The sequence below is a fragment of the Coloeus monedula genome, assembly GCF_965178545.1.
Source record: "Coloeus monedula genome assembly, chromosome: 6".
NCBI lineage: Eukaryota > Metazoa > Chordata > Aves > Passeriformes > Corvidae > Coloeus > Coloeus monedula.
Window position 1 is genome coordinate 27,514,480 of NC_138786.1, and position 61,907 is coordinate 27,576,386.

The 61,907-nt window shown below is 41.2% G+C and overlaps 2 protein-coding genes across 2 annotated transcripts; both read right to left on the minus strand.

Moving 5' to 3' along the window:
• Positions 1 to 230: 230 nt before the first annotated feature.
• On the minus strand, positions 231 to 17,151 carry LOC309574103 (cytosolic phospholipase A2 epsilon-like; the record flags this gene model as incomplete). Its single annotated transcript, XM_082283454.1, has 21 exons — positions 231 to 439; positions 993 to 1,179; positions 1,563 to 1,729; positions 2,202 to 2,393; positions 2,927 to 3,034; positions 4,263 to 4,400; positions 4,726 to 4,840; positions 5,533 to 5,755; positions 6,173 to 6,309; positions 6,977 to 7,112; positions 7,774 to 7,811; positions 8,553 to 8,633; positions 8,774 to 8,943; positions 9,138 to 9,210; positions 9,837 to 9,879; positions 10,566 to 10,606; positions 12,080 to 12,211; positions 12,614 to 12,750; positions 13,686 to 13,758; positions 16,390 to 16,473; positions 17,125 to 17,151. 21 exons carry the CDS (start codon positions 17,149 to 17,151, stop codon positions 231 to 233), a joined length of 2,511 nt encoding a protein of 836 aa, XP_082139580.1.
• Positions 17,152 to 20,927: 3,776 nt separating this feature from the next.
• LOC309574104 (cytosolic phospholipase A2 epsilon-like) lies at positions 20,928 to 55,030 on the minus strand (the record flags this gene model as incomplete). The annotated part of the gene is made up of 21 exons (XM_082283455.1): positions 20,928 to 21,136; positions 22,287 to 22,473; positions 23,772 to 23,938; positions 24,707 to 24,898; positions 26,735 to 26,842; positions 27,772 to 27,909; positions 28,687 to 28,801; positions 30,241 to 30,463; positions 31,411 to 31,547; positions 32,413 to 32,560; positions 34,396 to 34,433; positions 35,395 to 35,481; positions 35,598 to 35,764; positions 36,174 to 36,231; positions 37,022 to 37,064; positions 38,445 to 38,485; positions 39,552 to 39,683; positions 40,161 to 40,297; positions 43,472 to 43,544; positions 53,111 to 53,200; positions 54,431 to 55,030. 21 exons carry the CDS (start codon positions 55,028 to 55,030, stop codon positions 20,928 to 20,930), a joined length of 3,090 nt encoding a protein of 1,029 aa, XP_082139581.1.
• Between the last annotated feature and the right edge of the window lie 6,877 nt (positions 55,031 to 61,907).

Below are 61,907 nucleotides of genomic sequence, written 5' to 3' on the forward strand. Positions count from 1 at the left end.
GTCCTCTGTACCATACAACGATTCGTACTCCATTGTTGTAACTGAATTGCAATGATTTGCTGCAGTGAAATTCTGTGGAGAAAAAGTTTTTCTTCAGTCTTTTTTGTTCACCTGAGATTACCATTTAGTGGGATTGAGCAGGAGTGCTTTGAAGCCCGCTGGCTAATAGAAAGAGACCTTCAGTCTCTCAGCAGGTTAAGGGACATAAAAGCACCCTCTCTTGTCTGACATTATTTCTTTATCTGCCTTTTCCGTGCCACTGCTGTGTGCAAGGCCTGTATAATGAGATCTTCATTATTGAGGATGTTGTATTCAGCCAGCTGAACCAGGCGGTCATACGCCTTCTCAGTGTATTGAAGGGAATATGTTGAATATGGGGAACAGCAGCCGTAGAGATCAACTTTGCCATCCTCCATCTCTGTCTCTGAGCGCTTCTGACCTAGGAGGAAAGGGTGAGAAATCACTGCTGAGAGAAATCACTCTGGTCATAAACAAGCAAACTCTTAACAGAGGAAGGAAAGGAGGTATCTCTCCACAGAGAGAGTTCACAATTACTCGTTTGGGTCTATTTTTTGTAAAAAAACGAACAGTTCCTATTCAAATTGACAGCTCAGTCCCTGGCTCAAGTGGATACCAGTGACTTCACAGGATGAGGGGAGAAAAAAGGGTGATTATTCTTACATGGGTCTGCAGTTAGTTCTTAGCTGTACCTGAAGGTACCTACAGTATGTATCTATGGATGTACATATTAGTAGATACATCAAAGTTACCTGCAAACTAATTACCTGCAAGATAACTAGCTTAGGGATTGAAACATCACAGCCCTGGTATCAAATCTGACATGGTTAAAAAAAATTAACGTTGAGCAACAGGAAGGTTTGATGTACTGAAAAGAGTCAACAGTGAAGTTTAAGAGCTGGAGTATTAAATATATTCCTTTTAATAGGCTGTCCATGATGTAAACCTTCTTTTTAACATGTTTGAATACTTGCCTGGTGCTTTGTATTTTTGGAAGGTATCATTAACTAGTGGGAAAAATAGCAGTACTGGTGCTCCTGGAGTCTCAGCACCATCAAAGAAGTAACACTCCTTCAGCTTTTTCCTGTCTTCTTCACTCAAGTCCACCCTAGGAAAAAGGATTCCCTGCTCAGAGCAGTACTTGCAGGTCTGGTCCAAAGCCTGGATCAGGGAACAGAGCAGTAGTAAGACTTAAAATAGGATTGAAATAAGGCTCAGGATTTCTTGGAGTCCAGTAACAAAGTGGACATTTTCTAAGCTTGTTGTGCAAAAGCTCTTAAACCCCGATGGAAAGCACTGTATCACTGAAGAGAAGTTTCTTTGGGTTTTTTTTTGCTGAGTCTTAGCACAATACAGTTTATTGTACAAGAAAAACAAACAAGAATATGTGCAGCTTATAAATTATGTATCACACTTCATCATCAAGCTAAAAATGTTAAAGGTTAAGACTTTTAGTAGGACCAATATAAAAAGCACCTAAGTGTTAAACATTTTAGGTATACACATACTGAAGAAGAAATAAAGACTGTTTCAATTACTGTCACCTGTATCTGGGATCCTGCGCTGTAATTTAAATGCAGGATGACGTCCACCTTTCTTTCTGGTTTTAACAGTGGCATGACGCTTGTATTGATGAAAAATCCAGTATCTACCAGAGACAGGAATTCATCTGATTGTGTCAGCTGGTTGGGAAATGTGTCTAACACAGTATCTGAAAGAAAAATTTTTTTTGCTCTAAGTGCAATAGTGAAAAACTTGTTAGCCTGTTTTCCACCCTTACACCATGTCCACAGAGCCGTAACTGGTTACAGTCCTTGGGGAAGGGAGATTTGCCATATGCCTTCTCTTCTGCCCTGTCAGCTCCAGTCACATGCAGTTTTGGACCTGCAGGAACAACATTCATGAAGGGGGTTTACTGTGCCTCCCCACTGAGTGTGTCTTTGAAGAGAGGAAGGACCTGGTGGCCCAGCCTCAGGAGGTGTGTGCCACCAGCAAAACCACTGACACGTAGCTCAACACCACGCCATGCTACATCCTGCAGCATGATCAATCACAGGTTGATCTAACAGAGATTCTGCCCAAACCTGGCCTCCAACCTCACACAACGGGTTTAATATCAAATTTGGGGGGTTGTTTTGTTCAGTTTGTTCATTCCCTCCCCAGGCCCACAGGTCTCCTGTTACCCTTCCATCTGCAGAAGTGCGTGTTCTCCAGGTAGTCGTTGTGCACCTGGAAGCCCCTCAGGAAGTTGTGTTCCTGGGCGATGCAGACGCGGTCGGCGAGGGCGGCGCGCAGGGCGCTGCCCAGGGGCCCGGGGGGCGTGAACAGCCGCGTCCGCAGCTCCTGCGGCTTCACCGGCAGCGGGGGCTCCTCCTCTGCCCGGGGAAAAGCGGGTAAATTCCACCTGCCTAGAGCAGCGTCAGCCCTCAAGAAGTCAAGGTAAGTAATAAACCCTGATGCTTTCTCTTTTTAAAAGGACCAACAAGCACGAGAGACGAAACAAAACAGAAAATAAGAAGCTACTCTTACTAGACAAATACCATTTCCTTACACAGTCTGGGCTTGGATAAAAACCCCCAAGATACAGTGTCAGACAGCAATGAGAGTCTTCTCCAGACATCATCTGTGGAACAGACTGAATGCAGGCTTTCGAAAAGGACAGCTGTTGTGCTCCTTTGTATTACTGTAGCTCCCACTTGAAGCAGTCAAAATCATTTTGCTTTATTAATAATTTACAGATCAATCTTATTCTTTATGAACATTTTAATCACTTACCAACATCAGTGCTGACCCCTGATAGATCACAGGACCAGCGATTTTTAAATTATTGATTTGTACTTTGCAGTATGAGACATCTAACTCCATCTAACAATAAATACACAGTGAGAAAAGAAGTATGGTCATTTACCTATATTGTCAATTTGGTCCCGGGTCCACCTGTGCCAGAAATCTTCTGAGGAATGGGACAAATTCCAGATATATAACACATTGAATGAAAATAAACTACTCCACATGCCTGTAAAAGGAAAGAGCTTTCTAACTCAAACATGCACATATCATGAATCTCAAAACTGTTATCATGAGATGAAACTTTGAAGTTTGTTTTTCGTTATTTGTTTTAAAAACATGATGTGTCATTTTTATTTGGCTGCTGGTTTTTAAACCTTATTTTTGGTATCCAGTTTTTGTCTTATGGTACTTAGGGATGGAGATCTTTGTGAATTAATATGGAATTTGTATTTTTAGGAAAAAAACCCAAGCATCATGAAGCTTGTATAAAAAGAAAGGATGAAAGCTTGCAATCCAAGAGATTTGATGTGGAATTATATTGACAAGGGCATAACTACAACATAACCTTACAGCCTCTGTTTCTGTAGGATTCCTTTTTTGAGAATAAGCCTGTTAACACACCAAGGGATCAGTTTTGACCATGCATTTTTGAGCTTGAAAAGCAATTTCTTTGGTTATCCATTAGGGCACAAGTTCTCACTGTTTTTTGGTTCAGGGAGTGCAAATGTGTGACAATCCATCACAGACTCAGGCTAAAATAGTACAGTGTCTCCTTCCTGCTCAGTGGAGTGGCCAGTCAAAGAGAAGTGAAATCAGCCATGATTCTGACAGTTTTTTTCAGGAAAACACATATCCATGCTCAGCTTCAGTCAACAGCAAAAATGTTTCAAGCATGGCTGTGGTGTTTTCCCCCCAACCTTGCCCAGGCAGTGTGGAAACTGGAGCCAGTGACATGTGGCCTAAAGACTGGAGCAGGGGGGCCTGGCATGCTCAAACACACCCTGATGGAGAAGAGAATCAGCATGAAGGCTCATGTAAAATGTTTATTGGGAGCATACAAAATACTGACTACCTGTGAGACAGGCAATAGGCTCGGACGTTCAGCCTTCTGGAATAGCATGAGCTGAACCATGGATTCCCAGAGACTTCAATTTTATTGTTGTACTGGAGGCCATACTATATTTTAATTCAAAACTGGGTTTAAAAATGTAAATAACTATTTGACTGTCCCTTTGAATTTTCTTCTTTACTGTAAACTGAATCCATTATAGTAAGTATTAATTCAGCAAAGAGACACATCCTCTCTGGTGAAACTGCTCTGTTAGTCCTGCACCATACTTTATTAGTGTTTAGTTTATAAAGCTCATGTTAAAAACCAACCAAACAAAACCCCCAAAACAAAGCCCTCAAAACAGAACAAGCAATAAAATAATTTGCTGTTTTTAATAGCTTACCTTCCAAGAAGCAGATCCTGGATTCAGGGACCTTCTTCATCAATCGTCCCATGAAGAACTCGCTGCCAAAATCCTCAGCGCGAACAAAAACTCCATATTTTTGCAATCCAACCTCATATGGGGTGAACTCCACCCATTCTGTAAAAAACAACATGAAGAAGAGAGCAATGTTTTATTACAGCCCTCAAAACCATTTTTGAGTCTAATATTTTGGACTAATAGCAGTGAGTTATAAGCATGCTACAAATGAAAACTCATGAACATGAAAAGGCTTTGGAATATTTTTGGGTTCTGCATAGACAGTCTAACTTGTACCTGATCACAAGGATATTACATGAATACACATCAGCTGAGGTTATGGTCTTCAAATGAGAGGGGGTTTTTTAGGCTGTCTAAAAAGACTGTTCCACGATTTACCACCATAAATACAAAGACAAACGACTCTCAGAAGTCTCCTAATTACCTTTGAAATCCATAGTGCTATAGTTGTTCTTGACATTAACTGCAGTGTAGATAGGAAGTGGGTTCTGACCATGATCAATGGCTCGTTGCTGATCAGAGAGTCTGTGGTTGTCTTTCTGTGATTCCAGAAATATGGTTACACTGAGACAAAAATTAGCATGGCAATATTTTCTCTTTATCTAAGCTTGCAGGGCAGAAAAATTCCTGCCTGTAATGTATAATGTGTGCTTGGCTTATCTTCTGAAATATTCCATATTTTTCAAAATTCCCGTGAGTGTTGTTACTGAAATACCTGCAGACATCCAATCTGATGCCAGATTATTTGATGATGTGTTAAGATGAAAATGGAAAGAAACAATAAGGAACAGAAAGCAATACTTTTGATATAAAAGACGTTATTGCATTATGCTGCAACTTTATGTAAGACCTCATACCTTTCAAAAGTCTGCAGGTCCTTTTGTTAACATCTCTCATGGGCATGCATAATGTCTGCAATTTTGTTATTTCTAAACAAGTAACTTGCAGAATATGAAAAACAATTCTTAAACTGTAATATTGTTTCAAAATGTTAGTCTCGGAGTTTTCTCAGAAAAATTTATTCAAAATTTCACAACCAAGCATGCTGATTTCCACCATGGATGAGTATCTACAAGGCTGGCACCAAATGTTTTGGAAATGGCTGTGCATTTGCATGCACCGTCTCGTAACAAACTGCTTTTCTCAGAGCAAACAGATAAATATCTTCACCAGAAATAAATTTTCAGAAACTGGCAAGCCACTGTAAATGCTGCTTTATGACATACTGTACCCCATCATGCAAAAAAGATTCCAGGACAAGGCCCCAGAGATCTATAAAGGACGTTTTGCGGCCCTCTCTTTTCCGTTGACACAGCTGCTTTTTGTAATACTTCAAATATTCCAAGGAAAATGAATTTATTTTGCATTTTGTCATATGTTTTCGAGCCTCACTGATTTGCTTGTCGAGATCCTTTTGTGACCAGTCAGCATCTCTGTACAAGTTTGACATGGTCCTAGGAAGAGGAAATACATATTGAAGAGGCAAAAAAAGCACGCCAAGGTTTGAGGTAGGCAATAGCTACATCTTATGTTTCTATTTTAAGTTCTGGATTTGGAATTAAGGTTTCCTGTCTTCAGTTCCCTATGAAACTGTCATGTTCCCTTTGAAGTCCCAGTCATTATCCCTGCCAAAACAGCTTGAACAACTTTCCATAAACCATTCTTAGAAAAACATTTGTCTTCATGTAGTTGCAAATTATGTGACTTTCCCCCCATGGAAAGACTTTATTCTGTCAATTTTGGAAGAAGATCAAAAAGTAGGACTGCTGAGAAGTTATTATAGGTAGACTACTGTATGTAAGCCCCAGCCTCCTTCAGCACGTCGGTGTCATCAGGGAGACTCCAGCCACGGGCTGCCCGCTCCTACTCACCATGTAGTACCAGACAAGCCAGTCAGGTACGTGGCACAGTCCAAGACATTGAGTTTCTTGAGCCCCCTCAGACTGCCATAGAGTGCGGTCAAGGATCTCATCCCTCCTCCCGTGGTCATGATGGCCACCACCGGGGTCTGTGCAACACAGGGACACAAAGGGCCGGCATCACACAGTGGCTGCACCCGACTGTGGCTCTCAGCAGAGACCTCCTGATACATAAAGCCTGACACCACCATGTGTAACTAGGCACACGCTTCTTTCTAAATTATTTCTAATGAAATATAAGCTACCATGTATTTTATAAAGGAGAACAGGAATAGAAGCAATGACAATTTTTGCGTAGACATCTTGACACTTGTTTCCGTTGTGTTCAACATAGATGTTTGGTATGAAACAAATAAAAATGCATTAATTCAAACCAAAAGAGACAATAAGAGAGAAAAAAATCAGTTGAAAAAGCAGGAATTAAATCTCACAGGTCAAAGAGAAGAGGGACTATCAACAAGGATAACAACAATAGAGTAAAGACTGTGGAAGAATCCATTCCTATATAAGGAATATCTAGTCTGGCTTCCAAGGAAGGTGTAGCAGGAAAAGGGTTAAAATCAGGATAGCAACTGCAAAGGACACAAACAGCAGGGTGAATTTAGAGGGATGGGGCAGTACTGGAGGCGTACAGAAGTTTTAAGCTGAGGGAAGATAAGGAAAAATTTTAACTGTGAAGAAAAAGAGGTCATGTTATGCCATTATGCTCTCACTGCTAAGCACTCGTCAGATGTTTTAAATGTTTTCCCTACAGACCTCATGGTCCAGCAGATCCTGTTCCAGATGCAGGACCTTCTTAAGGGCAGGAATAACATAATTCTGCCTTTTGCATAGAAAGTCTTGCTCTTGTATGCAGAGGTCAAATCCTAAACGCACATCAAGGTGGTCTGGGCTGGAGCAGAGATCAAGAAAAAAAGAATATTCCATTTTATTATTGGTAGACAAGCTCAGAGTTTCCAATGCAATAAAATAAACCTGATCCACAAAATACATTTAGGTCCCTTTCCTACACTCCCAAGCAGGTATACAATGCTACATGAAAGAAGGATAGAAAAAGGGACTGATAAATTTCTAAGCAGCTATCGAAATAAAACCTAAAGGGAAGACATTTGTGCAGCTAATTTCTGAGATATCTGCTCTCTGGATTCTCTCATATTTTAGTGTGCACTGAGAGCTGTAGGAAAAACTTCTCATACTTTCTTGAATTAGGCAGAAATTTTTCCTACTTCATAATCAACAATGCCAGGTGATCTTGCCCATTGTTAAAGAAAAGGTAAAAGACTGTGCTGAGCATAACACTGGGTAGCATAATTGGCTTGTAGTATTATTTTTTCTATTTTATCGATATTTTTCATTATTCATGTCTCAGTATGGGTTATGTACATGTGTTACACTACAGTACATACAGTTGCTTCCAGCTCATGTGAATGCCACATCACCTGGTCACACAACCTACTGTCCTGCTGTGAGTGCCTCCTCCCCAGGAAAGAGCCTAGAGAAAGATGAGTTCAACTAAGTACAAGTTAACCTCCAAGAGGGGCCAAGTCTCTTACCAGTCTTCTGCCTTCGCATATAAATCAAATCCTTTACCCTGGAAAGCAAGAATGTGAGCAGTGTGAGTGCTGACAACATGCTTCTTCCCTGCAGCCTGAGGAGGAATTTTAGCTTGTGCCATCTTAGCAATGTGGGTACAAATCAGGAGCTCTGAATAATCCTGCAGCCTATGCAAATTGACTGTTGTGTTTCACTGAAAGGGAAGTTGTTCAGTAATTTCTAACTTTTCTAGTAAATGTAACATCTGAGGATAAGTGCTGTTTACAGAGTAATGATAATTTATGCCTTACCCATCTCTACTGACAGTACCTCTTAGGCAGCCAGCCGGGCTCCAGCCACACTATGATTCTACACAGCAGCATTTGTTCCCCCATTTCTGTGGCTTATACCCCACAACAGTCATGATCCTTTCACTCTATATGGATTTTTTTAACCATGAGTCTAAAAGTGCTTTGTAAAGCGTGGTCAGCATCAGCAGGAGTCTGATGCTACCTCGGTCAGTTCAGGTGCCCCACTGGTGTGTGAGCAGGGAAAGAGCAGAGCTTCAAAATTTAGTGTGAAGTAAGATCAGGATGGAGCAGCAAGATGCCCCATGTACCCACATCTATTCAAAGAGAACAAGGCACAACATGGCCCAATTGCTGAATGACCTACCACTGTTAGGCTGTGGTGTTTTTGTCTGCAGGCTTTCACTGTCAGAAAGTACCATGGTAATCATCAGGGGGATGCAGACTTCTACATTCAGGTTTCTCAGCCTCTCCCACAAAAAGGCACTCACCTCTGCTAAGATCATGTTTTTTCCACTTGGAACGGAATGAAGTTCCACATTTGGAGAACCTGTATCATACACATACGACTGCTGAAAAAATACAAATAAACCCAGGTTTATATTGTAAGGAGCGTTACTCTCTGCCCACAATGCAAATTAATGTTACTATTTGTGGTGTTTGATATTTTACATGCCATTATTATATTTTATAAAGCTCAGTTGTAACATACTGAGGAGGGAGGTCGTTTCTTCCCTTGTAGTGTAACATCCAGCATTGGCTGCTTGTATCTGGCATAGTGGAATTTAGCAGGAGAGGAGGAGCTGAAGACCAGATTAGATCCCAGCATAATGTCCTGGGTGCCTTCATAAGAGCCTTGCACTTTAAAGGAGAATTCTTTTTCTAAAGAAACAACACAAAAGCAGACACAGATTAGTTTTCTCATCAAAACTGACAACAAAAATTCTTACAGAGTCTATCACAAGGCTGTTCTTATGTTTTGGATTTGTTGGGGTTTTTTAATTCTTACATTAAACCAATTGTGTTCATAACATTAGCACATCAGTTAAAAATAGCTGATGAAGAAATAACCTTACTTGATTTCTTCTCCTTTTTCTTCTTTGTCTTCTTCTCAACCACCTGAACTTCTAAGCAGCAGATTTTGCGAGACTGTAAGAGACATGAACAGTAAAATACCTCATGGCAGGGAATTTTCTGATATGACATTCTGTTTCCTAGTCTAAATAGGACACAACCAGGGCAAGGTGGGAGTGCAGTGTGGATGAACAGGGCTTGCAGAAAGGAGAAGATAAGGACAAAGTGCTTTCAGGATCCCAGAGATGCGGAGGACTGATTTAAAAAAAATTCATGAGCAAGCAAAAATAATAAATGAGAAAATGTCAGGGGTGAGAAGTCGCTGTGTAAAATCCACAGTTATGAATGCAGGACATGACGTGCATGGGATAGGACAAACCCTCTCACTTCAGCAATATGGGAATTTGGGAGGAGTGATGTCTAAGAAACAATTCACTGCTGCACTGATGTCTCAGACCTAAACCACTTCCACATGTTTCCTTTGCAACAGCAAAGGGGTTTTGGGATGGAGGATGTCCACGCTGTTCCAGTCACAGCCTCTCCAGAGGTGCCATCCACAAGGATGTGTCATGGTGAAGTGGGAAATGGCAATGTTTCAGTGCTGGCTTTCTCAGTCAAGGGGTATGTTGTCATGATGACTGTGAGTCAAGTGAAACAAGTGTAGCAGCAGGACAAGAAAGATGATGAAATACAACACTCACCACTAGCACTCCATTAGTAATGATGGTTTCAGGAGGGCCTGAACTAGGACACAGAAAGAAAGAATACATTTATAATAACTCATTAAAATTACAGTATAGTTCCTAAGCCCCACCCTTCTCCTGATTTTCCTCTTGCATATTTTTAGCTGCATATTGGATTTGAAAGAAAAGTCCCAGGAGACCTGTTGTACAACTTTCCTCACTCTACTATGTCAAAGGACAATTGTCATCCTACTGGCTCATCCAGTCCTGGAGCTCAGCAAAAAAAATGCCAAAGGTGCTCTGAGGCCAAACCATGTAGTGATTTTATTCTGAGTCCCAAGCTGAGGCCATGGATGGTTACATAGAATCCAATTTAAAAAAAAACACAGTTCATTGAATGATGGAACAATAAGGGCTCTGGATCACAAGTCCAGTGCATTATTCCATATTGTGTTTCGAAGGGGTGGACCCTCTTGCTGAACTCAAACACAAATGCATAACAAACCAGCAACATTCTGGTCTTAAATAATGTTCACTACAGTAGACAAAGAAAAGGATTTAGGATGTTCTCCCTGTTTGCTTGAAGTTCGTGGGAGGTCATCCTGGCATGCACCCATTTGTCGACACAGCTCATAGCACAGATTCCTTGGGAATGATGCACTCTGGACAATCAGACCAGATTCTTTCATGCCTCTGAATTGCTGTTTCTTTTTGCTCCAGATTATGTTGCATTTCATGTTTACTCACATATTATCCAAGGCAAATCCCACCTCCAACTCCTCTTGTCTCTGGAAAATAAAGAAAGGAAAATGTATTTGGTTTATTGGCAGTTCTCATAATGCAAGTTCTCATTCTCACAATCTAGGTATGCGTGTACTGTTTGTGACAGGCAGAGCATTTAAAATAGAGGCACACACCACCTCACATCTTGAGCCTCAAGATTCTTTACTGATAGGAAGCTTGTGGATGGCTGTCATAGCAGTTTTTAACACAGAAATTGTTTGGCTTGCCTGCTTCTGCAGGGGCCTGAGGGACAGACCTAGGAGGAGATGCTGTCTCGTTCCAAGTCTGCCAGCAAAGAGAAAGGGGATCTGCTGACAGGGAGAATCAAAGCCTTCTGGTGTCAGGAGGAGAAATGGTGACATGCAAAGCAGTTGTGGAAGAGGAGAACATCTTTGTCTGGCAACAAGTTGAGTGCTTTGGGACAGACAAATGTAAATTTGACATTAAGGCCTGGTCTGTGAAGTGGTGAAAAAGAGTATAATCCCCAGGGGAAAGAAAGCACAGGCAAGAGGAAGACAAAAGCGGAGACAGAAGGGATGATGAACAGTGAAATGAGATCATGCTGTAGGCTACTTAGTTGCTCAAATTACCCACTGAATTAAAGGCACCAAGAAGTTAATAATATAGGACAAAAAAAATTACAAAGGCTTGAAGAGTATGAGCTCTAACTGATGTAGCTGTGCAAATACAATAAGAAAAGGCTTGGATATGACACCTGTAACCACTCAAAGTAATCAGCTGGGTTACAACTAGCCAAAGTTTTAATTTCACCAGAGTTTTGTGGAAGTCCACATGCTGCTTAGGTATTTTGCAAGGAATGAAATTGTCAAATAAGGCATTTAAAGACAATGAACTGCAGTGTGGAGCTTGGGTGTGTGTAGATAAGGTAATTCCTCAACTGAATGGTGCATGACAGATGCACAAGAAACTAGAAGTGAACTGGAAAAGGAGAATGACAGAACATGCTGGGAGGTAGGATGTACAACTTTCAGTCTCCCTGAACATTCAAAATAGGACTATTTCTTTCTGCCAAGCTGGGTGGCATGGCTTAGACTTTATTTCAACACCCATGTCACAGTCCATAATTAGCAACTAGTCTGGTTTGACATTCAGTTCTGATCACAGAGTTTTAGCTTCCTAATTATTAGGCTAAGTAATAAGTTATGACAAAAGCATCAGGTACAGGCTTGAACACCCTCCTTGACCCTCAATGGGGGCAGGCTCAGCAAAGTGACAATTTGGCCAAGACACCTGAAATTTGTGAGCCTCTGTGGCCAACACCAAACCCTTCCATGTGCCTACAAATCCAGGTGTGAAGAGGTTTTCCCATGTCAGGGAGAAAAACAACTTACTTTTATGTGGCTATGCAGCTGACACACAAGAAGAAAAAAAGGCAAAATTTTACAAATAGTATTTTAGACAGAAAAGCTAACAAACACATTCTTGCCAAGCTATTCCATTTTTATTTCAGACCTCACCTGTGAATCACACTTGAAGTGCATGAAGACTTCCTCTCCCAGGGAAAGTTTGGCTATGTCGAAGTACACTGTGAAGAGGTGGTCATCCTGAGTAACCACGTCCTTATCATAGAGTGCCAGCTCCAGCACATTCTGGGAAAGGAAAGAAAGGAGTTTAGAAATGTGTAAGGTTTTATTCAAAGCAGGATATCTTGGGGACAACTGTTTTAGTCAGCTGCTGTGAGAAGTGGGAGGACATAAAGAAAAAGAACAAGAAGGGAAGGAAGTAGAGAGGAAATCAACTGCCTGTTGGCACCAGCCTATGAGGTGGAATGAGAGGAAATCACAGACATTTCAAATGCCTCATTCTGTCCATGCCTGAGAAAGACAATTGTCTTTCATGGCATGGAAAACCATCATGAGGATATGAGTTATTCTCACATCTTTCTGCATCTTTCCTTGCCTCTTGAGAAAACTGCTTATGTCCCTTTGCAAAAGGATAAAACCTTTCAGTTGCTCCCTCGGTCAGTTACCAGAAAAGTCCCAGTTCAGTACCTTAACCTGACTCTGGATCCTGAAATAGAAGGTTTCATTCCAGACTGGATCTTTGCAATTCTTGACGGCTTTAGTCTGAAATTTTTCATTTGAAGCAGTTGGCAGCCAAAGGCTCACGTAGCAATCAGTATGGCTCACTGTATGTTAAAAACACAAACACCTCTAAAATGAGAATTTGCTCTAGATGAAGGAATGAATTGAACAATGTTTCTCTTGTTTTCAAAGAGAGACACTATGAAACATATTGGCATATTTGTTCAACATAAACATTACCATTTAGGTAGGAGGAATGGAGAAAAAAGAAGGGTGACATGACTCTTTAAATAAATGGGATTAGAAATATAATAAATACATTAAACGGGAAGGGTTTTCTCCTCCCTCTTTGTCATCAAACAATCAGTTTAGCCAAGGATAAAAAAAAATCCAGGACAAATACAGCAAGTGTTAAGGAAACAAAGTGATATCTTCTCTTTTAGCCAAACAGAACATTAAAAAAAGCTTTCTGATTTCTGCATAAGTAAAGATACAATCTTCTATTATATTTTTGTTCCAGGCTGGCATATGAGGAGCTACAAAATGTAACAACATCTGATGGGCTTTTATTTGGGAATGCTGGCACACAGAGAATTAGGGTATGGTAGTTTGGATTACTTAGCATTGAGAAAGCTTTGAGTACAAGCTAAATTTGAGATAAGGCTAATCAGCTTTCAGTATTTACTCAATTAGTGCAACCATTTTGTGTTCTTTGTTACATAAATATACTCCAGAGGAAAACATGGGAGATCTTTCCCCATTTTTTGCTTTCAACAGACCGCAGAGTTTTTACTGCTCCCTTTGGGGACACAGAGAAATATGTGTGGTAGGCACAGCTGTGACCTTATGGAGTTACCTCTGTGCAGAACAAGGGCTGATGCAAAGAAGAACACTCTGTGTTCATTGCTGGAACCAGCACGCCAACGACAGAAATTTCTCCATACATGGAAGAAATCTAGAAAGCACCTTTTCTTGGAGCGGGACTAGCTATTAGCCCGTGGAGGTGACAGGGACTATATAGTGCACTGCAGATACTCACAGACATCTGCCTGGTGGATATTTCTTGCTCTTATGACTCTTACAGTCAGTAAGTAACATAGAGAGGATTCTATCTGCAGGGAAAAAAAAAACCATACAAAAGACAGGAATGAATGCTAACGTTAGACAGAAGTGATCAAGAGAGATAAACACCCAAATCAGGAACAATTTAGTTGAATTTTCTGTGTGATTATGAAAGGGCCAATACATTTATTTCCCTGCTAACATCTAAATCAAGACTAGACTGAAATACTTCTTTTATTCTGTAGCATGATTTGAGGATTTATCTTATTAGAGCATTTATTTGTTTCTTATCTAAAATCTTACTGCACAAAGTGCTAAGATTCAGTCCCAGCTTTTTTAAATTTCCAAGGTAGAAAATGAAGAGATGCTTCAGACCTTTTTCAAGTGATAAAAGTATTATTGTGGTGATTACCACAATATCCAGTCATTACACATATTTGGTCGCCTGGGTTATGGGATATGATTTTCTCATATTCCTGCTTTTTTAAATGTACAGTACTCCGCAGAGTTAAATGCTGACCTCCAATCCCAAAACAGATTTTAGGATCAGAGAAAGAGATTGCTGCTTTGCACTTCTACCATGCTACTTACTATTCATGTGGTTTTCATTTACAGGGATATGGCTGCCCTTGTGAGCTAAGGTCACCTCTGACTTTTTATTGTGAGAAGTTTATCTCTAGTTTTGAAGTATGTAAACTCTTCACATCTCAAGCTTCTTTGCACTGTTCCACATAAGAAGTGTAAACAATGTTTTACACCTGATAAGAAACTCTTGTTTGTTCCCTTTGGCTTCCCTCTTTCATATTAGCCCATGTTTCTGACCTCATGCATGACTTCTTAGCCTCTCGTATTGCTGCTCTGATCTTACACTGGAGTCCAAACATGACCTCATATCTGCTCTCCCTTTACCATGAAATAAACAAATAAATAACTTCCATATAACCTTTTATTTCTACCACCGTGGATAGGGAGGGGAAAGATACAACATGCTGGAATATAAATCAGCAGGAAACTTTTGCTCCAAAAGACCTAAAAGTCACTTAGCACAACTACGGGGCCATGGACAGGTAGAGACTCCACCTACACTGCAAAATGACTATGAAAGACCATTGCCAGCCCTGAAGTGGCATTAGCATGACACTGACTTCATTAAACCGACTGAGGTAAAAGTGTGACACAGGTACTGCAGGAAAGGAGAGCAAGAATTTAGTTGGACTGTGAGCAGAACAGTTTGGTGTGTACTGTGTTAATAGTATTATAAAAAGTGAAGTTCATCAGCATTCATAGGCTTAATGGAATATATGTCTATGTGATGTCAATCCAAATGTTTAACCTGAGTGTATCAATGCAGGCGACCAGGGCTAGTGAATACACGTTGTTGAGACTGGCAGCAGTTAGCAAATAGGCTAATGAAGAAACAGGTAAAATCATCCTCCAGGTAACCAAAGCATCCTGTTATAGGAAAAGGCACCAAGAACATTCATACTATTCAGCTGCACAGCAGGTCACTGGATGTGCAAATCAAGGATGTCAAACCGCTCCAAAGGTTCCCAAGAGTAGCTGTGAATCAGACCACCAAGGGCACTTGAATTCATGTCTAAATCCTAACTCCTAAAGGCACAGAAATGAGGCAGGTACAGAAAGTGCTCAGTAATTACAGAACCAGTAACTGATGCTGCCAGTGGCTGGCTTTGGAGAAGGCAGTTCCTGGAAGGGCTTAACTCAGTTCCATGGATCAGATTCCCTGAAGCCACCTTCATGGTGATCCCAATGTGCCAAGAAGGCAGTGCAGATTGAATAAAATACTCAGGCATGTGGAGGTGCCCTTTCCTGACCAAGGAGCCTTGGCTTAGACATCACAGAACTATAAATAACAAATGACCAAAATCCTGTCAGCTTTGTGAGTTTTGCCTAAAAAATCTGAGGTGTTTGGTGTGTTCTTCTGAAACTTCTGTGACCCCTGAAGAGTTGTATTTGGGGGTATATTTTCTCATCTTTGGGTTTTCCATTCAGCTAATCAAGAAAAGGTTGGCTGTTCCTTAAACTGTGAGCACAATGCCTGCTGCTCAGCAGCTTTACTCATCACAAAGGAGAACAAGGGAGAGTTCCTAATTACTAATAAATGGCTTCAAACTAGAGAGAGGAAGGGTAAAAAACTTTTCTAGCACATTTAGTCCTTTCATTTCCTAGAGGAAAGATTTCATGTCTGAAGTCTCCTGGGAATCTACTAGTTTTTACTAGAGGCCAGAAGAGGGGTTAATTCAGGAAATCAGGTGTTGAAAATCAACTTGAAGAATCTGCCATACTATTGTAAGAATAAATGGCATAATTTCCTAGCTCTTGCCATGTACACTGGCAGTAAACTTGTGCTTTAGCAAGACATATGTAGAGAAAGCCTATTGAAGCCCATCCTTTTAAAGATATTAGTCTTGTTTAAACAGAGGTTGTTCCCCATGTGCCAAGGACAGGAAACCACACTAAGAATGTAACATGAAGCAAGACTATGTAAGTGGGATGATCAAAACAATAAGCGGGACAGTGCTTCATGGAGGGAGCTGGATGGGTTACAGTAGCTAATTACATTGTTTGGCAGATGCTGAACCATACCTGTTTTCACCCAGCCGCCACCCAGCAGGAAAGTCCCCTTTACAGTTTCCTTTTGAAATTTTCCTTTGCGGTACCTTTATAAGAGAAGTCCTCTGTTTCCCATCAGGATTCAGCTGCATAGTTCCGTCTCCTTGTTGAGAGGTTTGGGAGATCAGGTCCTGGAACAAGAAGGGCCAACCTTATCCCTGGAAAAACCATCATGTCTCTTAAAGGCAATCCTCATTGGGAATTAGGAATTTCAGAGCCACAGGGACAGGGAGCCCATGGTCAGTGCTGGCTGTAGAGCCTTGGCAGGAACTGGGGTTTCCTGCGGTGCCCGGTGCCATTGTCTGGGCTGTGCTTGCCCCAGTAAGCCTGAGCAGAGGCGTAGCAGCCAGGTAAGGTCCACCCTTCATGACACATGGGGAGGTGAAGCAGGTCCTGGCCCTGGCTGTTAAAGGAACAGCAAACCTGTCTCCCATAAACACACCCTATCATTAATCTTTCACCTTGAAGTACACCTCCATGTTATTTAATACTTATTCTAAAGTTGCGTATATCGTGTCTCTGAAATTAATAAACCCTCTAAATATTCAAAATGCTCCTCTTGTAAATAAGCTCTTGCTCCCCAAGAAGCTTGCATTTTCTTCCTGTAGTTTACTATAATTTTTAAAGTTTTGATATTGAGGTCTTGAAGCCTTGACTTCCTTCATCCTGTGTAGAGTCATTATAGTCAATGGTAGGTCAAGAAAGTAGTATCATCTTTGCACTACATGCAGCACAACTGCTTAAGATCCCAGATGCCTTGCTTTGCTCTGCACCCTTCTTACCTGAGACAAAATGCCATCTTGATCCATTGTGCTCGCGTTCACACACACGTCCAGTGTTATCTGTGGCAATGCAATCTCACATCTCCCAGCTTCCACAGACACCAAGAGTTCAAAATGTCTCATATGCAGGTGAGCAGCTATATTATAAACTGACTCAGAGCCCCACCTCTGACTGGTTTCTTAAAACCAGTTATTCCCCTCCCATTTTCTTATGGTAGGAAGCTGAACCCTGTGGTCAAATAAGTAGGAAAAAATACCTTTGCCTATATAGCAGGTGGAAGTATTGTGTTTGAGTCACTTTGCTCTACACTGGCCAATGGCAGGTTTATAACTAAACATTAGAGAAGGATGCCCTCTTACCTGAGCACTGAACTTTCAACTTAGCAAGCCCTCAAAGCCCACAGAAATACATACTCTGTAATAAGATACAGCAACAGTATATAAATTGAATGTAGGTTAACTGTGATGGTAAGCAGATACAATAAAACAGCTAATAAGAAAAAAAAACCAAATGAGAGACACAACACTATTGCTCTCAGACTAACCTGGTTATTGCAAAAAACAGTTTAAGGCTTTCTGAACCACATGCCCCTACAATCCCAGGTCTAGGCATGCAGAGCAGCACACTCATTTGGTGGTTTATATCTACTCAGCCAAGGTCCAGCAGGGTTGGGTATCTCCTCAAGTCATTGTACTCCTTCCCTCTTCTTTCCTATGGCTTGTTATTATTTTGTGTTTAGATCTGGAGTCCTGAAGCAATGACTTTCCTTAGCTTAGCTCCACCCCCGTGAATACTTTTGCATGGTTTTCCAGCTCAGACTGACTGGCTGCAAACGAGCTGCATTTAAGTGCTCCTGTCTGACCCAATGAAACCTGCCAGCCAGATGCAGAACTCAGCCCTGACCTCACACTGTCCCCACACACCCTGACCTCTCCAAAGTCCTCGGCACAACTGTGACACCACTCCTGGGGCAGGACACCTGCCCCTGTCCACACACAGCTGACACCTGGGCCATCGGAACTGGCACGGCTCACAGCTCACGGGAAGAGGATTAGAAAAGGCAGCCAAAGACTGTTGCATCATCCACAGATCATAACAGATCGAACTTTCTGGCGAAAGGGATTCCTTTGGCTTTCCTGCTTCCCCAGTACATTGTCTATGAGCAAAAAAGTGCTCATTCCCTGAGCATTCTTGAGTTTACCAGTCAAACATTGCCACCGGCCAGCACAGGTCCCCTCTGCACATTCCCTTGGAAAATAATATCAACAGTCATCACAGCCAACTTGGTAGAATAAATTTTTGCCATAGGCTACAGTATTTCATAACATCATGAAGGGTTGTGTCTACACTCTGGCATGTTTCGCCTGTGTGCCAGCTGCAATGATGTAGCTTGATGCAATGCATTTTTCATTAGGTCACAGAAAATTGGCAGCATTGGCATCTGTCAGTCATGTTTAAAGACAGTGCTTTATTATGACATCTGCTTAGAGGGCAAAGCTATAAACCAGACTGTCCACCCGGATGGGCCCTCTGAGGCTTTCACTCCCATAGTGCCAGTGACCAAAAAACTCTCATTTTCATGAACAGCATTTGCAATCTATATCAGAGACAGCCCTTGCAGGAGGGAGGGACCATGGCTCACTCCATACTCCTGCAATCTGTCCCTTGAGACATTCCTTTATCCACGATAGAAGCAAGTATTTGGTATGCTCTTTGCAGAGATAAAAACAGTTTTGTTTTCCAGGAACAAGGAACACACTGTGAACCTGAAGCATATTACTGAAATGCCTGAATATGCAGAGCAAGGCAAAATGCTCATTTTGCAAACAAGCCTTTATTGTCTGGTAGTGAATACACACAATTTTTACACATAAGTAACATTTCTTCAGAACTGGAGGCGGCACGAGTTTAACACTAAAAACTATGGGGTTTTTTCACAAGAGGGTTTTCAGGTAAAAATGGAGGCAATTCCCAGGATTATATGCAGAGCACATAGCGTCATATTTCTGATCATGACTAGTGAAACTACCACAGAACAAACAAACAAAAAAATACCAGCAGAAGTGCATAGTTGTTCAAAACCTAAAGAGTTTCAAACGTTAATATTTATACTGTGATCTTTAGGCTTGCAACATTAGGCTACAGTTGCACAAAAATGCAAGTTTTGTTTTGATATAATAAATGACTGAAGTGTTGGAAAAGTCATTGTGAACCAATTTGTAAAGATAATTTGTCATCTCTCCTTGAACATCCTCAGAGCATCATTCTGTAACAAGCCAAACATGTTATTTGGCTGTGAATGAAACCTGTTATTTTCAGGTTGGGTTCCCTGGGCTGACGAGGTAGGCAGTCTATTAAAAAGAAGTTATGTTTCAAAACAAAGATGTTTTGTAAAATATTAACATGAAATGTTTCAACTTACCCAAGCATTTTCCCTGGTTTATTTTAGTCCCACATTATAATATCTAGTTGATAGATGTTTTTCTGACTGAATAGACACTTTCTTCAAAATTTTCCCAGCTGTCTTTAGGATGTAAAACTTACTAATAAAGAGTGTTTTCAATTTGACTTGCTCCTGGAATGCAAAAGTTGTTATGGATTTATAAATAATTTTTACAGCTCACCCTCAGCACAGTTCAGAACAGTTAAAAAAGGCACTTTCAATAAAATGGAAAATGAAGGAAGTTTAAAAATGCAAGCCCAAACAAACGTAATTGGTGGTTTTGTGCTAGATCCCATGCATGGTCTTTGGATTGTTTTAAGATGGTCTTAGTTGTTGCAGACTACTGACTCACTTTTGCTCAGTTTGTGCAGACAGAACCAAACAAATAAGAAGTTTTGTTGATAGGCATATGACCTAAACTGTTTTCATGGAGTAAGACAGCAAATTTTCATTGTCTATTGGAAGTAAAATATTTTCAAGTACTTTTTTATTTTTTTAAATTTAAGAATGGTATTTTATTATAAGAAATAACAGGGGGAAAAGGATCCAGGGTGTTTTATTTTGAAAGCTTCAAATTAAAGTGTTGAGGTTTTATATACTGTCTCAGTACAAACCAATTAAAACTGACATAAATTAACAGGGAATTTTGATGTGCCCAAATTAACACCCTTTGCTTTAAAAAAAAATTTTATGCGAAAAGTCTTACGCCACTTCCCCCTAAGTTGCTCCTTCCCATCACATATGATTCATTCACAGCCCGAGAGAGCCCAGGATGTGGATGCAAATGATGGGGCTGGTTGTGTGCACACACTTGTCCCTCTTACATTCCCAGCCTCTGTGGCTGCTCTTCGGGACACTTGCAAAACAGAGTTGGCCCAGGGATCCAATACCAGCTTCCAGTTGTGTCTCAGGTTCTCTTTGTTTTCCAGGGCTGGTTGCACCTTGTGTTCCACAAAGCAGAATTGTGGGAGCAGAGTGTTTATACTCCCTTCTTATGGCCTGTAGGTGTGTTGGCTGGGTTGTATAACTGTAGCACTGTGGTGGTAAAAAATTATTGTCCTTTATGTCATGTATTATAATAAGTTAGGCTTAAAATCATGCTATTTAAAAAATCTAACAAGTATTTTAGGCAAAGAGTGTTCTACAGACAACCTTAATTTATGGAACAAAACATGTAAAAATTTCCCACACAATGTCTTTGCTTATAGAGACCACTTCTTGGGAATGGAAAAACCCCAGCAAGCCACTGCACCAGCTGGGGTAGTTTCTGCAGTGCAGAATGGCCAGTGTTTGAAAAAGCTGTGTCCCTTCTGAGCATGAAGAACTCCTCTGAGAAGATAAGGGCAGTTGGACAGGCGATCAGCACATTTTCTGCCTTCTCCTTTGCATCGCTGTCTGCAAGGCCTGCATAATCATCTGAGAGTTGTTGAGGATGTTGTACTCGCTGAGATTCAGCAGCTTGCGGTAGTTCTCATCGGTGTACCTGACTGAGAACATGCAGTACGGGGAACAGCGGCTGGTCAAATCAAGTTGGCCTTCCTCCATCTCTGAGCAACAGCGCTTGACACCTGGAGGGAAAGAGTTGTTGTTGTTGTGACACGATGTGTATCTCAATCAGTGTCAAACTGTCCACAAAAGCTCAAAGAGTGGGACTTTTCTCCTAAAGAAAATTCATAGGGTTTAAATGCACAATGCATGTCCAACTATTGCCACCCTAGTCAAGAGAATGTTGTGGGTCTGAAGTGAGGAAGGCACAAGGGAGAAGTGAGGGATGGCATTGTAATGTTCATCTACAGCTTACTCAGAAACATCTGTCTCATTAAAGCCATGGGTCAGGCAAGGATGTCAGCCTGAAAGGGCACTCCAAAAGCCACTGTCAATGCGCTGCAGGCCTTACCCTGGGCAGCTGGGATTTCTATGAACCTCAGCTGAGGAAGATTAATTGCTAGTAAGAGAATAGAATTTAAACAAGAAAGGAGCAATAGAAACATGTGGAAACAGAGAGTTCCTGCAATGCTGAAAAAGGTGCAGGGCACCTGCCAACAGGATCCATCTCTGCCTTTCTGTTTCTTGTGTCACGCAAATTCCACAACAGCAGAATTTTGGACTTAACCTCCCTGCTACCAAGGAGCAGAGCAAATGCATCCTACTAACCTGCAGTAAAGAAGAGGAATACAAAGTAGGTGGCCTGGCAGAAAAAGAGTGACAGGCCCTGAGTACAGCACAATCAATAAAATGATCCCCAGGCTGGTGCTGTACCAAAATGAGACACACTGATCTTAACATTGCAGGAGTTCAGCCTGAAAGGCAGGTTCTTGCTCCCCCACCATTCATATGTGACACGCTGGTTCCTCAAGTGTAGAATTAAATACCCAGACAATAGACAATATATTCAGGGGGAAATAATCTGAGAGAGCTATACTTTTCACAGGAAAAAAGCTTTTTCAGTTAGGTAGGAACACTTCAAATAACAAATGGGAGAGAGGTGAAGGTAAACACCATCCAAAAGACACAGGCTGTGTCTATTCTCTTAGGGCCACAAGGAAGACATGAGTGAACATAATAGCTTTGGCAGGGATGGGGAAAACAAGTTTAATTAGCTAAAGTGCTCCCCCATGAACCCAGCCAGCAAAGATGGCCAGCAGCAAAGAAGCTCTGGCTGAGTCAGGGAAGCAGTGGTGTCTTTTGTTTAATGCTTTGCCACTACTTGTAACTTACCAGGTGCTTTGTACTCTTGGAAGGTATCATTCACAAGGGGAAGAAAAATTACAATCGGACATCCTGGCAAATCTGAATCTTGGAAAATGTAGCACTCCTTCAGATTTTTCTTATCTTCATCAGTCAAAGAAATTGTTGGGAAGGGGATTTTCTGTTCTGAGTAGTATTTACATGCCTTATCTAGAGACTGGAGGATCACAAAAATGGTCAGCATTGGAAATCAACTTCATTGTCTAAAGACCCCAAATTGTCATCTACTATTAAGGTTTAGTGACTCAGATCCATAGGGTGAGTTGCTTCTTATCAAGGGTTACTCTACACATAATTACCACACATAGTAACCACATTGCTAATCAGAAGCTGTAAACCCAGTTGCAGAATTAAAGAATTCACCCAGGACACTGCTTTTTTTAAAAAAATTGAAACTATTTGCAGAAGTTTAGGGTGAAGCATGAGTGTCAGCAAATGAAAGAGCCTGTCTTTAATATATTGTCTAGAATTAAACAGAAAAAAAACCACAGCAAGAAAATGTTTAAGGTATCTTACTTTGTGCTTGGAAGCCAGGAGATAAGAAAGTTAAGTTTGAAAGTGCAATTATGTCTCTGCTTGTGTAGGCATTATGTCACAGTGTTAATTGAGCCTGATATTCTACTGAGAAAGCCTGAAGTACTGGGCTATGCTATATCTTTTCCCTGAAATGTTTAATAAAATATCATGTCCTAATATGCACTGTGTTATTTACTCTGCACCACCTAAGAGCGAACACTACCAAGCAGAAAAAGGCTTCTACTAAAGTACTTGAAATTGTAGCAGCCTTTTTTTGGTAAGTTTTATCTAGACAATGAATGAGGCTGAAGTAAAACTTCATTACATCTGTCTCATGCAACATACAGCTTATTAGCATTAGCACAGCTGTTTTCATTCTCAAAATGTAATTCTACTTAAGCAGGCCAAAGTACTTAATAGTGAGTTTTCAACTAACCTCAGCTTCTGACATAAAAAGATCCAAACTTCTTTTCTGCTAGCCCTTATAGACAGCTAATTAACTTTATCTCCATGAAATAAGGTTTCTGCAGGAAGATGCTCATCACTGAATTTTACTTGTAGCATCTTATTTGTCAGCCCAGAAATCATCTGCTGTTGATATCCACTTAACCCTTTTTATATTCTAACTTGAGTCAGAAGAAATCACTTCCTCATCTTTATGAATATCCCTGTGCAGGGTCTGGAAGCCTGCTTGATTCAGCATAAAGCAGAAGAGGCTCCTCCCATCATTCTGGAAGAGACCATGCTGACACCCCCTTGAATAAACCAGCAAGAAAGAGTCCAGGAAATAGGAACAATATTAATCACTACAGTGAAAAATGTAGGAGAAGGAAGATGTTATAAACTGAACAGCTGATAAAACCAGCAGTTCTGGATGCTACAGGTTGGGCATTTACAAGTAAAAGGAGACACAACACATGGTAACAAGAACGTCCTCACCGATGTATGTGATCCAGTAGTATAACTTAGATATATGATGACATCCACTTCCCTCTGTGGCCTTAGAAGTGGTGCACTGCTGGTATTGATGAAAAATCCAGCATCTATCATGCCCAGGTGATCAGAATTTTGCATTAGCTGGTTGGGACGTGAGTCTAACACAGTGTCTAAAAGGAAAATATTTTTTGAGTAAGAATAGATCTGCAGATAATTTGACTGGAAAAAGAAGTGTAAGGTGGAACTGACCATCCCAGAGGCCTGGTCTAATTTAATTGCCACACTACTAGATTGTCAAACAGGCATGAGAAAGACTGCAAAACCCCTAAGCTCCTGTTCTGAAAAATCTATGTTGAGTTTGCAGGCAATACATTCCATTAAGATGTCATGCTTGTTAGCGCCAGTAAGCTAGGTCTAATAATTAACCTAAATCTGCCTTACTTCATTTCAGTCATTGTTTCATCTTCTCTCTTATTGATTTGGAGAACAAAATATTTTCAATCCTTTATACATTCAGACTCATGCCTCCCACTCAGTCCCTACTTCTCTGGACTAGAAAGCCCCATTCCTTTCCAGTTTTCTCTTACAGGTGATATTTTCTTGGATGTTTCAGGTGTCTCTGAAGCTAGAGGTATAATCTTGCCAGATTAAGCCTCCCATGTTCACTCTGCTCTCTGCCACTTTAAATTTGCTTCTGTCAGCTTCAAGTCTACCCTCTCAGTCTGAACTGCAGAGGTCTCAGCTGAAGCAAATGAATACAAACATTAAGTCATAAATACCTGGCAACACTGAAGTCTTAGTGTGTCCTCTCCATTGAGAAAATAAATGTTCTCTTGGGAGGATTTTTATCCCCTGCCAAGCCGGACAGGCTTCTTTCCTAAATTCCCCACCCCAAGAGCACCTGAAAATGATGCCAGTTAAATACTAGCCGTCAACACCTTTCCACCGACAGAAGTGCTGGTTCTCCATGTAGTTGTTATGCAGCTGGTAGCCCTTCAGGAAATTGTGGTGCTGGGCGACGGAGAAGCGGTCGGTCAGTGCTCCCCGAAGGGCGCTGTACAGGGGGCCAGGGGGGGTGTACATGCGAGTCCTCAGCTCGTGGGGTCTTGTGGGCAACACTGGGTCTTCATCTAGAGGAGGGGAGAAAAAGTGGTGAACTGCTTGTTAACTAATATTTCCTGTTGGTTGCCCTGGTGCAAAGGAGTTCTCAGGGGCTATTCTTGGATGATTCACTAAACACACACAAACTCTTCTGAAGGAAAGGAATGGCTGCTGGACAAAGCTCTGCTGATGGTCTTAAGCTTTGGCCTGAAGACAGTTCATCAGAAGCAATCTTTAGTCTTGGGAAAAGGACACCTTAAGGAAATCAAGCAATTCAGAAAATGTTCAGTCAGAAGTTAAATATCCCCACAGGAAGATAGCATGAAACAGATGCAAGCATGGAGAAAAGGGGGCTGATGAATACGCTACTGCTTAGTCAGATGGGCAACAACAGCAACCACAGGGTCTATTGCAACAGTGACAGCTGCTACCCAATAATCACTACATGAGCATATGCTTAATCAGCAGAGTGAGAGCACCCCAGGAAAACCTGGGGCATACATTCACATTCAGAAACTATGGGTAGTTTAGGGGGTGGATAGATGGCATGTGGGTGAAAAGCAGAAATGGCACAAGGTGTGGTTTCTGGAAATGACAATCTGCTTTGCCAGCCCAAGAGGCTGAGAGTGCAGCAGGAGAGACCTGGCGGTTTCCATGATTGCACAGATGTATTTCTGCATTTTTCAGGATGTCTGTAATTATAGTTACAATCATATTAAGTGATTTAGCAATAAAATCATGGTTTCTATATTGCTTCAGAAAATACCCTCTGGGCCTCATTTATCTTTGTATCAGTATGAATCCAATGCAGTGATTACTGTACTGAGTAATAAAAAAAAAACCCAGGAAATATTGATTAACCAATTGATACTAAGGTTTATTCTCCACATAGGCAGTAAAAATTACCATATCCTCTGCTGTTGGTTCTTGGTTCTGTATGGATAAGTGAGAATGGTAATGCCAAAACACTTCCTGAGAAACATCTGACCCCTCTAAAACATCCTCTGAAGGAACCAGTAGAGCTTTAGTAAGTGTTGTAACTACAGCAGCCTTTCTCTGATTACTTTCTTCCTCTTAGTCTATACAGTGTGAGGGGAAGTTGCTATTGCTTAGTAAGATCCTGTGATACCATGTAGGAACCCAGAGTGCCGAGAATATTTCTCTGCCTGTTTTTAAGGGTTCTTACCCCCCTGAACAACACTGTTTTAACCTCCAACCTTGGAAAAAATTACCAACGGTCAGACAAGAACTAGAAAATACAGTGGTGTGAATTAGGTGACAGACTACTATGTAAGATTGTCACAGGGTGAAAAATTTAGAGGTTTTGGGCTTCTCTTTGTAGTAAATAGATAAGAGTAAAAAATATCAAAATGGAGGATTGTTGTTGTTCTCTAAACCTTCTTCTTTTACTACCTCATGTTCTGCAGTAAAAGTAGTTTGGAATGATTGGATAGAGAATTCCGCAGTTCCTGCCCGTGTTACTGAATAATTGGTAGGAAAGTGAAAATAATATACGTTTTTAGTAACTATTGGTTAAATTATCTTTAAAAGGCTGTGCAAATCTTGATAACAAGAGACTTCTCTCCTGCTTTTCTGTGCTCTATGCTGTACCTGGGTCACACTAGTGGCTCTGTTCCTCTGATAAGACTCAATAAACATCTGGCAGCATTTAAACTCAAGGAAAAGTCTCAGTTTATCTTTGAAACTCCTCGCAAGGACTTTTAGAAAATTCTCTCCCATCAGGAGGGATTTGATTTACGGCACAGTTCAGTGTCAATACCAGCTTCAGCAAAGTTGACAAGATGATGCCAAAAGCCATACAGGAAAATAAATGACCATAAATGAAAGGCTTAATAATTTCTCACCAACTTCTTCTATTCTGTCTTGTGTCCATCTCTTCCAGAAGTCCTCAGAACTGTGGGACAGTCCCCATATTTGTAACAGGTTCACAGAAAATATACTGCTCCACATACCTGGAAAAGGAATTAGTGAACACAAGGACACATTTTAACAAGAAAATGCCCATTTTCTTCTGTTTTGACCTCCTGGCTTAATTTTTTAATGGGCTTAATGCAAATATTTCTAAACTTCCAGTCTATTACATTCCTCTTAACTTTCTGTGTCATTATTTCAGTTCATGCTACCATCAACTTTGTGCCTAACCTACTACATGGCTCTGCCACATGGTAAAGAAAGAAAAGAATGTGAGACAAGAATAAAAAAGACCCACTCACTCAACAGGCAAAATAAAGAATTCAGATAAAACATACATAGCAAACACTTCCTTTCCATCCCCACCTTCCGTTCTCCAGTTTATCTTTTTCTGCACATACTCTGATCAGTAACTCGTTCAAACACCCTGAATTGTTTCAAAAGGGGATGAACTGGCTTTTCAGATGTTTGGTTTGTAAGACAAGATCTCACACCACAACTTGTAAAGGCTTATACATGCAGTGGGCTCCAGCTCCACTGTGCACTCTTTTCTCCATCCAGGATTGCCCCTCTCTGCCTCCCCACAGGGGCACTGGTGGCTTTGTTGACAAAACAGAGTGCCACCATTTCACCAGTCATTGTAAATTTAAATATGACTATCAGAATTGTACTTAAGTTGGAGTTCAGAGAAGAATCAGAAGAATAAACACAGAAGTGGGAGCTATTACTTACAATGAAAGAATTAAGGAGCCTCATCTATTCCATCTCTAAGACACAGACAACCCATCTACCAAGACAGTGATAAGAAACTGAAAAAATATGCAGGTTTTTTTACTGTATTCTTTCGGATAAACTACCACTCCCATTTCCCAGCAGACAGTGTTCAGTACATTAGGACAGAACTATCTACCCACTGGTTACATTACACCCCTCCAAAGTGCCTCTGTGCCAGGACAATGCTATACATCACCTTGAAGGTAGCAGATGCGGGATTCGGGGAGCTTTTTCAACAAGCGGCCCATGAAGAACTCGCTTCCGAAGTGCTCCGTGCGAATGAACGCGCCGTACTTCAGAAGTCCCACCTCGTAGGGAGTGAACTCCACCCACTCTGCAATACAGCCACAACGAGACACTTAGAGGGTTCCCAGGCAGGTGCGGGGAGAGGGGAGGCTCAGGTATACATTGGTCTGAGTTATGTTTAATATGTTGCCTTTGCAAAGCCTCACTCATAACTTAAGACCAATTATGCTATGTGTGGTACTAATGGAGACAAAATTAGTTCTTGGCTTTCCTGGATATCCTCTCCAAGTGAAGTGCAGTTGTCTGATGTAACTGCAGTGTGAGTGAAGACTGGGACAGAAATGTCATGGGCCGTAATTTTGTTTTCATTCAGAAATGATTCATTTTCTTGCCTCAACAACAAAAAAATTGATCTGAATTCTCCTCTTCCCCTTCTCCTCCATCTGATTCTCCACAGAAAAAAAACCCAAACAAAGAGGACAATGAGAAAAAAACAGATTCAGTTGGGAGACTGGAAAGTTGGAAGCCTTCCCAAACTGTACAATAACTATGTGGTCATTCTTCATATAGAAACAATACCTGGCCATTGAGAAAAAGCAATTCTTGGATAATTCCAATACTTCTCATTCTAGGTGGATGTGATGATACTTCAAAAATGGCCTTTCTGGCATATGTCTAGACAGTGAAATGCTGCTCCCCAAAACCCTTATATTAACATCGTAAGGCATGGAGGTGATGGTTATTTCTCAAAAAAGCAGCTAACACATCAGGATTCTTTTCTCCAAGTGCTACCAAGAAGAAAAGAGTGATGACAGGAATTCAGCTGCCAATTTCAGCCTCAAAGGATCCAAAACAACATCCTTACCTTTGAAATCATTGGTGCTGTAACTGTCCCTGACGCAGACTGACACATAGATGGGCAGTGGGTTCTGGCCATCACACAGTGCTTCTTGCTGCTCTGAAAGCTTGTGGGGGTCTTTCTGGTATGAAGAAAAAGTGGTATGTGAGAGGAGATGGAAACAACACATGGTGAATTCACTGGCCCCGGTGCTGGAGGAGCCAGGCAGCTCCACCCTCAGCATGCAGGACATACCCAGGCAGCTCCATCACACAGAGCACTGCAGGTAGCCCCACCAACCAGCACAGAACAGGTCCTAGGCTCCAGCCTGGCTCTGTGCATGGATTCACAAAAAGATGAGGAGGGAGGCAACTGTTTCTTCACACATCTGTATTTCCTAGGAAGTACTGCCCTGACATGTAGGAGGAGGGGTGGTCTGCTCCTTGTGCTGAAGAGTGTAGTGAGCTATCCTTGCCTCTCCTGAATCTGAAGGAAGCCCTTGAGCATGTGAGCTCTACCACACAACAGCTATCACAGTCCAGCCTTGCAAGGGGACTGAAATTTGGCAGCAAATTATTTGCACCCCACCCGCTTTTTCTTTTCTGAAAAAGCATATTGTCATTGAAGAGGTTTATAAAAAAACATGCAATCTCATGAACTACTGGAAAATTTAACAGCAGCTAGTTCTGGAAAATTAGGGAGAGTTAATGGTTACATAGCAATAGTCAGCACTGCTCAAAGGGGAAAATGTTTGGTTAAATTCTGAGGGGGACCTCATCTATCCGAGATTAAAAGAGAGGCATCTATTTAGCTCACACCTTTATTTAACACCTGGTATTCCTCTCTGTGTGCATTTATGTTCTGTTTACATATACATAATGCTATACATGTACTTATAGAAAAATAATCCCTAATGAATGGTAGAACAACTGTAGCACTTCTGCCCCTGCTGGAGGACACTTCTGCTCAATCCTCAACCACTCACCCTTTCCCACTTTCCAAGTGCCAAAGCACACATCCTGGAACTGTGATCCACATGGGGAGACAAGGAAGTGGGCTATTTTACTGTAGGGGTAGAAAGCCCTTCAGGTAACAGAGAAGCAAATCTGTAATTACTTACAAAAATTAGCATCACTTAAACCATATGAGTAGTGCTTTTGAGCAAAAGTAAAATATGTACTTGCCTCCAGTGTACTTGCAGATCAAGTTACCTGCCAGTGGATGCAATTCACTGAACATTCTAGCTGCTTCAGGGTTGCTTGAGATAGTTTTCACTCTGCTTTGCATTTTGAACTCATTTTGCATGAGTAATTTTCATCTTAGATGCACTTCCCAAGATTGCCTTCACTTCCATTTAAATAGCAGCCAGAGTTCAAATGGCTGCATCCACAATCTAATTTATTAGCATACAGGATGCATTTCTCTCTAGGAAAACTATTAAAGGAGTGTTAAAAATCTGGTATTTTGTTAAGACACAGAATTCCCCTCTGCTTGGAGGTACATTCTCTGAAATGATGGACTCGTTTCCATCCACTAAGGGAAAAACACATGGTTCTTTAAGAAATGGAATATACATCGTACCCCATCATTCAGTAAGTACTCAATCATGAGACCCCAAAGGTCTATAAATGATGTCCTGTATCCCTCTTCTTTCCTCTGGCAAAGCTGCTTGTTGTAGTACTTCATGCGATCCATTGAGAAACAGCCCATCTTGCACTTCGTTGCTTGTTTCTGGGCTTCACCAATATGTGAGTCCAGGTCCTTCTGTGACCAGTAAGCATCTCTGTATAAGTTGGCCATGGTCCTGGAGAAAGACAATACAGAGCAAAAGTCAAAAGGAGCAAAAAAAGGCTGGAAATTTTGTGCTTTCAGAACAGAGGTTTACCTTTAGGCATTTCCTTCTGCTCACACATACTCTGGTTTAGCTACTCCATTCAGCAGAATGAACACTCCAGAGTTTCTATGACTTCAGATTGCCCTGAAGAATGAAGTGCAGTTTTTGTTCTTGACCTTTTTTTTTAAAGCAGAACTGGCAGAAGCTTAAGGGATAAAACTGCCAGGTGTGAACATAGGTACATTTGTGAAGCACAAATTAGGCAGAAAATGATAATAAAATTTCTTTGCTTATTTTTTGGAACCTTAAATTCATTCATATCAGCTGCTGTCTCTTGGCTTTGATTAACTTAGTGTTAATCTTATGATATCACTATGCTTTGTTTTAACATCATCCTCTATTTTACCAACCTCCTCTACATGGGACAATCAGACATTAGGCAACTGTAGGTCCTGTGAGCAGGGAATAACTCTGGCCAGGGGGACATAAAACTGGCAGGTTGCAGGGGTAAGTGTGCACTATCCAGCAGTTTTTTCCAGTTAGAAATCACAGCCAGTCTCAGAAGTTAATGGGAACCACAACAGCTGGGACATCAGTGGAGAAAGGAAGAGGCATGATGCTATGAGCATCCACAGTTACATCCACAGTAACTACTTACCTAGAAAGTATCTTGATGAGTGTGCTTGTCATATGCACATTTAACTGCTGCACACATGGAGTTGATAGGCACAGTAAAGAATTGCTTATAGAAAAAGTGTGCACCAAGTCAAGCTAATCTTTAATGGCCTATTACTGAGAAACTTGTTTATATGATGGTTGAAGAGAATCTCCCAATCCTGTCTGCTCTTAGAAGCTACTCTCAGCAGAAGTGTGATCCTCAAAAGGCATGGTCAGGCCTCCTGCTTGAGCTGGCTTACCATGTGGTGCCGGACAGCCCGCTGATGTATGTTACACAGTCCAGGAGATTTAACTTCTTGAGTCCCATGAGGCTGCCATACAATCCTGTCATTGACTTCAGTCCTCCACCTGTCGTGATGATAGCCACGACAGGGACCTGTTGGGCAGAGGGAGGATGGGACGTTCACACTGACAGCATTCAACATTGCATCCCAAACTGCAGTGGGGTCTGGTCACCCCAGCCAGCCCAGGTCCTGAGCTCTGAGCCCAGGTCCCTTTTCACAAGGAAAGACTCCAAAACCAAGCAACAACTGCTACTGCCACTTATTTCCCTTTGGATAAATGCGGGTTCAGAGATTAGGCCAAACCTGGGTTCTTACCCATCTCTAGGGCAAATACGGGCACAGATGAATAAGAATAAACCTTCTGTGGAAACAACGATGTATTTTCTCTACATCTCTCACTCCACCACTCTTCTTATTTCACACACTGACTACTAATGTATGAAAACCTGCATGATAATCTCATGAAGAAATACACTCCGTTCACAGCCAATGTTGTTAAGCTACCCTCAGTTATTCTTCTGTATCTTGAAGTTATTTTAAAATAAATTATATTTATTTTAAGGAATTTCAAAACTGCAAGGAACAGAAGATATAAGAAGCACTCAGAGATGTTTGTCCTAAACTCTCACAAAGCGGTGAAATTGGAGCAAGGGGAAAAAAATCTTTGCTGTGTAATGTATTCAGTATTTCTGAACCAAGCCAGTTATAGCTCAGCATGGTAGGAATGAACACACCTCAACCATGACAAATTCCAAATTGATAGTAATGAAGCATGATGACTGCAACCAGTGTTCTCGGTAAAACAAACCTTGCCAGCAGAAGGAAATGTACTTAAGACACACGGACAAGCTTGTACCTGCACAGCAGGTATGTGTGGCCTGTTTTGCTGACCACTCATTTACAGGAGTACATGAAAGCACTAGAGATTCCAGCTCTATCCCCTCAGCACACACGTACTTCTTGATCCTGCAGATCGCATGGTAGGTGAAAAACATTTTTGAGAGCACTTGCTACATATCTCCTTCTTTTCCCCAGGAAAGCCATCTCTTCAGAACATAAGTTAAACCCGAAGCGCATGTCCAGGTCTTGGTGGCATGAACAATTGCTAAGATAAAAACAGACACATATATTAAATATTAACACACCCATATCAATCTTAGGACTTTGATCAAAGATAATCTACAGCACCCTTCCCTTCAAACAAGACGATGCAATATGACAGGAGCAAGAAAGAATAATTTTACTATTTAAGAAAATTATGTTAATTAGTAAGACTAACTAGTGGCATTATGCCCAATTATTGCTAATTGGAACAATGTACAGTATTTACAAATAAAACAAAATATTTAAATATTCTACAACTAAAAGACTGCCAAGTTTAGAAAATCCATGCAAATGGTCAAAAGTGAAAGTATAGATTCCTATTTCACAGGTTATTTTCTCATTCGAAATCTAAAATGACACCCGATTTTCAAAGGTTGGCATTTTCAACGTGGAGGAAAAATTCTCCTTTTGAGGAACTGGAGTGGGAACGCATCTCCCTCTAGCGGTGAGCGCCGCTGGGGAGGGTGGCCACGGAGCCCATCTTGCTGGGGAGACCTCAGTGACATCCAGTTCCTGGATGGCCAGAGATGGGTCACTGGACAGGATTCCACCCCTGCTGCTCTGTTGTGTCTACACTTGCACAGGCTATTTCAGGGGTCAATGCTGGAAGTTCTATTCCACATCAACCTTGACTCAAAAATTGTAAGGCACAACTTCTCCCAGAGAACGGTTTCATTGGCATCTATTTTGAAATTGAATTAAGTCATTCCTTAAGACCTCATGGTTGTAGTTTATTTCCCTGGGCATTTGTGCACTTCTGCTCACTAATCTCCCTCCTGGCTCTTCCTGCCCTGCTCCTACAAAACACCAATAGGCAAGAGATGGGCATGGTCTGGTCAGAGCTACCTGGCCAGGCATTGTAAAATGGCAGGGGTTTGCTTTTTCTTCCAGTGACAGAACCTCTCTTTTCTACTGGGTCCATAATTTCAATGAAACTAGTAAAGAAATGTAATTATGAGTTTCTCCACCACCAGATTTGGGTAAAATCAGCCAAATTATTATGATCTTATTTGTAAATGAAGATGCACAATGGTAATTGGAACTGCAAAAGCCAGTTTCCATTGTAAATCAAGACACAAACAGTTTCAAAAGTGCTCTGAAAGTGAAATAAATAAGCAGGTGGTGTTTTTCCTGTTGTGGAATAACACTGATTTTCCTGTTATTACCGACCACTTGCCATTTTGAAATGAATAACAGAAAACTCTGTTTGAATTCAAAAAAATTTTTTTCCTTTTTTTCTTAATCAGGCACACACACAAAAATACCAGTTTGCCCAGTTCTGTGTGTTCCATACAGCTACAGATAACCTGAAGTATCTCCATGTTTACTGATGAGTATTAATGAGCCTGTCTATAGATGTCAAACCACAAGCCAATTTATTTACCTTAGTTTCTACTCAATATATGGTACAACTGGACTAACAGAATACAAGTTTTATTGCCACTGAATACTGACAGTAAAGAAAAAAAAATTCTTAATTTCTGATTAAATTTAATGTTTACTTCTGACTATTCTTTTTTTTGTTGTTGTTGGCTAGCTTTGTTCTTTTTGTGAATTTCAGAGACTGACATTAACCAAAAAAAATTATGTAGTTAGAAGGAAAGGGATAATGCTGAAATAAACACGTTTATTTTAATGTTTTATCAATATTTACTGATTAAAGCCAAATCTTCCTGAGGGTAATTATGTAGTATACATTGTGCATGTATTTTATGTTTTATTATAAGCACACTCTAGTGTTCAGACTGAGAATGCTTGTTTGTGTCATTTCCATGTGGCTGAAACAACAGCAAAATCAATGAACCAAGTCTTAAGGAATAGAAGAAAATCTCTTACCAAGTTTTTGCTGTCACATTCAAATCAAATCTTTTCTCCTGGAAAACAAGAATGTGTAATTTTTTTATTTTAAATTTTATATTTTCCCTTTCTGTCTTGGGGTCAGAGCTTGATTTATACCCCAGCAAGGTCTGCCAATCACAAACTTAAATGTCTGAGATCTCGGCACATAATTCCAAAAGCATTCACTTATCATTAATGGAACATCCCTATCTACAGATCCTAAATCCTTCCAGGCTGCAGAAACCTTAAGCATCCTGGTGTAGGAGGTTCCTGAGACTCATGCAATAGGTCCCATTTCCTGTGCTACTCATAAGCTTTCTGCGGCATCCTGAATTACCATTTTTTGTGTGTTTTCCATTCTTTATGCTCTAGTACACAGCACATCTTTGACATCCTGGCCATAGTCTCACAGTGAAGAGACTGCAAAGTCTGCATTTGCTTCTGCCAATACTTTATCCTCTCTTAAAAATCATTATTTCAATCTTCATATTAAGTGACAAAATGTGTTTTGTTCTGAGATGTTTTAATGGTCTTTTTAAAGTAATATTTTCATTATATTATTTAAAATACATACTTTGTGACTAATATTTTCAGCATATTTCAATATATTGGCCTCTTAATCATATGGTTGACTAAGGGCAGGTTTATTGGTGTTTTCCTCTTTTGTGCCCAAAGAGCAACTTTCAGTTTGGATCCTAAGCAAAGGAAGAGTCAGTGAGTCTTTGGGTAAACAGGGAGAGATGTACTGAAGGAAGTATGATGTTTTCTTACATCCTTGTAGGTCTCTGTCTCCACTACTGGCATGTAATGGAGAGTAATACAGGGACAATCTGCCTCTGTGGAGAAAACATCTGGAGAAACAAAGCTCCTGTTTTCTCTAAGTCTAATAAAAAATCAACATTTCTGACACTCTTAGCAGCCATCTGGGACAACATTACGAGGAATGGTTTCTATTAGAGTAACCTTTTATTCCCAACAGCTGGAAGTGATGCTTACCTCTGCAATGGTCGTTTTCCTTCCCATGGGCAGCGAGTTCAGCACCACGACTGGGGAGCCCGTCTCTGTACTGTACCTACAGGACCACTGGGAAAACAACATGATTTAGGACAAAACCAGCAAGGGGTTTACCCTCTCTCCTTCCTCCCACTTTCTTGAGAGACACTCAAAATCCCTCCATCACTGAGGCCACTCCAACATACAGGGTGGTAGTGCCTCTTCTTTGGCAGCATGACATCCAGCGTTGGCTCCGCATACTTGATGTAGTGGAACTCGGTGGGACATGACGGGCTGACGACTCCATTGGGGCCCAGCACAATATCCTGTGTCCCCTCAAAGGAGCCCTTCACAGTGAGGGAAAGCTCTTTCTCTAAAGTAGCAAAACATAGATCATGAGAAATGTTAATATGATTAACCAGAAAAATGTGCTGGCTTGATTAAAAATGAGGTGCAGGTAGCACAGCTTTGCCCAGTGGGAAGTGCTGGCACTGAAGGGAAAGGAGCAAAGTGGACGCTCTTTTGATAGAAAAGGGACTCTGAATATTCCTGCTGTGATATAGAACTGGGATTTCAACTTTATTGTGCATTTAATAGGCCTTATTAACATATATCTAGATGAGGTCATTGGAGTCTATAATAACCTAATGTGTTTACCTGACATTAACTTCACTGAATACTGTAAGCACTATTTATTACACTAACACATTATATGAAAGGGGCATCTTCTCATTAGTAAGCATGCAACTACTGGTAAATAGATAATAAAGTGGCAATCTTACTTGATTTTTGCATCGTCTTCTCTGCCACTTCAACTTCCAAGCAGCAAAGTTCACGACACTGTGAAAGACAGATTGCAGGAATTTGTGAGAAAGATCATCACATCCCATCCTCATTATAGGGAGCTGTGGACCCTCAGCTTGGAGCCACTTGGAGTTCTGGATTCCCTGGCATCTCTGGGTTTTTTCCCATTAGCCACTGACTAAAGAAAAGGAAAAGCTTTGGAGGGACTTGTAGGCATCCTGTGTGTGACAATGACATAAGATTTGGCACAGTGAGGGGAATATACAAAGGAAAAAAAATCAATCCTGTCGTTTTCAGGATAATAGCATAAATACAAAGGGTTAAACTAGGAAATAAATAAATAAAGATATGTTACTGAGAGATAAAGAGTCAGCAGTAGGCAGGGCTTTCTGAAGAAGCATTGCTATTTGCATTTTGGGGGTGGATTTTATTTTATGGCAGTCACTCTTCTTCCACATAATATATTTTTGATAAGTCAGTATTTCACACAGAACTTACCCACAGATCATGGCTCGTCTCCAAGGGGAGAAAAGGGCTAGGTATATTATCAATAAGTGGCTTCACAGCCTTTTTATCATTGTGTTCTGATAACGTTTTTTGAAGTACTGGTACCAGAAGAAAATTGTGCATATGTGTGGTGTGGTGAAGTATAGGACAAACGGGATATCACCAATGAACAGGTAAATAAAATATCCCATTCTGAAAGTATCTAAATAGGAAAGAGGAAAGAAAGATAAAGAACTTGCCTACTGGCTTTCCTAACCCCCAGCCTCCCTTTCCCTTTACATTAAGCAATCACTTAAAATATCTTGGGAAAGACACATACCACCAGCACTCCATTGGTAGCAATTATTTCATGAGGACCAGATCTGGGAAACAAAATGAAAAACACAGTTATTTTAAAGTTAAACAAATCCCACTCATCTTTACCCAGGATGTTGCCCTTTCTTCCTGCTTAAAAAAAGCAACAGTCTGAGGGACTCCAGCAGGTACGTAACAAGCTCCTTTCCTTGCTTGCTTGGACTGAACACTGCTCTGAGGGGACTCATCTCTGTACCAAAGCTGAGCAATGTGTATCATGGCTATTTTTTCACAGTGCAATCTCACGATCATCTGAAATGGAATCTACTGTTAGGCAGTCAAATTCTTCTCACTGTAACACATAAAATAAATGTATTGCAGCAGTAACATGCTGATAAACTAGCATATCCTTGTTGGGAAGCCAGTTATATGTATTTGCTGGCATGCAGATATCCTGAGTTGGGAGGGACCCATGGGGATCACCAAGTCCAACTCCTGGCCCTGCACAGGACAACCCCAAGAGTCACACCATGTGCTTGAGAGCACTGTCCAAAGGCTTCTTGAACTCTGGCAGGGCTGTGACCACTTCCCCCGGAAGCCTGTTTCAAAGTGGCACAGGGCAACGGGTACCAATTACATGGGGAAAAAAAAAACTTTCCAGATCATTCAGGTGAAGTCAGGAGATGGCGTGGAGTGACCTGACTTCTGGCCTTGGCTCCCCAGTAGTATGAGAGGTGATCTTAGGCTGGTCACTTTATTTCTGCCATGCCTTAGCTACCTTTTGGCAACACAGAGATAAAAATAGTGATTCATGGATGGCAGGATGGCTGTGCTGGAGAAAGAGCCTTACATCCTTACAAGAGTTTCCATCACATTGTGATTGTGCCAGGCAGAAGGAAAACACAATTACTAGGATTCAAACTACTGCAAGGGAAAACTGAAGGAATTGGAGATACACTGGAAACCTAACCAGTATGTTTCAACACTAGAAGTGTGTCCAATACACAACCTGAAATAGGCAAGGAAAAATTGATAGGCAGGGATGCTTGCACACTCAGAAAGCCTTCTGAAATGTCCCCAGGTAGACAAGTCATAGAATCATAGAATATTTTGGGTTGGGAGGGACCTTAAAGATCATCTAGTTCCAATCCCCTGCCATGGGCAGGGACACCTTCCACTAGACCAGGCTCTAAGCTCCATCCAGCATGACCTTGAACACTTCTGGGGATGGGGCATCCACAGGTCTCTGGGTAACTGGTATGTGTGTCTTTGAGAGCAGCTAAGCTACAGAACAAGCTAATCAGTCTGGTGTTGGAGACTGCAGCAATGATTTAGAAGAAGGCTGGCAATTTTTAACAGAAATATCACAAATCATGACTTCTAGTACTGTTTCTTTGTTTTATCATTAATGATTTTTGCATTTTTAAAATAGTCTCTGTATCACTTACGCGACCTCCAATTTGAATTCAACCTCTAGCTCCTCCTTGGCCTGAAAGCAAGAACAAGATATTAAATGAAGTAGCTACATAATACTTTGTCCCTTGTCTAAACACTAGTCCCTGATAGGCAATATTGAAGTTATTGGTTGCAATGAGTAGCCTGTGATAAATATTTCAGGTGGGTGGTCTGAATCAACATTTCAGCCAGATGATTAAATGATTCCTGCCTCATCTCCTTCTGTCTTCAAGATATCATCAAAACAACCTATACTTCTATTTCTTAGTGTGAAGCTGCTGCACAAAGACAATTTGCAACTTCCTTTGTTTTCTGAATTCCATCCTTTTCTCCCAGCTATTCCTGGCACTGTCCTGCCATGACTTACTGTACTGGCTATTATCTTGGAAATTAAACAAACTTTACACCCATTACTTTTCTGTAATAAACAGAAGACAGTATAAGTGAGTGATTCAGAATTGCTGTTATGCAACCCCAGGCAGTGTTGATCTGTACGAGCTGGTTGTGAATGACCTAGTTTGGGTACCAGAATCTGTCCCTGGTAGCAAGAAGTTGCATATGAAATATTTTGCTGATCTCATCCTTAGATCTCAAAGGGAATCAAGATTATTTTTCCCATTTTATAGATGGGAAACTGTAAACAGAGTGAATCATCTTCCATTCATAGTGGGATACACATAGGGACAACTTCATCTTTGCCTTTCGGGGCGAAAGTAGACACAAGCAAAGGGGTAGGGGGTTATGAACTATGGGAATTATTCAAGTTATGAAATTCATGGGGGAAAAAATGTACAGATTAGTCACCCTACAACAGCTGTATGGCCTTGGTATTGCTCGGAGGTAGCTCGCAATTAGAGCCCTCCCCTCCCTACTGCACTGTTTCAGTACCATGGTCTTTAATAATTTATAAAATATTGGAAAGAGGGGTTCAGACTCTCAAATTCAGATTTTTTACCACATTTTTGTGCTTGTAATTTGAATGGCAATTCATGTACTCATTATTAGGATAAGTAATCCATGGCAGGTTCAGAAAGATTTTGAAAGTGTTCTGTAACTCTCCACTGGTTTCTTAGTTGCTTTAGTTGCTTAGCTGCTCTTACATTTGGGCTAGGCTTGAAGTACAGGATCACTGTCCTTTCAAGTGGAAGTTTAGCAGTATCAAAGAGTGCACAGAGGAGATGGTCATCTGGAGTAGCAAAATCCTCATCATACACTGTGAGCTCCAGCACATTCTGTAAAAAGAGGGAGAAGAGTTTTTTATAGTTTCTCAGGCTGGACATCATTAGCTCCAGGCAGAAAGTATTCCTGAGGATGTGCTTGAGAAGAAAAGCTGAGAAATTAAATATCATCCCCCTTTAGAAAAATATACTTGAACTGCATATTCATTCTTGCCGAGTTCATTTTAATTGCTGTAACAAAATACATTGGCTATACCTATACAACAGCTTAGGTAACTCCCAGATTCGGTATCCATCTTGCACTGACTCATAAGAGTCTCTTGTTTCCCTAAAACTTCAGAACTGAGCTCACTTTCTGGCCATCCTACGCAGCACCACTGAACAGACATAGGAACTCTGTCACCTCTGCTATTAAATGCTTTGAGCAGTCCTTTATCGTGTGCTGTCTCTTCAACAATTCCTGGGCACAGTTCAGGAGATACATATACAAAATCTTCAGGCTGCTTCAAGCAGACAACTTTGGCTCCTTACCTTGACCTGGCTCTGGATTCTGAAGTAGAAGGTTTCGTTCCACACTGGATTGTCGGAGTTTCTCACAGTTTTAGTGCGTGACCTTTCACACGTCGCAGTTGGCAGCCACAAGGACACGTAGCAATCAGCCTGGCTTACTGGGGAGAGGGAGAGGCAAAACTATTGCTAATGTGGCAAAGGCAGCAGTGCTGCAGGACACTGGAAAGGTTACTGCAGCAACTGGTACCAACAATAAGCATAAGTTATTCAAAAATAGAAATGTCTGATGCAACGTAACTCTTCTCAAGATTCCCTTCTGAGAGAGGAAAAGCACAGATCACAAGATGGCCTAGAAGAGAAGGTCGTTTCTGTTCCTCCTTGCATGAGTTACAGACAACAGTGATATTGTGTATTAAAATAAAAGGGTGAGCATTTTTTCTTCTAGTCAGGCACTTCAGTTTCTCAGCCAACAAGCTTTCCTGTACTCATGTGTGCATGCACACACACACTAACCCTGAGCTGCTGTCTGATTAGAGGGGCTGGGATCCTCCTCCACTTTTTGAGAACAACTGCAAAAGGTCTTCATCTCTGCCTTGCCCTCAGTGATTTTCTTTGTGAGGGTTTGTGAAAGGAGCTGCAGAACTACTCCTGCTGTATGAGATGGCAGAGGCTTCCTGCAGAAGAAGCTCATTGAGTTAGACATTGGAATTTAACCAATTGCCACCTCCAGGTAGAAAGGGACCATGTCTTTCTCCCAAAAGGCACCAGGAGAAAGTTAGTGAAGCATTTTACATCCCCTTTCTCAGAGGCACCTAAATTAGGTATGTCTCAAACAGCCACATACAAAAATGCCATTTACTGTGTTTCTTCTTGAAGATTATGCAAGGTACTTCAGCACCCTGAAAACCTTTCTTGACACAGTTCTCAGCAGTAAAAAGATCAGATACTATGTAATGCAAAAGGTAACTAGCTTTGAGAATGAACGTCCTGTGATGTGAGGCTTTTGAGAGAGACAAGTGATGGCAGCAGTGAATGAGGATGGTCCGTCAGCAGCAGATAAGGAGTCTGCAGGCAGAGAAGGGAACAAGAGCTTGTACATTGACCTGTGGGGAAAAGCAAAATCTTTCCTGTCTGCAACAAGGCCTTTTTCTCTTCTTTTCTTTCCTTCTCCACCAGGTTTGGCCCAGTGTCACCCTACAGCTACTGACTGTCTCAAAGTGGTTGGACGCTGCATTTTATGCTGTTGAAAGTGTTCAAGAAGCCTTGATGCTTTTCTGTCCAAGTGAGAGGGAAAAATAGAAATTCAGAACTGCTTGAAAAATGATATATGAATTATCAGAGGTCAATAGACACCTTAATTATAGGTTTTCTACTTTTTAACATTATAATGTGGAAACAACAACAAAAAAGTTTAATTCTGTCCATTTTTTTTCTAAAAAAAGTTGTGGAGAAATCATCATATTCCTACTGATTTAAAAAATAATTCCTGTGATGGAAATTTTTGTGGAAAATATTCAGTAGGCCCTAGCCTTCTTCATTTCCTACTCTATTTCACATATCATATCTTAGTTTGGATTTAAAAATAAGGTTCTGACAGCAGTTTCACTGTTCTTCTGTAGAATATCATCAGCTTTAATTCTACCTTCCCACCACTCTTGTCTCTTAGCCTCCTTCTGAAAAATAGTGAAAAATGATTCCTTATTCACCTTCTTCGCCTCTTCCTTTTCATAGTGAGAGCTTCCATGTCCTCCTAAATAATTTCACTTCCACTCTTAAGGACTATAGCCTATTCAGTCCCTCTGGATGTAAAAGTTGTTTCAGTCATTATTCTGTTTCCTCAAATGTTTTTATTTATTTTTTCCAATCTGGGAAATTCCAGGCAGACAAGAATGCTTTGAAGAATTTTGAAACTGTAAAAATACGTATTCGAATATATTTGGAGAACCTAGAAGTAATGCTACTGATTTTAAAATGCATTAAAACTGATTTTGTTTAACTACTATATGACTTTGGATTTATCATTGGAGATCAGTGACTGATGGCTGCTTGGCTGGCAAGTACTTTATTCTACTGATGTGATTCATCATTCTTGTATCTTTAAGATACAAAGCATATCAAGCAATCCTTAATTATATGAATAGATGCAGCCAAACTAGTCAGCTGTGTATTTAATGCAAAATATTGCCTCAGTTCTGTTTGCACAATCTCTTTCTACAGCCTCGTTATTTGCCTTGTTGCCTGACACACAGAAGATCTGAGTCCCTGATGAGACCTTTCTGTGTTCTTGCATCATCACACATGTGCCACAGCCATGGACCAGAAGGGAGGTGCAGAGCATGCAGCCCAGTGATATGACCTCACTGAGAGCTGTGACACGGGGAAGTCCTCTGATACACCTTCCAGAAAAACATGTGACAACCACAGGGTAAGACGGGAATGGTACTGCGTGGTAAATCCAGATCTTTGTCTCTCAGAAAATCTTTCCTGACTCTTCCTGTGCAAGACATTATAGAGCCAATCACTGCTGCTTACAGAGAAATAGGAGAATCACGAGAATCATGAGGGTTACATAATTTCCCTTCCATGCTCACTCTCGAACTAGTTTCAGCATCCTTTCACAGGTAGTCATGTAGCTCTAGTTACTCAAACAAAACAAACTGTTAACTTGCCTATTTTGTGTGAAACACCTCTCCTCAGTGCACATGTGGATAGTCCATGTTCTTTTACAAAACTGTGGTGTTTTCCTTTCCAACTTACTCCCTTCCCACCACTTTCCTGCCACGTGACTCACACTCTTGCACAACTGCAAGTCTGCTGCAGGAGCGTTAGAAAGGACCAAGCATTCAGCCCTCAGTTAGCATGGCTTTTTTACTGTTGTTTCAGGTTAATTAATGATGGCATTAGCCTGGTGGTAATGACTGTAAAAAGCTTTCTCCTTTTCAATTCGTCTTTGTCAGAACCAAGATTGAGGAGGTTGATAACGTTTGCTTCTCCCAGCCACATTTCCCAAGGTGCTACAACCCACCAGCTGAATTGCCCTTCGTTTTTGAAAATACAGAATGCAGTCTTTCTTAATCTACCTATGTCAGAAACTCTCCTTTCTTTGAGAGAAAGTACTTATTTTCAGAAATACATTAAAGTCTTGAAACCAGTCAGAAAGCACAGGGAGAACAATGAAACAGCAGCAAGCAGCAAGGACTGACCTGGTTTATAACAAGTAATTTACATAAACACTGGGTTATTTCAGAAACACTAAGAAGAGGTTGTTATAAAATTATAAAAGATATGATTTTTCTGTTCTCTGAGTTACCACTAAGACTGGCAATACTTACAGGCATCTACTCGCTGGAGATTTCTCATCCGGATGATCCTTACGGTCAACAGGAAGCAAGGAGAGGATTCTATCTGGAGAAGAACAGTGACAAGAGGGTCTGAATAAGCCTTTGGTGGGAAAAAAATTCAAATGTGCAAACTAACCAGGTGCCACAAAACACAAATACAGTTGGTAAAATTTGGTCAGCTATCTCACTATTCTGCAGATGAAGCTTCTGCTGTTAAAAATGTCTTAACATTTTATATATTTCACTGTCTTTTTGCTTTGTTACTCTGAGACTCCAGATTGCTCATCAGAGCAGAAAAAACAGGGATAAATTCCTGACAAGTTACACAGCCTGTGAGATGCTTGCAAAACCTCTTGCTCTGAAACTGCTGAGTCTAGTCTAAAACATAACTACAATAAGTCTCTTGAACAGAGTAAATGCACTGGTGAGCACCATGATGAAGTTGTCAAAATGCCATCAGTCTTAGTCAAAGTTACAGTCAATCTTCTTAGTAACCACCCATGAGGTCCCATAGCATTGAAAAAAGTGCTGTAGAGAGTATCAGTTGTTGTGGACCCCCATGGGATAAACCTGAAGTGCCACTTTAAGAGGTGCTTTTGCCTTCTGCTTCAAAAACATAGATTTCCTTCAATTACAACTGTACGGGGAAAAGAGTAACAGTAATGTGAGCTTTTGTAAATCACAACTATGAGATAAGCCAATGGCTGAAAATTGTTTCCAGAGGATTTAGGATCTAAAGAGTTAGGTATGGGTTGGAGAAAAATAAAGCATACTACCTTCCTCCAAAAAAACCCTGAAGATTGAAAGTGCGTAACTTCCTTTTTGCCCTTTGAATATCTCAGCCTTAGTCTTCTATAAAACAAGTCTCTCCAGGTTTTGTGGCTGCAGGGACCTCTTCCTATTTATTATTAGAAGATAAATGTGAGTTCCTTCATCTAAGGAAGATGATTTCCTGCTGGCTCATTGCATAAACCTGTCTCTGGCTCAGAGCTATCTGCAAAAGACTATTTTGACCAAGCCAATAAATAAATCAGCATTTCCTGTGGCTGTGACACATGGTTATTTCCTCACACTCCTAGAAACATTTCCACCTGCATAAGTGGTTACTGCAGAGCCCCACAAATCATTCTTTTTGATAACTATTTTTATCAACAGGTTTCCTCTCATTTAGGAGCATCCTTCTATTTCTATAGCACTTCAGAGACTTCCTATAACAATTATAAACAAGTAGATGAAATAGATGTTAAGACAGTAGAGAAGCTGGAAGAACTTAAACCAATTTTTTTTCCTCAAGAGAACAGAGGAAAAGGGCCTTGTTTACAGATGGAATGATAATTATGCCTCTTTCATCACAACAAATTACTTTTCCAACATGTGATTAGAATACTCTATTCTCTCCTCTAACATATCATGTTATGTTAAAATCTTTTTACAGAGTTCTTAAAAATCAGTGCTGTTTCCACCACTCTTACATGTATCTCGAGAATTCTACGGCTTTTTTCTTTTTTTAGTGCTTTTTCATGAAATTCAACCTATGAAATCTATTTACCTTCTATTTCAATTGTTCTAAAAATAGAAAAAACCTTACAGAAGCCACAAAAATTGCAAACAATTGATGGAAGGATATGTCCTCAGAGCTACCCTGTGCAAAGACAGTGGTTCAGAGTTTAGAAACAGTATAACCATGTTAATACAGTTCTACACCCTGTTAATTTACCCTTCTTCTCAGCTGGGTAATTAGCAAAGGTGGATCACCACACTCACATGTTAGGAATGAGCTTAGGCACCTCAGCATATGCCCTAGAAGGCAGAAACTCATTGTTCCTTAGGATCTGCATAAACATGGGGGAAATTCTCAAACGCATTTGTCTCCAGAGATTGCACAAGGTGCTGCCAGCTCCTGGATCATCGCCAGCAACACTTCCTCTGAAAAGTGGCATTGCTTGAGTGAGAACCAATGAATTCATTATTTGCAAAGCAATTTGAGATTCTTAGATAGGAGAAAAGGTGGGTTGGGATTTTTTAAGGAGTATTAGATGGTTTCTGCCATCTGATCACCTCCTTCTTGGTTCCCATGCAATGACTTTCTAACATGTTAGCCAGATTTTCCCTGTCTGGCATGGGGAAATCAATTCTCAGAGATGCAGCATTCACAAAAGGATTTACTGAAATTTTACCAAAAAACCAAACCCAACCCCCCCAAAAATAACCCAAAAAAAACCCCCAAAAATCAGTGGCTTAACAGAAGCTACAGAAATCAGGACCTGTGCTTGCACTAGAGATGCAGATGCCACCAGCCAGTTACCCAAGGAAAAGGCAGGAGCCAGGCATCAGTTGTCCTGGCAGCCCTGGTACCTGCCAGTGGCGGTAGCAAAGACAATAGGGAGAGTAGAATTCACCTGGTGATCAGGCCTTGCTAGTTCTTCTGCTCCCAGGAGGATATGCTATTTTAATTAATTCCAGCAATATCTTAAACAAAAGAAATGTATTTAAATAGCAACTGTGACAACTGTAACATGAGGTACTAGGGTCTAGTTATAGAGACAAAGAAAATAGCAGTCATGCATGTATAAAACAAAAGACAGAGGTTCTGCTATTCTGTTTACTTAACACCTGAGATCTTTAACAAAAAAAAAGGGCTGCTGCTATGTATGATATTCCATATATGGAGAGGTTTCTGCCACAGCAAATTGTCAATTTCTCAGCTTGTCTTGAGTTTGGTGCTTCCTAACTTGTGCTCCTGTGTAACACAGCTGCATCTGGTATAGCACTCTGAGATGCCAGTGCATGAGCAGGGTGTACAATGCTAGTTTCTCTGAAGTCCCAGGGAAATGAAGTTTTACTGGGATTTTCCAAACAGCAGCTCCATCTAATGTAGAACAGACCTCATAGTCTCTTCTTCTGATTTTATTGTGCTTCCCATAAAAAAGAACAACATGATATGATACTTGCAGTCACAATGTTGGTGTAAGTAAGGGATTCCTCTGTCATCTGAATGATCCCCACTTTCTCCCAGCTGAGGAGTAAGAATTGGGAAACAGAAATTTCTCCGTCATGAATACTCTGGTGATGCAGGCTGTCTGCATTCCTGGAACATTTGTGCCTTTGCAGGTCTATCCCAGCCCTCTTTAAAGTCATGCTCATATTCAGATGTAGGTATGTGTGGCATGCATCCACTTCAAGAAGCACTGCTGTAAATTACCCCACTAGTTTAGCTATATAATGCATCCTGTCACATCACAAGTGGCTCTAAAATGGCTGGACTGCTTAATGAGGCAAGAGTCCATGAAACCAGAGGGTGACTCTCGTGGAAGGTATCTTTTCAGCTTTATACCGGCTAGGCTAGTACTTTAATGCCTTAGAAAGCCTCGAGCAGCCTAGAGAGGTAGCACGGGCAATCCAGCACTTTAGTAGCTCTAAAATCGGTACCTGTATCAGCTGCAAAGCAAATACCATCAGCAGAAGCAAAGAGGGAGAAATATAGCTCCCTGCTCACTCAATTCCCTGCAGTTAGAAGCTTTCAAATGAGACAGAGATGTTCACAGAAAGACAGCTGAGCCAAGAGAGGGCGGGGCCTCCCTCCATGATCTCTTTTATTTGGAGAAGGGGAAAGGGGAGGACTGGGGGCGGACCCGGGGTGAGCGGCCAATCAGACACTGCTGAAGAGTTTGAGTTACATTTGGTTTTGCCCGCGCTTGGAACAAAGGAGCTCGGAGCACATGGCAGGAGCACGTGTCTTTGGGAGGGGGAGGGGAAGCTCAGAACAGGCAGCAACAGACTCTACTTCTTTACCTTTTTTTATTATTTGCTTTTCTCTCACTAGCTTTCTTTCTTTCTTCAGCCTTCAGGCTTCTTCATCTAACAGACTCTTCCAGCATGGACAATTGCTAGCTACATCTCTCCAGCTTGTGATATCAATAGTATGAACATTCACCCCTTCACTTACTGTAGACTACCCCAGTCACACAATTCCACAGTGGTAGTCAAATGTGTGCTGGATGAATGCTTTTTTTTTTTTTCAGTGTTAGGTGCTTGGTTTAGCATAGATGCTCCATCAGATAGCAGAATATTGTAGCTGCCTTCCCAAAACAGAGACCAGTCATCCAACAACACCGATCCAGAGAGAATTTACTCTTAAACCTTTAGGAGCAGTCAACACATTCTCAGACTTGACTGTTGCTCTTTTTGGATTGGTATTTATTCCAAAGCAGTTATAAACTAACAGAAGAATAATGCAGAGATCCTGAAAATCATATTCAGTTTGTGTGTGTGAAAACTGTATCATTATCAATAAGCAGCTGTCCTCCAACCAGATACTCAGCTGCTGCTTTTCTACATGAAATGCGGAATATCTTCCATCTGGTCTCATGAGTAGATGGTCTTTGTCATGCTGGGTGCAAAACTGTGATGAAGAAGCAAAGAAAACTATGTGCCACAGTTGCTGGTACCATTACCTATTTCAGTGCAACTGCACTGCATACTATTCCAGACACCATCCTGCGAAGATCAGACAAATTCAAAAATACCTTTAGGACAGTCAATTTATTTTTGCAGTAGCTGAAAAAGCCATTTCTACAGACCAACCTGAAAAAATGTATGTTATCTATGTGATTAAAAAAAAAAACTTCCTCTCTATCCCCACGTTTTTCCTGCAATCACGCAGTAATTCCTCTGTGTTTCTATGTCATCTACTAGCTCAGCAGCCTTTCCTGGCAAAGATAGCTTCCTTGCCTTGTCTGAGGTACTCCTGCATTCCTGGCCTGGAGAAGCATTCTGCTGAGATGAAATCACTCCCAGGATGTTGCAGGGCACTCCTTTCTTCATCTCTAGGTGCTAATTTAACTAGATGGTGGCCAGGGACCAAATCATTCCCTGCCGATGGTGCATCTAGAGCTGGTGGTGTGTGAAAGTCTAGCTGTCTGAGAGTCAGGTCTCCTTGAAGACTGTGTGTGAGTTTTTTACAGTTGCAGTCAGGATGCTTCAGGCTGTGAACATCACTCACCAATCCCTGCCACAGCCTGCTACAGCCGTGGGATGCTGTGGGATGTGCCGGGATCCCCCATGGCAGGCTGCCCAGACCTGCTGCTCTTGGCCACCTCTCTGAAGCTTCCTCATTCTTGATAAAATCAGGCTCCATGATGGAAAAGATGCTCTAATTGCTTCCTTCCTTCACCTCCTCCAGGCATTGGGGCTGGGCACATCAACCAAGGGCTGTGGGGCTGTGCGTGGGCTGGGGATGCTGGTGACCACTGCTGCCACAGTGGTGATTTTCACAGGCTGTGTGTTTCATGGGTTTTATTAGTAGCATATCTTCTTCTTCTAATCTGACCACCTTTTCACCAGGATTAGCAGAATTCTTGGTTGGATATCGATGAATTAAAAATGCCCACATCCAGATGGAAAAGCCCCTTTCAGGGATACAGCCACAGTAACCCTGGTTCCAGCAGGGGAAATTTTTCCGTGTCCACAGGAGCATGACAGGTATATGCAAGGTCACAAGAATTGTATCCTTCAGGTAATTGCTTCCTCATACATATATCCATCATGGGACTCATAAAACTTTTGAGAAATGAGACTATGCACATTATACTGTGCTTGATAGACATTTCCAAAAAGCAAAACTTCAAATTATGATCAACGCAACATGGATACTCTCACTGCACAGTGATCCCATAAATGCAGAGATGTATAATTATATTTAATAAATAAATACATGCATTATTTATTTATTATTTCTATTACTTATTATATAAATCTGCAGAGATGTTTTATTTGTTTGATAACTCAGGCTACGTGCATAGCCCTTCCAGTACTGTTTACATTACCTTCACCTTTTAGTGTTTGCAGATGTTTGACAACCAGACTTCTTCAGATTTTGAAAAATAGGTCTATTTGAAAACTTAAACTGTTCAACTGCATGTTCAAAATTATTTCCATATGCAAAACTATATCCAGAGCAATAGGATAGTCCATCTGTAAAAAAAACCCAGTGCCCTTTTGTAGTGCTTTGCCCTCTCCAAGCAGAACAAATATGACAGAAAGAACCACCTGAGCATGAACCACCTGAGGGCTGAGACTCTTTACACCTAATTCCAGATAGCTGTAAAATTAGTGTTTACATCTGACAGCTATTGAACATTTCTGGATTCTCATCCTAAGGTAGACATTACCACAGGACATGCATCACACTCTGAAAATCTCTGTTTCTGACTACTGATTCTCAAGGACACATATCTCTATCTCAGGTACAGATGTTTTGCATTTTTGATGTCAAATATGGATTAGACAAACCATATTTCAAAGTTTTGACCTGATGGGAAGTGGCCTCATTTGATTTTATGAGGTTCATTTTTGAAGTGGGAGGTGTGCTGGAACATGTAATTCCAGCAGTCTGTACTTTAGGCATCTCCATACCACCACTCGGGGTGGCAGAGGAGGTGCCTGGGCTCAGAACAGCTTCTGCAGGTGAGCAGAGCTGCTGCTGGAGCCATGCTGCTGCAAGCACCGTGGGGCTGGGGGTGGCTCAGGAACTGTTGACTCCTGCCTTTCCAGTTGCTGCTGAGCCTGGGGCTGGAGCTGTTCCTGACAGCAGGCTCTGGCCCTTTTGGCAGTCAAGGAGCCCATGCCAAAGAGCCTGGTGCCAGCGGGGACCCAGCCCTCCTGCCTGCCTCAGCTCCTGTTCACATTACTGAGCCCGACCTGCACCAGAAGCAGATGTTACAACTTGCTCCTATCTTGCTCTACCGTGTGGCAGCTCCCCACTCTTTCCATGATCTCAAGAGCTGCTTCCAACTTCCAAAACCCAGCAGAAGCCAGAGCTCCTGCTTTGCACAAGGGTGAGAGCTTAGCCTGCACCTCTTCCATTAAAGGTCTGCAGCTCTCCCACCTGCAGAAACCCTGAAAGAACAAGCCCATGTCTGGCAGGGAAATGAGGTATGACTTGACCTGATATGTGATGCATCTTAGCCTTATTAAAACATGGGTCATGATGAATTTAGAACTATGCATCCAATTGTTCCCCTCCCCTTCCCTCACATGCATTATTATACGAGACCTGCTGCAATCCTCAAATATTTTGGTATAAACACTGATGTTTGAAACACCAGAGCTGGCTCTGCCTGTTGCTTTAGCACGGGGCTAAGCACCAGCCAAGGCCCAAATAACACAGATTTCTTAATGCAGATAAAAATCAGCATGTTGGTGTAAAGACATATGCAGTTGCTGGCAAATGCTGTCATAGTTTTCTCACAGACAATCCCTCTGAGCAGGCAGAGACCTCCATATTTAAGCCTTCTGGTAGTTTTGGTGATGAAGAATTAATATTTGAGAAACATTTAGGAGGAGAGAAAAATGTATCTGCATCCTTCACATGAACATATGATTGTTGATGTAGTCAAGTAATGATCATGCAAGTGCCTAGGACAGTGTGTGGTATTCTGAACACAGACAAAAACAGTGCCTCTGTAACCACACGCAAGAACAACTCAGTCCATCACCAAGGCATTGTCATAAATTTTGGCATTTTAAAATGTAAAAAATAATCCTTCAGTGTGAGACAGGGGCAATACAGTGGTCTAGAAGAAGGTTGTGAATATATCAGATGATTCTTTTGGTCCACTACTGTCATGCCTGTCCCCTTGAAACTTCATGACCCTTACATGTCTTTGATCTAAGTCTATATCCTGAGCACACAAAGGAAAAACAAACACATCACTGTGTGTGATTAAGAAATGGAGACAAGAAATTACTTCTCATATGTATAATTATCATAAGTAATTATAACCCAGGAGCTTAAATCTTTTTTCTTTCTCTCATCATGCTTTTAAGTTCCTGACTCCTTGTAAGGAACAGATATTATACCAAAAAATGGATCAATAATTTTTTTTCAGCCTGCTTTTACTACCTACAGAATTCTTCATCCTACATACAGAATTCTTCATCCTAGACATGGCCCAGAATTTTAGTATCTCCCCAGGCTGTAGATACTAGACATTGTAACCTAAATATGTGCAAGATGAAATGCCACAAAGACCCTAGACTTATTATAGGATATATTCTGTGAAAATACAGTATAATCTTTTAAAACCACTAATTTTTTTTTAAATAATAATTATCCTAATGCTGGGAAAGGAAAACACAGTAGCTAAACTTTGAAGAGTGCATGTGAAAAAACAAAAAGTATTGTGACTACGAATAAAAATTTGTTTAAATTTGTGAGCACCCAAATTGCAGCAGAACTACCTGGTAAGCAGCTTACCACAAAGCTAACCTGTCTGCCTGTTCCCAATATGACTTCAGCTTTCAGATAAAGCTCTTTTTCAGCTTCATTTTGCCTCAATAGAATTTGTCTGCATGGATTATAGCACGAATTTTCACAGAACTCTCTGCCTCAGAAGCAGGTACTTCATGGGACAAAATTTTTATATTAATCACTCTTAAACTTCTCTATTGACAGATAGGAAATAATGCCCAGACTCACTGCACAGTAGCAGAATGAGAACTCCCACCCAAACCAGTAATTTCTAACAAAAAAAAAATCTTTGACTGATGCTCATGCACAAGAAATAGCCCTAGCACATTCAAGTGATGCCTTTTCCTGGTCTTAAGAATCAAAGACGGGTAGAAGGGGAAAAGGGGTTTTACCTCAGTATTTATTTTAAGGATCTTTAGGTGCACATGTCCAGGTCGAATGCACTGAAATGCACACTGCAATGCACACCCATGATAGATCGAGTATAACACTATAGGTGTTACTAATTAGCATATCTATCCAAAATTCCCCAATGAGAGGCTTGAATGAGCCCCCCTCCCCAAGGAACCTTCCCCTGGACGGCTCTATCTTAGTTTACAGAATGTGTTCTGGAGAGGACCTTGGGGTCTGGGACTTTCTGATCCCTAACTATGAAGCTTCTAAAATGTTTAGTCTCCTAGCTTGACAAACAAGTCCAAGAATGTAGGCCAAAAAATCCACTAAGAATACAGAAGTTATAAAAAGGTAAAAAAGGAGTATAAAAGAAAAGGCAAAAAAATCATCATGGCGTCATAAGCATCACTCCTTTTACCGAATCCCACTACAGTTTCTCTCCTGATGGAGCACAGAATTGGTGAAGTATCAGGGTTCAATAATGCAGGACTTCCTCATAAATTGCGAGGATGGAGATCACGCTACTGAAGCCATTGCAGCAGGGCATGCCTCACTGTCACTTTTGGCCATTTCAGTTACAAAAAGTATTGTGGAACAGAAAGTTCACCACTGGATTTCTTTTAGAAGTAAGTGAGAGATTAAAATACTAGATATTCAGCCTGCTCCAAATAAAATGCAACAGAGAAATAAAACAAGCAATTAGGGAAACTGAGCCACCTGGTCTACTTGAAGGTGTCCCTGCTCATTGCAGGAATTTGGAACAAGATGACCCTTTAAAGGTGCCTTCCAACCCAAACCATTCTATGATTCTATGAAAATCATAAACGTTAAGAGGAATAAAATGATTCAAACAATAGACTTAGGGGTATTTCCCTCGCAACACTCAAGCTGCTGCCATCATTCTTTATCTACATGAGCCTTCTCCCCTTTTGAGAGAAACAAAACCCTTAGCACTCTTTGGTTCTAAATTCTCTTGTTCTTAATACCTTGAAATCACCTTGGTCTGGCACAGTACTGTCATCTCTCCGTTTTTGCTGTTCACCATCTCCCAAGGGATCGAAGCCTGAGTTTTCATCCTGAAGAAAGAAAGAAAGAAAGAATAATTGGTAACATTAAAACAACAGCAGCAGCATTATCACAATAGATAATTAATTTCTACTTGCAACAATTTCTGATGAAACCTCGATTAGAAGGGTTGTTGGTTACACCCAGCTGTGTTATCGCACTCAGATTAATGAACAAACCACCACATGTGCACGCTGGCACAAAATCCATGTGTACCCAAGGGGTACCCTTTCAATAAGTCAGTGAAGAAAGACCATCACAGCTGTAAAATACCCAGAAGGTGTCTCTGCATTTATTCTGTGAAAAAGGTTTGCTTTTTGTTTTGAATGTGTTCTTTTGGCAATCTACTCCTGCTCTTAGCAATATTAAACCTTGGTTTAAAATACCCCAGAGTATCTTCTGTGAGTTTGAACATAGAATGTGAAACATTGCAGTTGCAAAATTTTAGATCTAATGTTTTAATCTTTTTCAGGAAAGAGAAGTTCCAAAATACTTCTACAATTTAGGGTGCCCCCTTTTGAAGCACTTTGTAGAGCACCATTAAAGAACAGTTTCTCCAAGAAAATGTTGAAAATATTCTGTTTCTGTTTCCAAAGCACTTCCTGAAGTGGTGCACCTTCATCCAGTCAGGGAGCACACAGAACAATGCATAATGTACAACAGTTAAAACTAAATGCAAATCTTGAAACAATACAGAGAATGCAAAGTAAAATGAAAAAATTCAGAACCCAAAAGGGAATGTGTAGGTGAAATTCAATTCTCCATTCCTGGTCTCTATCCTGTCCTTATCCCATTTTCTATAACAAAAAAAAATGGGTTTGACACATTATTATACATGTCAAAATCTTGCTATTTATACAGAAATACAAAGTTTTTAATAAAAGTAATATTTAACTGCAGAAGAAAAAAGGCTGATAATTCAGTCCCCCAGAGCAAGTTTCCCTCCCTGTTCATTTTTTCCCCTTTCTTATCTTTTTCTGTCCCCATACTACTCTGACTTCTCTTGTTTTGTCTATGAAGATGAGATCTTTGGCTCCAGTGGATTCAGGAGGACTTTTGCCACTGACAGCCTTGTAGTGAAAATTTCACCTTAAACTCCTTCAGGCAGAGGAACTGCTGTATAGTTCCATCAGACAGCAAATTTGTACGCTAGCTTGAATACAAACACACCCACAAAGCAGGATTTTGTTTTCTGTCAAATGCAGAGGACCTTAAGCGAAACTTTAACGCTGTTTTCTTACCTCTAGTGCATCTGATGGCATCATGGTCTTCCCTGATTTCGTGTAATAGAGTGTTTCTGGCACCTCCATGGGCAGGAATCCTTTAGACATGCTTTCAGGATATACTCTTGGCACCTCCATGGGCAGGAATCCTTTAGACATGCTTTCAGGATATACTCCTGGCCCCTCCATGGGCAGGAATCCTTTAGACATGTTTTCAGGATATACTCCTGGCTCCTCCATGGGCAGGAATCCTTTAGACATGCTTTCAGGATATACTCTTGGCACCTCCATGGGCAGGAATCCTTTAGACATGCTTTCAGGATCTACTCTTGGCACCTCCATGGGCAGGAATCCTTTAGACATGTTTTCAGGATATAGTCCTGGCTCCTCCATGGGCAGGAATCCTTTAGACATGCTTTCAGGATCTACTCTTGGCACCTCCATGGGCAGGAATCCTTTAGACATGTTTTCAGGATCTACTCCTGGCATCTCCACGGGCAGCAATTCGAGAGATATATTTTCAGGATCTACTTGTGGCACCTCTGTAGGCAGCGGTTCTAGAGACACATTTTCAGTATCTGCTCCTGGTACTTCCACTGGCAGCACTTCCCAAGACATGTTTGCAGGATGTACTCCTGTGGGAGTCAATGACTTGTTATTTTATAGAATGACTTGAGGCCCCACCCATCTCATCTCTCTAAGTGAAGGACTCCCCTCCCACTGCCAAAGACAGTGGAGCACCAAGGATAGACTGCTCCAGGGAAGACCTTACAGCACAAGCACAACAGCCAAAAGGAATGTGGTGCCTTCCTCTGGCTGGGAACCTCTCCCAGCCTGCACCTGCCCCACAGGTCCTGCACTGCTGCCACCCTTTTCTGTGTGCGCAGAGTCCTAGCATGGAGGGCGCTGCCACTGAGGCCTGCTCCTTCAAACCCACTTCTTCCCTGCCCTGAGCAGGGACATCTCCTGTGTGGGAAACTGGACCCTGAAAAAGGCCTGTGCATGTAAATAACTGGCAGTGACTTTCCTGTGTGCTGGCACAGCCCCGTGCACTTTGGTGAAAGCCTCCTCACAGGTGGGGCAACCTGAGCTCAGTGCCTGCAAAGGGGCAGTGCCCTGTGCCATGGAGTAACCCCTGGAGAGGGCCACCCCCATCGCCTGACAGATCACTGCATGGACATGCAGCTGCCAGCTCCTCCTGGGCTGCTCCCGTTCCTTCTTCCCAGGGGAGAGAGGCCAAGGTGTGGGTACAGGGCCGGGGCTTCATTTTGCAAAGGTGAGATGTAAGAGGTGATCAATGTGCTGGGAGCAGCAGCACTGGATTGAGTGTGATAAGACAGGGGGGAAGAAGGAGGTGGATGCTTGCAGAGGGTAACAGAGGTCTTGAAGTCAGGGCCTATGGCTCGAGGCATGACCCAGGATTACTGCTGCACCCAGCAGTACCTTAAATATGGCAAAAAAGGCACAAGAAAATATGTAATAGCTGTGCAAAGCAGATAAGAGTTATGCTTTTATATGTTTTCCAGAGAAAGGCAGTTGAACTTTAAATGGCAGCTGTGGGAAACTCCTGTCAAGATGAATGGAATACAGTATCCAGTGGTTAAGTTTTATCACTTTTATTTTACAGAGATTTGTTCAACCAAAGAACATGAACAAAAGAGCAGATGAACATCTTCAGGCTTACCCAGTGAAAATTACCATCTTCAAACACAGAAAAACAAATGAATAACAAACTAGAAGCTCCAGTAACAGTAGGCTGTGTCATAGCATCTACATTCCCAGCATGAAAAGTAGCTCTGCCCACACTGGAAGTACAGGAGCATCTTTTGGCCTCAGGTCATGGACACTCTGAGCTACATCCTGGAGAACTCCTTTTGCAGCTTAATTTAGACAACAAGCATCATTCTTTTTCTTTTTTTTTTTTTTAATCTGGTCAGAACAGAAGACCTGGTTGACCTTGGAAGACCTGCCATTGGATACTAAAAATACCAGGGTACTTGTCATTAGAGCAGAACAACTTTCCCAAGGCTGGTTAGTTCAGAGAACCATTAGCATAACTGATGATGAGTGAAAGAAATCCCTCTAAAGTTGGTGAACCTGAAGAAAGCTGTGATTCTCTGTCCTCAAGGAAGCCTGTGGAGAAGAAAGATTAATTCTGTGTACAGACTTCCATGTCTGCAGAGTGAATTCCCCATTACAGGCACACTTGGCTATCTATAATGATCTGTACAGCCTTCAGCTAAATCAAGGTGCTCTGCTCCCATCTGAGTCACTCCACAGGGAACACCATAAAGAAAGAAAACTGCAAGGTTCTCATTAACAACTGACCTAGTGCTATCTCATTTAAAATCTCAATGTACGATGCTGGATGGTTTCAACTTGGACAATGAAAAGCAGATGCTTCAAGTGGAAATATTTTCTTTACATTACGTGTTTCAGTCATTTAAGGATAGGTGAAGGAAAATAACCCAGCTGTTTCAAAGATGTAAATGTAGTTGCCCTAGCAGCAAATTGCACACTACTCCTTTAGTGTAGTGGTATCACAGTCTTATCTGCTTATCACACAGAATGTGCCAAAACCAGCACAACCTTGTGCTTCCTCTACTGCTTAGGTTTCTTACTCATCTTACAACGTGGTTTGCAGAAGCATCACTCACTTGGCAGAGGTACCTGTATTACATCTGACTGCAGAGACAAGCTGTGGAGAAATGGAGCTACATTACAAACTTAAAATTTTCAACAAGTTCAAATGTAGCTTTGTGATTCCTTTTAATCCCAGTCCTGGACTGGACCAAAACCATTGAAAACCAGTGTACCACTAAATGCCTTGCAAAAATATATGCTTGCCTAGCCTTGAACAGGCCAGGCAAAGTGAGCCTGAGATTATTCTAAGAAGGTGGAAGCACAACCAGGACTGGCTGCAACCACCTCACTACTCTCAGACATATAAATACTTCTATACAAAAAAAACGGCACTGGAGAGCAAAGTCAGATGGGAGTTCTGGCTCAGCTATGTCCTCTTCCTGCAGGAGAGGAGTGGTGTCTTTGGCCATCACTTGTGCAGTTAGTGAAGGAAGGAGATGTGGAGCAGGAGGGAAAACTCACAGGAGACGGTCATTACTGCTGTTGGTTACCTTACCCCTGAAACAAGTAAGCATGAATCTTCTGAGAAACAAATTTTAAACCAAAAAGTTTAAAAGTACTAGAATGTATTCTTGTTAAGATCATACTGAGAAAAGTATGGCACTTTATATCCATTGTATAGATGCATCAGCATTTGTATGCATCTAGCATATAACTAGAACAAACCTCTGATACTGAGAGGTATTCCTGTCCCAGTAGAGAGGCTACCATCATTAATGACTTTGTACAACTTTGCACTCAGTTCAATACCTGTATACATTTCTTTCATGTTACAGTTACTGATGCACTGGATAAAGCCCAGAACTTACCATACCACTCTTAGAGCTGCCTAATTGAAGTGTAAATTTATACTCTTGTTTTATCTCTCTCAGATTTTATGCATGTTGCAAATGTACAGCCCTCAGTGGTTATCTGTAGAGTGAGAAAGTCCTCTGTGCCTGGAGATCTCTCACTATGAGATGTTGTTCTGTACTTGGAGAAAATTTCCCAGGACTACAGTTCTACAAGAGCAGTTCCCAAAGTTTTTTGCATCACTGTTCATTCTCCATATTTCTGCAGACTACATGCAAGTTTATCATATCCTCATGAGCTGAAAACCAGCACAAGTGCAATATGACCACCACAGTCCTTCCTCCTTGTGCCCAAATCCAGCTGTGGGTTACAGGCCATCAACTCCTGCACCAGCAGAGATTATGGACTAGAGATTAAGAATGACCAGAAAAAGTGTTTGTTAAGCATCTGTGAAGGATTTTCTGAATTATTTTCTGTATGTGGGACCAAAGCATTTAATCTTCAACAAATTCTAGGCTATCATATCATCTATTAAATGTCAAAACCAAGTTATAGCCTGTATTTACAAAGTAGATATTAAGTTAAAAGAAATGCAGCTCAAGGAGAAATTTGGAGCATGACTTGCTTTTAAGACTGTCATCCAGCTGAATAGCAGAAATTGCAAAATTGAAGAAACAACTTGCTTAAGATTTAAGAGTACATATTAATATATGTAGAAACTTGCAGCTCCTTACCTGATAGTTATCAGTCTCTAAGGAGGCTCCATTTTCTCAGCAGAATAAAGGAAACAGGAAGGGAGCAAACTAATATACAGATTATTAGCTGAGAGAGAGAAGGCTGCAATAAGCAGTAGTTGGCAGGAAGTTAGACTGCTAGGGGCCAAGGAACCATCTTTTCCCAGTATTTAAGGGCAGAAAAAAAGAAGATTGTTTCTCCCTCCTTGCGTTTTATACCATCTTAATCTGTCTTAATTATTCTTAATCTTTCCCCTTTGTCTCACATCACCTCTGTACTGTAACTGTGCCTCCAGAAGCTTCAGGTTTGAATGATGGAGGTTTGGTCATATTTGGAACAAGCATGAATACTACAAGCACTAGGGCAGCTGGGATCAATCTATGACATCTGGACGAGACATCCAGCTGCATGGAGAAAAGGGGATAAGCAATAGTGGGTTGGAGGGAGTGCAAAGGAGACCTCAGGACCCAAGGAGGAAAAAACAGGAGACATGACATCATATCCCAGAGTTTTGATATCATGAGCTGGAGGTGTGGGAGGAGTGCTAGAGAAGTACTTTATGAACACTGCAGGAGTGCTGGGCTTCAGTGGGAGCCCTACAAGGGAGAGACTTCCAGGAGGAACTCGAAGGTACAAAGCTTCAGTGGCATGAATGACACAGAACTCTCAGCTGTTTTAACTATTGACTAAGGTATGAGGAAATAAGGCCCTAATGGCCTCCTCTGTGGTATTATCACTCTAGTAAGGCAGTGGATGTTGCACATACACAGCAGAGCTTTACATGTGAGCAGGTTTTAGCACAGTGTTTCTAAGACAGGAGCCCTGTTCTACCACTCACATTCTCCTGTATCTGCTGTGGCAAACACATTTCCCATCAGTCACATGGTGCAACCTGTAGTCTCAGGGATGACTAGCTCACTTCCCTCAGAATGTTTGCAATAATCTCATTTGATCACTCTTTGCGCTACAGAGCAGCACAAAATGCTGCTGCCAACCATGCCATTAGCTCCTGTTTCTTCAGTGGCACTCACCCAGTAGGACTGTTCGAGTTCTCATACACCTTGTGAGGAGTTAAAGAATCCCATTGCTGCTTTCCTTAGTTTCATGTGGTCTGAGTCACCTCAGGGAGCTGCCCAGTTCTTCATGCACCTTTGTGATAATCGGAAGGGCTGGGGCACAGGTGCAATTGCATGCTAATCCCTTCACTTACTATAGATAATGAATAGGTAAGAAGGAAAAGGCAGACACAGAAAAGATGCAAAACACATTAATTACAACTAAGGAGGTCAGCATGTTAGTGTTTGTAGCTCCTATTACCACATCTACCAAGAGCTCTATCTCATAAAATATTTAGGAAAAATCAGGTTAACTCCTGCTGGTGCTAACACCATGATACAGCATGGACCTAGATTTTTGCAGTGCTTCTCTCCCCTCTAGTTAGTTTCCTTCCTTGAAGGGATAATTCCATGAAGTCACTCCTCTTTCCTGCAAAAAGGGACACTCCCAACCTGCAAAACCAAAAAGCACTTTCAAATGCCCACATCTGCAGCTGTTACCTACATTCTTGTAATGCTTCAGTACAGCCCAGAGTCAGAGCATAGGGAAATGTACCCCATTAAAAGCTGAACCAGAAAGAAACAATGCCCGCAGACCAAGCCACACAAAACTTCCCTGCTGGCCTTCAAGAACAGATGACAAGGATCTTCTGCAAGTGTTCTGCTGGGAGGTGGGACAAACACCCTGGCAGGTGCAGCAGAGAACGCCTCAGTGGCCCACTGAAAGTAAATAGGGCTTCCCACTTTTAAACCAGAAAACAAGAAAACATCAAGGGAAGCATAGTTAAAGGCGGGGATGGGAAGAGAGAGGCAGGCTTCTTGAACTCTGGTGTCATCAAAATCTCAGATGGCAGGGGTAGGAACTTCATTTGCAGCTCTTGAAGCTGCCTGAAACCTCAGCTGTAAGATGGGCAGCTGGGAGAAGTAGCAAACACATGTGTCACACAAATGGGGTTGTCATAATGATAACCAGGGAAGCCTGGGAGGGAGTTAGAGCTGGGACAGAGGAGAGGAAATGCCAAGAGGGACCAGATGACTCGGCAATGGAGATCACAAAGAGGGGAGCCCTTGATGAGCACCAACAAGTAAACAGCCATTTCAGCACACTAGAGGTTTGAACCCAGGCTGCAAATTGGATGAAGGTGTGAGGGCCTGGAAGAGCAGCCGGGGTAAGGACACAGCACGCCTAAGGGGGCTGAGGTCATCTGAGGTGAGCATGGGAGACTAAAGACAACAAAGGATAGAGGAAGACAAGGCATAAAGGAATCATTAAAGGATGAGAGATCATTATAGCAAGAGGGAAGAGGATTTTTCAGCCTTTTAGAAGTTCATATTTCATTTTGAATTAATTTTCGGTTTTGGCTATGATACATTATTCATAGCTCTGTGTTTGCCAATACATGTTACTTCAGCACAGACAAGCTGCTTTGTTTTATTTAAATCTGAAGTGATTAAGGGCAACTGATACTGACTGAAGCATTGTATCTTTTTATTTTAGATTAGGATCTTTGTTATAATGAAACAGGTTTACATACTATTTGTCTTATTAAAATATTTCCTAAAACAAATAATTACTTTGGTCTTCAACTCAAAAAGAAACAGTTTCAACAAATTACCTTGTGCTATATCCTATGTTGCTTTTAGACAGGCAGGGACTGACAAAGTCGTGTGATTACCCATGAATTACCCATGGATATCCATGTAAAGCACTTAGCTTGCCTTCTGACCACAAAATCTCTCTCCCCGTTCTTGATGTTTTAATTCTCACAGCATCCCATCTTATAATAACAAGAAATACTATGAAAACCACTGAAATTAACAGGATGTGGATATTGAGCTGGATCCTCCAAATACCATGAACGTTCACTGAAAAGTAGAGCCCTGGATTAGATAGTTATACCTGCACTGGAAGAGCTGATCCTGACTCACAATATGGCTTGAAACAGTAGTTTCCAAGAGATTTTCAAAAACTACATACTGCTGGTGTAATAAAACTTCTAAATTCAGAAGTATAGAAAATGTGTATTTTTCATGTGAAGTCTCAGATTTTCTTTTATGTTTAGCTTGGCGGGTTATTTCTAGCAAAATTTCTTGCTGACATTATAGGAAAGTGTAGTTTTCATGTTCTTTGAAATTGTCCACATTTATTATGTATTTTCCTGCTGCACTAGATTTGAAATAAATTAAATATCCATAGCTCATTTGTCTTTACTTCACATACAACTTCTAGTAGTATAGCAAATTTGGAAGGAATTTGTACTACTGTCCCA